This window comes from Carettochelys insculpta, chromosome 28, assembly GCF_033958435.1.
Source record: "Carettochelys insculpta isolate YL-2023 chromosome 28, ASM3395843v1, whole genome shotgun sequence".
Classification (NCBI taxonomy): domain Eukaryota; kingdom Metazoa; phylum Chordata; order Testudines; family Carettochelyidae; genus Carettochelys; species Carettochelys insculpta.
In genome coordinates this window covers 5,772,730-5,839,157 of record NC_134164.1, presented here as the reverse complement: position 1 = coordinate 5,839,157, position 66,428 = coordinate 5,772,730, and the positions used below count along the sequence as shown (strand labels likewise).

General features: G+C 59.5%; 2 protein-coding genes across 6 annotated transcripts; both read left to right on the top strand.

Annotated features, from left to right (window-relative positions):
• The first annotated feature begins 12,728 nt into the window (after nt 1-12,728).
• On the top strand, nt 12,729-57,429 carry LOC142002897 (signal transducer and activator of transcription 5B). Of its 5 annotated transcripts, none has more exons than XM_074979390.1 (19): nt 12,729-12,847; nt 43,527-43,664; nt 44,311-44,467; nt 44,654-44,743; nt 45,255-45,429; nt 45,991-46,121; nt 46,239-46,390; nt 46,836-46,991; nt 47,761-47,940; nt 49,644-49,731; nt 49,808-49,930; nt 50,502-50,594; nt 51,160-51,366; nt 51,993-52,087; nt 52,176-52,306; nt 53,592-53,747; nt 54,470-54,521; nt 55,089-55,196; nt 55,325-57,429. In XM_074979390.1, the coding sequence occupies exons 2-19, from the start codon at nt 43,537-43,539 to the stop codon at nt 55,449-55,451; spliced, it is 2,349 nt and encodes a 782-aa protein (XP_074835491.1). In that variant the 5' UTR covers nt 12,729-12,847; nt 43,527-43,536; the 3' UTR covers nt 55,452-57,429. The 5 variants fall into 5 exon arrangements, with proteins under 5 accessions (XP_074835491.1, XP_074835493.1, XP_074835494.1 ...); XM_074979392.1 differs by having other exon boundaries at nt 12,749-12,847; nt 43,524-43,664; XM_074979393.1 differs by lacking the exon at nt 12,729-12,847 and adding an exon at nt 21,535-21,752.
• Nucleotides 57,430-58,518: 1,089 nt separating this feature from the next.
• Nucleotides 58,519-64,968, top strand: GHDC (GH3 domain containing). The gene is made up of 9 exons (XM_074978897.1): nt 58,519-58,553; nt 58,933-59,171; nt 59,465-59,601; nt 60,058-60,631; nt 61,008-61,200; nt 61,336-61,407; nt 61,657-61,790; nt 62,380-62,468; nt 63,259-64,968. The coding sequence occupies exons 2-9, from the start codon at nt 58,943-58,945 to the stop codon at nt 63,457-63,459; spliced, it is 1,629 nt and encodes a 542-aa protein (XP_074834998.1). The 5' UTR covers nt 58,519-58,553; nt 58,933-58,942; the 3' UTR covers nt 63,460-64,968.
• The last annotated feature ends 1,460 nt before the right edge of the window (nt 64,969-66,428 follow it).

Here is a 66,428-nt window from a genome sequence, read left to right as displayed (position 1 = left end):
GATGAGGATGGATCAGTCGGCTCGGGAGTGACCTCTGTGTGAAGCTTAAGTATCAGAGAGGGAGCCGTGTTAGTCCGTATCTTGAAAAGCAACCAGAAGTCCTGTGGCACCTTAGAGACTAACAGATATTTTGGAGCATCAGCTTCCATGGGCAAAGACCTGCTTCGTCAGATGCATGAGATCTTGTGTGAAGCTTGGTCACCCATTGGTGACAGGCCTTTTTGCTCCGGTAGCATTTTCTCTGTGAGCTCATTTGAGAGCACAGCAATCGTGTGGTTTCACGCCCCTGGTGCTTGCCTGAGCGTTGCTTACTGAATCATAGAATCATAGAACACTAGAACTGGAAGGGACCTCAAGAGGCCATCGAGTCCAGTTTCCTGCCCTCTTGGCAGGGCCAAACACCATCTGAACAGATGTTTATCTAACCTGCTCTTAAATATCTCCAGTGACAGAGATTCAACAACCTCCCTAGGTAACTTTTTCCAGTGTTTAACCACCCTGACAGGAAGTTTTTCCTAATGTCCCACCTAAACCTCTCTTGCTGAAGGTTAAGCCCGTTGCTCCTTGTCCTATCCTCAGAGACCCAGGAGAACAATTTTTCTCCCTCCTCCTTGTAACCCTCTTTCAGGTACTTGAAAACCACTGTCATGTCCCCTCTCAGTCTTCTCTTTTCTAAACAAGCCCAGTTCCTTCAGCCTTCCCTCCCAGCTCGTGTTCTCTCGACCTTTCATCGTTCTTGTCGCTCTTCTCTGAACCTTCTCCAATTTCTCCACCTCTTTCTTGAAATGTGGTGCCCAGAACTGGACCTGAGACTCCAGCTGAGGCCCAATGAGCTCTGAATAGAGCGGAAGAATGACTTCTCGTGTCTTGCTCGCGACATTCGCCTTAACGCATCCCAGAATCATGTTTGCCCTTTTTTGCAACAGCATCACACGGTTGACTCATACTTAGCTTGTGGTCCACTCGGATCCCTAAGTTCCTTTCCGCAGGACTCCTTTGTAGACAGTCGCTTCCCATTCTAGATGGATGAAGCTGATTGTTCCTTCCTAAGTGGAGTACTTGGCAAATGCACTCCTTGTTTTGACTGGCTGGGGGGGGCCCCAGGGGTCCGGAGAGGTGCACGGTGGGGACTGTTCATCGTAGATGTGGACTAGGTCTGGAGGGTTAGTATCTGTTGCTCGGGTGGGCTCTGAAGCTTTTTGCGTTAGTGTGGCCCTCATCTGCGGGCAGCTGGCCTGTGGGCAGGTCCACCAACGGTGGGGGGGAAGGGGGCATTTGTCCTGGGGCCCAGCGTGTCAAAGGGGCCCCGACCTGTCCTTGCCCTGCCCCTTCTGCTCTTGCCCCACCCCTTCCAGGGCACACCACCAGGCCCTTCTCCTGCTGTCGGCGACCTTGGTGAAGTGGGTGGTTGTCTGAAGGCCGGAGGAGGGGGCTTGAGAAAGATTCCTTCCAGGATGTGACCCCCCCGCACCCAAGTGTGGGTTGTCGCGGGGCGATGGTACTGCATGTGGATTCCGTGGGGGGCGGGAGGAGGTGGCGATGGGAGGTGTGCAGTCAAGGGGGGGGTCTTTTGTGCTTCTCTCAGGGCACTTGGCTTGTCCCACGATGTGCTCTGTGGCTGTGATAGAGCATCCTCGTTAGGTAGGGTGATCATCCGTCCCATATTGAGCGGGACGGTCCTGTATCGTCCTGACTTTTTTTAAAAGGGGACTCATTGTCCCGTATTTGCTGCCCGCCCCAGCCTCAGGGAAGCAGGGGGAGCGTGGGTAGCTGCCACTTCCCCAGGGTGGCTGGTGGCTGCAACGTCCCTGGGGCTAACAGGGGTTTGCCAGCAGCTACCGCCTCCTTCCGGGCTCCCTGGGGCTTGGAGGAGCCACCCCTCCCCCCCCAGTATCTCCCTGTCCCGTATTTGGGGCAGGGAGATATGGCCGCCCTATTGTTAGGGGATGGTGGTTTTAAGGTGCACGTCCTGGTCTTTTGCTTCAGTGCGTATTGGGTGGCATCCGAGATATTAGGAAACCGACCTCTCGGTGCGTTTGGGATGGGTCCTGGAGCTGAGAAGGTGCGCGCAGTATGTGACAAAGCAGGCTGGGTGGAGGATTTTATTCTCCTGGTGGGCTGCACATGTTTCCCGCTGTCCTGTAGTAACACCAGGCGCGTGCCTCAGTTTCCCTAGGCACAGTGGGCGTTTCAGTGTGATGACTTCTCCCCATGGACAATGGCACACCAGGCTCTTCCCTCCCCTCCCACACTCCCCGGTAGGGGGATCTGTGTGTTTCTTGTCAATGGTGTCCCTGGGGTTCCACTGTGGAGGCTGATGCGGTATCAGGGACGCCGATGCTGGTGCAGGCGTGTTTGAGAGCAGTGGTTCTTGTGGCCCAGGTGGGCTGTGGAGCCTTTCTAACATAACGGGGTGAGGGTCAGAAAGGAAAAGGTGGAGATCCCACGTTCTGGGAAAAGTTTGACGGAAGGCGGCTGTTATGGCTCCTTCCCCACTCTAGCAAGATAAATGCAGAAGTGGGGGCCAGCAGAAGTACCTTTAAAACCTTATCTACCAGGTTTTGGTATAAACTTCCCCCCAAAAATCCTAAAAACCTTCGATTTTGGGGATGAAATTCGCTGCCACCACCCAAGTAATAATAAGGAAACCAGGGAGAGACGACGGGAAATCTCAGCCCCAAAAGTAAAAACCAGGACACAAACATTAACCAATACTAGGTTAATAAAAAGAAAAAGAGAGAACTTTTATTATGACAACATTTGTGTTGCAAGCCTCATGACTAGATGGAAGAGTCATGAAGTAAAACACATGGGGAGTCTCCACCATGGGCCTAGAACTTAGTTACAAAGAGAAGAAAAGAACATTTTTAAAAAGGGCACAGACATCAGACCCCACTTCCCAACCCATAAAACCGAACGGATCTATCTAAACTTTACCCGACTTACAGAAGATTGGAGGGGCTGTTCTTGGAGAGAGCTATTCTGTGTCTCTCTCCCTCATGGCTGGAAAGAAGAAGAAGAAAGCAGAGAACAGAAGAAAGGAGGAGCTAAAATTCAATTCTTACCTACATTCCTATAGGCCAACCCCACCTGGCTCAGGAGGTTGATCCTTTTACTCCCAGGCTGCTGGCTAACCCTCATGATTATGACAGCGGCCGTGATGGAAATCTAGGAGGGGATTAAGTCATCTGGCCGGAGGAGGAAAATATCATTGACGTGTCTCTGGAAGTGTCAAGCTGCATTTGTCCAGCAATTCTTCCTTGGGGAGCTGACCTAGAACCTGTGGCTGTTCCCAAGGTTTGGACAAAGCATTTGTAGTTATGTGGAAAGTATGATGGGGTGCGGTCACAGAAGACCCCTTGGGGTGTTCCCTGATGTGCTGATCATGTCACTGACACCTGTCTTCATGCTCTCTGGGGCTCCCCACCAACCTGTCCTGCTGGGCCAGGTCCTCTCTGAGAATGAGGGAAAAAACAGCAGCAGCATTCCCTGTAAGCTGCATGCATGAGCAGCCACCCAAGAGAGATTCGGGAGCTAACTAGCTCATTAGCAGAGCGCCCACAGCTGGCAATGTGCGTTTCTATTGGTGAGGCACATCTATACCTGCCTCAGTGCACAGCACAAAACTTATTCTGTGCACAGATGGAAAAAGTTAGCAGGAATGTTGAGCAGCAGAGAGCAAAGATGCAGCTGCTGTTTCTGGTGTTGGTTCTCACTTGCAGCCTCTTGGCTGGGGGGAAAGGCCCAGAGCACTCAGCCACTCCTGAGACCTGGCAAACTCATACCACAGTCGGGCCATGAGGACATTGCTTTGAGCTGCCGCTTTCTGGTCACTGGTTTGCAGCCGTGTTGCGAAATATTCAGGCTGGGCCGGCTAAGCCTGGTTCTCATTAGACAGAAAGACAAAGGAGAGAGAGAGAGAGGGAAGAGGAGGTAGAGAAAGAAAAAGAAGAAATACCCCCACAAGGAGGGTGTGTGTGTAAGTCTCCCATCCCATATAGTGTTTGGGATTTCGCCAGAGCTGGGGTGGGGGTGGGATCCCTGGGTCACTGCTGGCCAGGACGCCTCTCTGGGTTGGGACGATCCAGCAGACGGTGGGGGTGGCAGCTGTGAGGGCGCCACTCCCTGCTTCTTTCCTCTGGCCAGTTTCACGGTAGCTTCTTCCCCACCGGCTTTCGTTGTGCAGTACCCAGAGGCACTGAGACCTCATCTGGGGTGAGAGAAGTCTCTGCTGTGCAGCCTTGGCCGAGTGCCAGCTGGCCTTTAGCTGCTGTGGCAGAGTGCAGGGCTTTAGCCCCTATGCTCGCAGGTTCTATCCCTGGGGCCGGCAACCCGGGTCTGTGGGCATTATGCTTGCAAATCTCTCGGGCGGCCCCCAAAGGGACAGATGCCCAAGAGTCTGTCAGGCCAGTCTTGGCCACGCCAGTTGTAGCTCACACGGCTCCACTGCGCCATAGTGTTGGTTTCCCGGGCATGATGGGCACACAGTCCTTGAGCGCTCCCAGGCGAAGTCCCGCGTGTCCCTGCAGCCGCGGGGCTGTGGCAGGAGCGCGCTCAGGATTCACGGGTGAGCTCGCAAGGGGGCCGAACGGGCAGGCTCCGTTCTTACAGCCGGCCCTGCACAGACCCAGGCGGCAGGTTATATCGGTCCATGGTGTCTGGGCTCCACTGAGATTCAGTGCACCCGGGCCCACCTCCACTGATCTATGGGGCCTCTCTCCAACCCCACCCACTGCCCTTGTGCACATCCTCCTGGACAGCAGCCAGCAGCTGCTCCCCACCCCTCGCTCTCTGCCGGGGCCACAAGCCCCCTCCTCAACCCCGAGAAGCCCCAGGGCAGCTGCACTCCGCCGCCCCAACGTGCTCAGGGGAGAAGCTGCAGCATCTCTTGATTCAAAGGCGCTTTGGATTTGCCCCAGGCAGGTTCTGGGGCAGCAGAGGCAGCGACATTTACTCGTCGGCGGCTGCCTCGGCTGCCCCAGAACTTGCAAGTGTCTTGGAGTCAAGAGACGCTTTCCCCCCAGCAAGCAGAGCTACCGCGGCAGCGTCCGGGCCCCCAGGTTATCGCCCTCTTTAACTCCCACCATTGGCAGGCCTGGCCGGCACGGAGAGGGAGCTGCAGGTATAGGGCTGGGGGAGTCGCCTCCAGCCCCAGTCCTGGGAGAGCCATCCTGCACCCCAGACTTCTGCTCCCCAACCCCACCCAGAGCTGCATCCCAGACACAGCCTGCACATTCCCTGCACCCCACCCCTGCCTCAGCCAGAGCCTTCACCCCTCACCCACCCCAACCCTTTGCCTTAACCCTAAGCTCCTTCCCAAACCCACACCCGCATCCAGAGCCCTTAGCATCTCTCCTCCCCCACACCAGCCCCCTGCCCCAGCCCTGATCCCCCTCCTCCACCATGATCCGCTGGTCTCTGGCTCCACCCTGCAGCGCTTACCCCTGCTTTGGCTTGCAAGGCAGGAGGGGCCGCAGAACTTGGGCCCGTTTGGGCACCGCCGAAAAGGGCACCCACCTGCCACGCCCTCAGGGGTTGTGGTCCTTGCGTCTCCTCAGCGTGGCTGGAGGGCTGATCTCTCCTGACAGACGGGCATGCTCAGGCAGCAGCTACTTCTGCCCTTGAGGGGGCAGAGGGGGGCTGGAAGCCCTTGAGAATCTGCCTCCTTCAATGTGGGATTGGGCCCAGGGGGTTGACTTGGTGTGTTGGACAGCGGGCTGGTTTAAGCCCTCTCTGAAGAGCAGGGGCTGGCTGAGGCTGGGAATGCATCTACAATGACCAATTTCCTGCACCTACAGTGGGAAAGGCACTGGTTGGTCTCGGCATTGCAACTGGCCCAGTTTCCAAGGTCCCCTGGCTTCGCTCTCACGGTGGCTCCCGGTTCCTAGTTTTGCCAAAAAATATCCCTCCCTGAGGGGTTTGGGCCTTCAGCAGAGACAGAGCAACAGCACCTCTGCTTGGACGCATGGAAGAGGTTAATTTAGCATGGCCTGGTCTGAGCAGACCCAGAACATAACATAAGAACGGCCATACTGGGTCAGACCAAAGGTCCATCTAGCCCAGTATCCCGTCTGCCGACAGTAGCCAATGCCAGGTGCCCCAGAGGAGGTGAACCGAAGACAATAATCAAGCAATTTGTCTCCTGCCATCCATCTCCCGCCTTCTACAGAGGGCTAGGCACCATACCTTACCCCTTGCTAATAGCCATCTATGGACCTAACCTCCAAACATTTATCGAGCTCTTTTTTAAACTCTGTTAGAGTCCCGGCCTTCACAGCGTCCTCTGCTAAGGAGTTCCACAGGTTGACTGTGCGCTGTGTGTGAAGAAAAACCCAGGGACCCCAGAATAGTCCCCTCACATGGCGTGGGGCCGCCTGAAGCCAACACTGAAGCCAGGTAGGTCGGTCTCCTCCATGTGGACGGAGGCCCATTGGGAAGGGCTCTGAGCTCCCTCTCCTGGACTGGTTCTTGCTTCGTGGGCATTGGCAGATGGGAAGAGAGACCCCCAACATCCACCTGAAGTTCTAGCCACCACATGATGGCATGCACTGATGTAGACACCCAGGCGGGGTCTAGAACTGACATCCCAGTCAGTGCTCATCCCATGGGCTTTGTGGCTGTGTCTACGCTTGCATTCCTCTTTCGAAAGAGGAATGCAAATGAGGGGAATCAAACATGCAAATGAGGCACTGATTTACATATTTTGTGCTTCATTTGCATAATCTCTTTTTCGAAAATAAACCCCATCTTCAAAAGAACCGTTCTTCTTGAAACAAACTAGGAAGCAGGGTTCTTTCAAAGATGGGATTTATTTTTGAAAGAGCCCCATCCACGCTGCTTTTCTTCTTGTGAAAGAATCTTGTCTGAAAAGAAATTATGCAAACGAAGCATAATATGTAAATCGGTGCCTCGTTTGCACTTTTGATTTACCTCACTAGCATTCCTCTTTCGAAAGAGGAATGCAAATGTAGACACAGCCTTTATGTTTGTTGGTGCAGCCTGGTTCTGTTCAGGGGGCCAGCCGGTGTTGCATATTTAAAAAAAATGTGTTGTCATTTCATAGAAATTAATCCTGAAATGCAACAGATCTGAGCACTTCTGTCTATGCCAGGGAAACAATCTGGAAGGGACTGACAGAGCAGGCAGATTACAAGTCGAATCTCTCCAGTCCAGCACCCTCGGAAGCCGACTAGAGCCAAACCACCGGAGGTCAATATTGTCTAGCACATTACCAACACTTCCACTGCCTACTGGGCTCTTCGAAGCCATTTAAGGTAAAATGGAGCAAAATAACAGCACAGAACACTGAGAGCCAGGCCTGGTGGCTGGACGCAAACTTTATGGGACCGTGGGAAACTCAGCCACACCCATGATCAGTGGACCTCTGGCTAACTGAAATCATCAATGGATCATAGATGTTGGCAGACCAGCAAACGCCAGACTAGAGAAGTTCAACTTGTATAACTAATGGCCAAGAGATGTGGCAGCTTTTTCCAGTGCAGGCAGTCGCTGCATGGCTGGTCATTTGCTCTCCCAGTTTCAAGTCATGGCTGTAAAGCAAGCATCAGCCAGTTAGGGCCCTGTCAAATGGGTGCTGCAAGCTGCTGCTTATTCTTATGTATTAATCCAGCTTCTCCCTGGGTCCAGGCATGGGGTGTGGAAGGGGGCTAGAGGTCAGCGGCTCTTCCCTAGCAGGGCTGGGCTAGCAGGGCCAGCTGGGTTCTCGTGCACACCAAAGGGGCTTCCGTGGTGCCGTGTTTGGGAAGCAAAAATCGGGTCCCAGCAAGCGTGAGTCTCTGCAGACAGCCCTCTGAAAGTGCTGCTCAGCAGAGTTCACAGGCTGGTAATGAAAGTGAAAGCCCAGCGAATCCCATGTGGCCAGCAAGAGCACTGAAGCAGAAGCAAACACACTGAGTATTGCTTCCTGCAAGCGCAGTGGCGGCGGGGCCCATGGGAGTTCAGGAACAGCTCTGCGGAGGCCGCCTCTGGGCCATTATCCTCGCTGTCTCCCTCTGCAACCAGGCAAACCCCCTCAGGATGTCCACAGAGGCTGCAGTAGGCACAGGCAGCTGCAGAGAAATGCCCAGGGCCTGGTGCTGTTTGCCAGCGCTGCAAGGGGGCTCTGCAGGTCGGTCTCGCTTTGGTAGCTCCTTGCTCCTCCATCCCCCTCCGCACGACACCAAGGCCCACTTTGCACGACAGGAAGTTCTGACCCGAGTGCAGGGAAACCAAGCCACCGACAGTGACTCAGACTTACTGGAGATGCAGTGACCTGCCTTCGGGGCATCCAGGTTTCCTTATTGTAACTCGCCGCACCTAGGCCCGAAACCACCGACCGCAGCGCTACAACTGGGTCGGAATCCAGCCTCCTGTGCATGTAGGAAGGCCATGCTCCTTACTCTGCCTTGCTGTGGGTTTCCTTCGGGTAGCAGTACCTGGCAGGGGTAAGGATTAGGGGTGTCAACCCTGGTGCACCAAAGCTCACATCCAGCTCAAACAACCACAGAGCAAGAGGAGACTATGCAGGAACAAATTACCCCACAACTGCCTGCTAGGGAGCCCTTTCACCTCCCTGGGACGTATGTGCTCTTGGAGGGGGATCTGCCCATTCGTACATCCCTAGCCCATACCCCCTGCATTGCAGTTGGGGACCCTCCCCTTATTCACGTGTCTAATCTATTGGGCTCCTGCAGGGAGCATCAGATTTTGCCGCCAGGCTGTTTTAAATGGCTGCCTGTTGTAACGCCACTGTTCCTGTCCTGCAGAGTGGCAGTAGCCTCCTGGGTTCCCATGCAATTAACTCCCCACCCTAATCCTTCTCAGATTGCCCGAGTGCTGCGACAGGGAGCCATGCTCTCAATAACAAAACGCCAGCTGAATACAGCACCACGAAATTTGGAAACCCTGGAAGCTAACCCCAGATTGTGAAGGCCTTTAGCTAATTTAAGGAAGCCAGGAAACCACCGGGAATTGAGGTGGTGATCTCACACATCCTGCCTGGCCGAGCAGTGATTTCCCTCTCTCTCCCCAGTTACGTGTGCGTCCGTGGCACAGCTAATGGTGCAGCCAAAAGAACCCTTGCTCCATCCTGGAAGCACGTTTCCCTCATGTTTGGTTGGCTGGAGGACACTAACATTGGCAGTTGCTCTAAAAAACGGATTATTTATTGTGTCTTCTTCCCCCCTCCTGTCTGGCCCAGGCCACATGCTTCCAGAACTGAAAGGCAGTCCTGCCCAGCCAAGTGTCAGATAAGCAGGGGTGAAAGTAACTTAAGTTTCTTATGGGGACTTTCATATTGCACCCGTCCTCGGGAGGGGTCGTAGGGCAGGAAGGTGGTAGGTGTGTGATGGTACAGAAACTGTAAGAAATTTAAGTATGAGGTGCAGTGGGGGGGAGGCTCAGAGCGGGGGGGGGTCAGGAAGTGTGGGGGGTGTGGGGAGGCTCAGGAGAGGGGCTCAGGAAGTGGGGGGTTGTGGGAGGCTCAGGACAGGGGGTCAGGATGTGGGGTGGGTTCAGGAGAGGGGGTCAGGAAGTGGGGGGTGTGGGGGACTCAGGATGGGGTCAGGAAGTGGGGGGCTCAGGAGAGGGGGTCAGGAAGTGGGGGGATGTGGGGAGGCTGAGGACAGGGGATCAGGAAGTGGGGGGTGTGGGGGCTCAGGAGAGGAGTCAGGAAGTTGGGGGGTATGGGGTCACGGGGCAGGGAGTGGGGATAAGCGGGGGTCAGGAGTCAGGACAGGAGCTTGGTGGTGAGGGGCTCAGGGCAGTGGGGGAGGGATGGAGGAGGTGCAGCAGTCGGTGAGAGGTTGGGGGTTTCAAGAGCAAGGGCTGGGGGGTGTGGGGTGCAGGAGTCCCGGTTGGGGATGGAGGGGTGCAGGGGGCTGGGAGTCGGGGAGCTCCAGGCAGGGGCTCAGGTGTGAGTAGGCTGAGCGCAGGGGGGCAGAGGGCGACTCTTTGGGCAGGTAAAAGGTGCTGCAGCCACACATACCCGGATGCTGCTGCACGTCTTCCCCATCCCTGCCAATGGGGGAGCCAGGGGAAAGTGCATCTCTTGCCTGAATCGCTCCCCTGCCCCTTCTCTCAGCAGCCGGGCGTTAAGAGGTATGCGCACAAGCTGGGCACTTTCCCCTCACTCCCTGCTCCTCAGGGGAAGCAGGGCAGCAGCTGCACTCCTCCCACTCCTCTGGAAACGGCACCCTGGCTGCAGGGTCTTGGAGCTGGGGCAGTCCTGGACCTGTGTGGGGCACACCCCCAGCCCTGCTTAGCCACCTCCTGCTTAGCACAGCTGCCTGCAGGAAGGCCCCAGGCACACTGCTTTACTTTGATCTTTGCAGACAAGAACCACGGCCACGCAGGAACACACCACATCGGTCAGTGACCAGATCTGCACCCCTGCCGCCGGGCCCACGTTAATTGTGTTCTCAGTGGCACAAAAAAGGAGAGTTACGAGCAGGGGGTGGAAGACAAGAGCTGGCCAACCCTGAGGCTGGTTAGAGCAGGGGTGAGCAAACGTTTTACATCGGGCTCCACTTTTCAGCCTGGCCGTTAGCAGCCACCACCCCACCTGTCTAATGTCATCCAAGCCGAGGGAAATTTCAGCTACGTTCGTATAAAAAAGAAAAAATCCTTTCGGCACGTGTAAGAAAATCAGCCTGCGGAATGTAAAAACGCCTATAAACGTAAAAACAAAAAAAGCAGTCAAGTAGCACTTTAAAGACTAACAAACTAATTTATCAGGTGGTGAGCTCACGAAAGCTTTCGTGAGCTCACCACCTGATAAATTAGTTTGTTAGTCTTTAAAGTGCTACTTGACTGCTTTTTTTGTTTTGATAGTATATAGACTAGCCCGGCTTTCTCTCTGTTACTCTAAATGTAAATGCACGTATGTAAAAACAAAACAAACCAGCAGTCCTGGAGCACTTGAAAGGCTGACAAAATAATGGATTAGGTGATGAGCTTTCATGGGACAGACACACTTCTTCAGGTCCGCTCTGCAGTGGGTCTGTCCTGCGAAAGCTCATCAGCTAAAATTATTTTGTTAGCCTTTAAAGTGCTATATGATTGCTGGTTTCGTTTGTTAAAATAGACTAACACGGCCACTTCTTTGTTACTATTCAGTATGGCTGTGTCTACACTTGCATTCCTCTTTCGAAAGAGATATGGAAATGAAGAAAATTGAAAATGCAAATGAAGTACAGTCTTGTATATCTGGCACCTCATTTTGCATATTCTAATTACAAAAGAGCTTCTTTCGAAAGAAGAAAGCCAGCGTAGATGCTGCTCTTTCGATGTTAAACCACATCTTTTACAGTAGAAAAAAAGGGAAACTTTTTTTATACTGTACACTGTAAACTTATCCTGTATTTATTCGTATCCTATACTTATGGAAAACCTAACTCCAATTGACATAGTTAAAATGCCGGTTATTTGAGAGTTCTGAATAATAGAATGCTGGATCTGAAAGAGTTTACTGCAGTGGGTGACGGAGGCTGGGCGCCAACACTCTGGGATGATGGGCGGGCTGGGGGAGACCCTGCGAAGGGCCCTGAAAATAAAGGCCAGTAGCTTGTGTGTGAGACAGTAGCAAAGGGGGAACCACCTGAGGGATGCAGACGTGGTGGAGAGGCCAGGCCAGGGGAAGGGTCTCTGCCAGAGCGTTCTGACCCGACCGGGGTGGGTAAGGAGCACTCGTCAAAGGCTGGAGAAGGGGCTGTGAGCCTGTGCATGCCACTGTCAGCTCCTAAGGAGGGTGATGGCACAGCCTGGGGGAAAGGGGCGATGGGTTTGCTGTAGGCCATGTACAGCTCCAGCGCTGCTCGGGTCTTCGGGGGACGGGGAAGGGGGTTTGCCCTGGCCACTGGCTCGGGCTGAACTGGGGGCTCTTCCTGGGCACAAGGAGAAAGTGAAACTCAGGAGAGCTGAACAGGAAGAAGGCAGCTGTGAAGCTCTGTCCCACACCGGGCAGCCCCAAGAGGCCAGGAGATTTTACCTGGCTCCTTTTCAGCCTCTCTTTTCCCTTGTTCCCTGCAGGCACCAGGCCCAGGAGGGGGCAAGGCAGCTACCCAGGGCTCTTTGGGCAGCGTAGGCTGATGCCACAAGCCAGCCTCTCCCGCCACCCACAGAGGGGGAGCCAAGCCAAGCAGCTGAGAGCGGGCTGCCCTCCTTTGCAGGGGGGGGGCTAATCCCTGCCCCACAGAGGGTCACACCGAGGCACAAACCCCATTGCTATTCGCGCTGCCAGTCGCCTCCACCCCTCTGGCGGGTGGGTCGGTGGGCTGGCAGGACCGTGGGGCTGCAGGGGGGGGAGAGTAAAGGGGGCTGTGGAGGCAAGTACTCAGGGGTGTTCTCAGGGGAGTGGGGAGAGGGGCCGAGGGAGGAGGCTGCAGTGGGGCAGTGGGGCAGGGGTTGGGGGGGGGAGCGCTGCAGGGCAGGGGCCCAGGAGGGCTGGGTTGCAAGGGGGTTCGTGGGGTGCAGCAGGCAGAGGGGTAGTGGGGGGGGGCTGGAAACAGGACCATGGGGGTTGCGGGGCTGGGTCCGTGCAGGGGATATTTTAGCGGGTGCCGGGGGGAGCCAGAGGGGGACGTAGCGGGTGCTGGGTCCCGACCAGGCGCGGAGGCGCAGTGGGGCCGGGCCGGGGGGCGGAGCCGGGCGGGGGGAGCGCTGGGGCTGGGGCTGGGGCTGGGGCGGGGCGGGGCCGGGGGCGGGGCGGCGCTGCGCGGGGGGCGGGCCCGGCGGGGCGGGCGGCGGCCGGAGGGGAGGCCCGGCCCGGAGCTGAGTGGGAGCAGCCGCGGCGGAGCGCAGCGGGAGCCGGAGCCGGAGCCGGAGCCGGAGCCGCCCGGCGCGGCCCGAGGTAGGAGCGGGGCCGGGCGGGGTTCGCTCCGGGAGCCGCGGGCCGGGCCGGGCTGGGCTGCGCCGCGGGGCCTGTGGGCGGTAAACAAGGGCCGGCGGGGCTGGGACATGGGCAGAGACTCGGCCACACGGACAGACACGCGCAGACAGACAGACAGACGCACACACGGACACACTGCTGTGGGCGCGCGCACACGGACACACACACACGCACAGGGAAACACACACACACACACACACACACTGCTATTGGGGGCACAGACACTGACCGATACACACACACACACGCTGCTGTGGGCGCGCGCACACAGGGAAACACACACACACACACACACTGCTATTGGGGGCACAGACACTGACCGATACACACACACACACGCTGCTGTGGGCGCGCGCACACAGGGAAACACACACACACACACACTGCTATTGGGGGCACAGACACTGACCGATACACACACACACGCTGACTGCTGTTTTCAAACACGGACACACACACAGGGCTGTTGGGGGACAGACAGTGGCAGATATACACACACACAGAGACACCCACACTGCTGTTGGCAGATGGACACTGACACACACACACACACACACACACACACAGACTGGTATTTCACACACAGGGACACGCTGCTATTGGTGGACAGACACCGACAGATACACAAATAGACTGCTATTGGCACACACTGCCACTGGCGGACAGATACACACACAGCCATTGACCCACAGACACTCAGACTGCCAGTGACACGCACAGGCTGCTGTTGACGGGCAGACGTGGCCTGTCGTTGACAGACACACAGACAGACTGCTGTACAGAGACACTGACACACACAGACAGACAGACAGACTGCCATCGACAGATGGACACACGCAGACTTTCATTAATGTTCGTACAAGGACAGACCGCTGTTCACACAAACACACTGCCATTGGCGGACAGACACGGACAGACACACACTGCTGTTGACACACACAGACACACTGCCACCAACAGACTGCCGTTGACCCACAAACACTCAGGCTGCCATTGACACACACAGACTGCTGTTGACAGACAGACAGACACACACACACACACACAGACTGCCATTCACAGACACAGAGACGTTGACGCACACAGTGTACACGGACAGATAGGCAGACTGCCATAGACAGACGGACACACGCAGACCTTCATTAATGTGCAGAGTTGGACCGACAGACACACACGCGGACTGCCATTGACAGACACAGACAGGCACTGACTGTCTGCTGGGTGAGACAGAGGCCCAGCCAGTCATGGGTCTGGGTCATCCGGAGTGGCTGGGGGAAGGAGATGCAGGAGCAGTCCCGTGGGGCGCAGGTGTCAGGGGTAAAGCGAGCCCCAAGCCCCTCTCGCTTGCGTCGGGCTCTTCCCGCCTGCGCTTGGGCCGTGAACGCAGGTGTGTTGCTTTGGCTCCCCAGTTCTTGGGGTTGGGTTGTGAAGTCGGTTTGGGAAGCGGTACGTTTACCTCCCAGAGGCAGGGTGTGCTGTCCACTCCCTGCCGAAAGCCTTGGCAGAAACCCCATGTGACTTCTTTCCTTGCAGAAGAGAATGGTGTTCCTGGTGCCAGGGCTAGTGTGCGTTTCTTCTCGTCCCTGAGGGTGCCTCTGCTCTGAGCTTACACTGTCCTGGCATCGGCCTGGCACCCTTGTTCCAGGATACGCCTCTCTGTTGCTCCGGGGAGTTGCTGCCAACCTTGGGGTCCACTGCTTTTTGTCTCATGGTGTAGTTCAAAGCACAGCGCGCAAGTCTGGTCTTGGTGATTGTGCGTGGGATAGCAGCTGATTTGACTCGAGCCTGGGGCTGCCAGCCCTGCAGTTTGGGAACAATTCAGCTTCCACTGTGGCTAACTCTTGGGGTGACGATGAGGCTAGGATAAGACCTTTCTTCCACGCGGAACTGTGGATTGCCGCAGCTCCCTAAGACTAGGCCAGGATTTCGGTGTGGTTACCCTTCTCATAGCTTGTTGCTATATGGGAAGGGCCATATGCTGTGTTGGTACAATTGGTACTTTTCCCCTGGTGTAATTGCGTGCAGGGTTGCACTGGGGTAACTATGTCGGTAACGAAACACCCTACAGCCTCCATGTACGTCCGGGTACAAAACTTGCAGTTAGCAAGGTATGAGAGGGTGTCCCTCCACTGTCCATCCCTCTGGCCCCTCCTGGCTGGCATCCGCTCTGCCCTGTCACTGACTCACCCATCTTTACGATCTGCCCCGCTTGTCTTCCTGCGCCAAGGTTCTTCAGGAGTTCTCCTTCCATTGCACCAGCACTGGTGCAGAGAGCCGCAAGCCTCCTTACCTGCCCCCTGGGGTAATTTTGCTTCAGGCAGGTTGAAATTTGTGCTGTCAAAGTCTTGATCCTGTAACTGGACCTCTGCGGACTTCCCCAGGGCTGCTGGTGGGCACAAGGATCCGTCTGCTCAGGTGCAGTTGTGAGCTCAGTAATAGGATCAGAGCCTGGTTGTACACTGCTGAAATGCACAGCCCCTGGGTCGCTTTGCCCAGAAACTGAAGTGAAACCAAAATCTTGGTTGTGTTGCTGTTTTATACCTGCTTTTTGAAGATGGGATTTCTTCAAACACCTGCTTTACAGGAGCCAGGAGGGGGTGGGGAGAAAGTGTTCCTGTCAACGCAGAGAGGGAATGTTTTTTGTAAATACTTTGGTCATAGTGAAACTGTCACTAAACCCCTGACATAAAAAACCCCAAACCTGGGTGCAGCCCATAGGTAGTTTTTGCGGTGTCAGTTCTACGTCTTTGCTGCCGGTGGGGTGTCTGTGCTGAGCGGAGAGAAACTTCTTAACTCGGCTCTCGGGCTGGTTGCCTGGAATCTCTGTCTCTCACTGAAATTCCCATCTCAAAAGGCCAAGCAGAACCTCTGCTCTTATCCTGGCTAAGCCCTGCGAGGTGTGAAAGACAGGTCTCATGTAAGCTGAGCGCTTGGGTGGATGCCCAGGAAAGATTCAGGTGTTGCCCAGCTGATGAGCAGAGCTCACGCAGCCAGCAGTGTGTGTTTCTACTGGTGGCACACATTCACACCTGCCTTGGTGCCCATAGGAAACATCATCCTGCCCATGCATGGAAAAAATTAGCGGGAACCGTGTATGGGCATCACCTAGTGTCATTTCTAGGGTGACCTCCGTACCGTGCTTGGGGGTAGCAGGGCATTCGTTTGAAATACTGGATGTCTTGTTCTTCTTCACCACGCTCTCCGCTCCCCTAGCCTACTTCAGGATAATCAAGTGCGTGGGCCTGGGAAAAATTAGATGGCAAGGCAGAGTCCCTGTCCTGGAGGTGAGCGTGAAGGTGGAGGGGAGAATTCAGCCCCTGCGTTGCATGGTGTGAGAAACTGGGCTTTCCCTCTGTGGCTCAGCCTGTTGCCAGTGCCTTTATCATGAGCCTCACTGTTTATGTGCATGTCCAAGTGCACCAAAGACCTTCTCACAGGCCAGCAGGCTGTTGTTGTGGGCACTGGATAAACACGGTGCCACTTGGCACACCCCCTGTATGGGCCTCTTCGTGTAGAGGGGGTTTAGTTTCCAAGCCTCGTGTGCCATCTCAGAACGGGGCTGAGAACGGTTAGAAAAGCTGACAGCCTGCAGAGAGGGTAATTTTCATATTGTTTTAAAATGAGGCAAAGGGACTTTTGGTTGCTTTTGTCTTCTTCTCTATTTAGCTGCTGACATGAGCGTTTTGTTTCAGATTCAGTAATGGTTGAGAGAGTGACGCTGCAGAAAAACCGGCAGGGACGGGGACTGTTTGTAAACGGCTTCTGGCTGGGGAAGGGAGATCTGGCACAGGTGCCCCACTTTGTGCCCTCCCGGTGAGGGGGCAATCACCAACCAGGCCTTGTGCACGCTGCCTGTTGCAGCCGCAGCAGTGCATTCCCCCCCGCTCCCGTGCAGACGTGATTTGCACCGGTGCGGTGTGTTTCGCACCAAGGCCCCTTACTCCACTTCCAGACTAGGATCGGCAGGGAGTTGCAAATTGAAATGACAATGCTCCAAATCTGCCAGTGGTGGTTATCCCGGAGCAGCCCAAGGTCTGTGCTTATCCCTGTGTTGCGTGTGAGGAAGAGGAAACCTTGTCCAGGGTCACCCAGGGAATTACTGGCAGACTGGGAGTAGAATTTGGGAATGCTTGGGTGCTGGGTTTCTGCCCTATTTGGAGTGCAGGGCGGATGAGTAGCAGCATGGATTACCTACGTCTGGGCTGCAGATTGATTCCTAGCCTGGTGCCTCTCAGAACTGTGTGTCTGAATCTAGACTCTGGCCCCCTTTCAAGGCCGGGGTCTCCCTTAGCACCAGTGCTGTACCAAACTGCGGCCAGAGCAGAGCTGGCAGGCCCTTACAGGGCTCTGACCCGTGGTACCCGTTGTGTAACGTGGTTAAAACAGGCAGGAATCTGCGGGATCTTATTTCATTGGCCGCGCTGCTTGGGAAGCATGGCCGGGGGCTGCTCCAGGGCTTGTGGGTAGCAATGTGCGTCAGCTCCAGCCTCTCCGGCCGTTCGCGTCTGTGCGTACTGGCCAGGCTGTGCTGCTCCTGTTGTTTTATGAGCTCCCTTGGCTTGCACCCTGTGTGGCACTGGGGGAGTTAAGCTCAGGTTCTAGTCAGTTACAAAGCCCCGCTGAAGGCTGTCTTCTCTTTGCAGTAACACGCATGTGCCAGCCCCTTTCCAAACATGGAAGGACAGCCCCTGCTCCCAAGGGGCTGACAGCTGAATGACAAAGGTCAGTGGAAGCCGGCACAAACAGGCAGCTGACATACAGCTCGTGCAGACCAAGGAGGTGCTCTCTGGTCGTAGAGCAGAGGTGGTTTTCAGAGAGACTGAAATGTGGACAGGCTGGTGGGGGCTGCAGAGGAGCTCAGGGTCAGCGTTGCCGCTCGGGTGACCTCACAGAAAAGATAGGGAGAGTCTGGTGACAAATCCAGGCGCCTTAGCAGAGCCTCTTGACGCAGAGAAGTTTCTCTCTTGCTTAGGAGCAAAGTTTCAGAGACTTGGGGTTTTCTTTGCGAAAGCTGAACCTACAGGCATCCCCTTTGGAAATGGAGAACCTTGCAAAGATGCCGTGGCGGCGTGAGCGCTGCAGTTCTCAGACCTCTGCGACAGCAGGAGGCTGGCCTGTCCTGGGCTCTCTGAAGTGAGGCGCAGGCAGCCCGGCTGGGTGGGAGTCGGCTGCGTTTTCTAAGCGAGGCTTTCCTCCACTCGCTTGCCGTGCGGAGAAGTGGCTTTCCGCACACCGGCTCAGCCTGGAGCAGCATGTGCTGAGCTCCTGGGCAAAGCAGCCACCACGTGGCCTGGTGTTGCAGTGTGTCCGTGGGCTCACTCCTGAGGGGATCCCCCGGCAAGGCCTGGCTGGGGTACTCGGCCAGTAGGGTGCAGCCCTCTTGGTCTGCTTTCCGTGTCTTAATCTCGGGCTGTTTCCATGATGCAAGTCCTGTTTCAGATTTCACTTGGCAGTGGGAGGGAATGATCCCGGCTCCACATGGAGGTGGATGGAAAAGGATGGGAACCAGCCAGACATGGCTTCCAGCCCAGGCTGTTTGCTGTAGGAAAGCAGTGGGGTCTGGCCAGGCTGAGACGTGGTACCTGCGATGGCGTTCCTGTGTACGGTTAACTCCTTGTGTGTCGAGAGGCAGAGGGAGACCGCTCTACAGCTTGTCCGTGCGTTGAAGCTGCAGCAGGATAGCTCCCACCTCTTTGGCGAGCGGGCTGCGTCGCTTTCGAAACTCTGTGTCCACGTGGCGCTGTGCAGGGTGGCGTCAGGGTAACTTGCCCTGTCTCCTGGGCCATCTCCAGGGCAGGTTTGGGACACTGCGTGCCGGCTGGGAACCAGACTCTCACGCCAGACGGGAGAGCAGCAGGAGCTGTTGGCAGAGGTGATGGGGAAGGAGGTGCAACGGGCCACATGTAAGGGATGCTAACAGCGCCTCTGTTGCCATAATGCACAAGACTGTCTCTGGCCAGAGCTTGTATTGCACCAGCCCTCTCCTCCGGCCCCTCAAAGCCCCCAGGGTTTGGCATCAGACCTCCCTAACGCCAGTGGCAGAACTGAGCAGGAGCAGGGGAGTGACCTCATTCCCTTCTGGAGCAGCGTGGCACCCGCCAGACAGTGGATGCCCACGGTTTGATCAGCGAGTGCGATGGGAAATTCTCTCACCTTCCAGTGCAAGGGACAGTCCTGCAGGAGAGGACAGGGTGGCAGGAAGGGCAAACGGCAGGGCCTGGGCCGTGTTTGCTGTGCTGGTCCTGGAGCCTCCATTGTCTTCGGCGCTTGATTCGCTGCCATATCTCAATGGAGCTGCTTTGCCAAGAGCTGGGGAAGCGTTGACCCCAGATAAGCGTCCTCATCTACTCATGGGATTTCCTGGCTCTGTCTGGCTTATGCAAAATCCCTGCTCCCTGCGCTCACCATGGCATAGGTGTGAGGGAGCCGTTGGTGGCTGTGCGCTGCACAGTACAGAAGAGCCGTGGCTTTGACGTGGAAATGGCTTTTGGGCAAGTAGTAGAGTCAGGGTGAAGTCTCAGAAGCGATCCAGGTGCGGGGACAGGGGATAGTCCTTGCAGAATTCACCTGCCAGCCAGGTTCTCCAAGGTACAGTGCACCATGCTGGGGAGCCCTGCGCTGGAGGATTTTACAGCTCGGCTTTGGCAGGACTGGATCCTGATTTTTTGTTTTTGGTGATTTCACCGGGAAATACGGATGCTTCTTTCAAAGCCTTTTTTTCCCCCCCTCTTCTTCTTCTTCAGCTTTCAAGGATTGACATTTTCGCTGTTGCAGGAAGTTTTGGGGGTGCTGGCCATGGTTGTGTGATGACCGTCTGTAGGAAGGTCTCGGCCGGCCGTCGGACTGCTTTGCCTCGCTGTAAATTTTGATTTTTGCGGGGGGCGGTATTTTGTAATTGGGTTGTGAGTACACAGTGTAATCGAAGTTTACCGGCATTCATTGATTAAACTCTAACCCTCCCAAGCTTATTTATAGCCTGGCTGAGAGAACCCTGTAGAAGAGAGCTCACTCTCCTGAAATCTATAGGCGTTTAGAGCAGCGTTCCCTGTAATTTTTTCCATCCATGGAAAGAATAACTTCTGTTCTGTGCTCTGAGGCAGGTATTCACGTGCACCACACAGGCTGCCAGCTCAGGGCACTCGGCTAATCAGCTGGACAACACCTGAATCTTTCCTGGGCGGCTGCCCAAGCACTCAGCTTACAGGGAATGCTGGTTTCGAGTGATTTATGTAGGACTCCGACATTGGTTTCATTCTCATTCGATGCTTCAGTTTTAAAGGCCCTCTCTGCTCAGTGTAACTCTTTCAGTGTTTGCTTTTAAAGCACCCCCTGCGCTGCCTTGGGGTGCATGCGCTTTGCAGCGTTTCGGGGGCCCCAGCATCGGTGAACACCATGGGAGGGAGCCCAGCACGCCTGAGGGTCTCGGGTCTCTAGAAAGGCCCAGCTGGTGTTCTGGGGCCTCCCCCAGGCTGGGCACTGAGGTGCAGGAAATGTGAGTCAGAATCCACTCAGCTGGTTTTCAAAGCTGCCAGCAGCCTGCTGGAGCTGGGGCCTGGTCACAAGAGGAGCAGGGAGGCCAAGGAGGGCTCACACCTGTCCCGCCTCGTGTTGCTGAGCAGTTTGTCTCTTGGGAGCCAGGGGATCCGTCCCTTTCCAAGCGCCCTGGGGCAGCAGGGGTGGCAGACAGGGTGGCGGCTGGGCCTGCAGCTGGGCAGAGTGCATCGGGGCCCTTTGGGCACACGGTACCTTGCCTCCAGCTGGATTCAGCCCCTGCTCCGACCCTGGTGAACCAGAACCACCTGCAGGGCTTCGCTGCAGCCACAGACCTGTCCCCTCCCATCCCCACCTCCAGCCCTTCCTCTCCTACAAGCCATGGCTGTGCCAGCTGCCAAGACTGGCGTCCTCTGGGCATCTGCAAAGAGCTGGAGCATCAGTGTGGCTCTTGGGATGGAGGAAAGGCCCTGGAAGGAACTCCAGAGACATGAGCCCCTTCCCCAGTCCCAGCTGCTCAGGCCTTCGGTCCGGGAGCTGGATTCCAGGAAGCCCAGCAGCTTCTGTCCCCCCACCGGCCAGGACTGCTGGCTTTGTTTACACCTGTAACAACCAAGGAACCTCCCCTGGGGTGAGGTGCTGCCAGTTCATATCAAGGTGGGGTTCGGGGGTCGTGCTGGGGCCTTTCTCAATGCTCTTCCCAGGGTCTTTCCTGCTCCCCTCCGCCCCCTCTGCTGTCACCCCAATGCGGCGATTGACCCAGAGGCGTTAGCTGAACCCTGTGGGCTGAGCTGGGCTGCTCCCCAGCTAGAGAAAACAGCCTTGTTTTGTGGTGTATCTTCAGCACGCTGGGCAGTGTGTTTACCGCCTCTGGGGCTTTGCTCCTGCAGGCTGCTGCAGGGGGGTGGCGTTCTCCCAACAGCAGTGGGTCTGGTGGAAGGGCCTGGGCTGGCTCTGCCCGCCACAGATCGGGTGCAGCGAAGGCATTAGCCTTGTAACCCGTGCCCCTTGCCAGAAGGTGTTTTGCCTTCAGCGGCTTCTCCCTCCAGCGTCGGCAAACGTCAGGGGGAGGCACGTTTGTGAGCACAGCTTCCTGGACGATAGGGGCACGCCGAGCGGCTGATAAAACTGAATCCGCCCATCTGGCTGCACCAGAGAGGGGACGGGAGCGCCTGTTGCTTGCAAAACAAAATATGGTTGTCGTTGCGCATTTCCCCTTCTGCAGACGCTCACGTTGGGCGTAGTCCGGGATCCAGGTTTTACCTTTTCACAGCGGACTGGGTTCCCACCCGGCCAGCTGCAGCTTCTTGCACTGGAATGTTATAATCCAGCTGTAACATGGTCACTGCTCCTCCTTTATTGAAGCAGTCGGTTGGTGAGTTTTGCAATCTCTGCTTTCGTGCCGGTTTCTTACCCCCCTGCGGTTGTGACACGGCCCCTGCCGTTTGCGACACGGCTGTGCCTGCGATCGGGTGGACGGAGCAGGGGGATTGCCGGGCCGTTCCTCGCTCTCAGGGCAGTCTGGGCTCCATTGTGGGTGTGTAAGCTGAGTGTGCACGCTCCTGTCTGTTCCCCGTGCACAAAGGCTTGTGGCAAAGCTTTACACGGGGGAAGGAGAGTGAGACCCCCGTGCCCTGGCTGAGAGTGGGGCTCCAGTGCTCTCTCATCTCTCCCCCGTTGGTGGTTGTTTTCTAGCCGTGACATTTCTGGTGTGCGACGCCTTGCTGGGCATGGGCTCGGCCGCCTGGCCGTCTTCTCACCTGCACTGGGAATAACGAGCCTTTTGTAGGTGCAGAACTGGGGGTGCCTGATTCCCCGGGGCTGCTGGGCCAGGAGGTTCCTGGATTCTTCGCGACACTGCTCTGTTTCACAGAAGTCGTGATGGCAGACATGGCCTGAGCTGCTGGTAGCTCAGCGGCCAGCAGGGAGACTCGGGCAACGTTCTCTATAATTTTTTCCACCCGCGTGCAGAATAAAATTTGTTACATGCGCTGAGGCATGTGCGGAGGTGCACCACCAGGAGACACGCCCACTGCGGGCACTCTGCTAATCAGCTGGGCGGCATTTGACTCTCTCCTGGGCAGCCAGTCCAGCGCTCAGCTTACAGGGAACGCTGCATGCAGAAGGTTGTGAGATAGTCTAATACCAAAATTTCCTCAGCCTCTTAGGGCTGTCACCCTATAGCAGCCACACTCCCTTCTCCAGGGCCTGGGATGTGGCCACCTCCCGAAGGCTGCTGTGGTCCCAGATTCCTACCACCCCTGTTTTCCCAGTCCTTGGGTCTGTATGGAGCATGGAATGGCTGCCCCCAGCCCTTCACAGGCCAGTCAGCTCATCACACGAGTCCTGGCGCTGGGTGTCTCGTTTTGCCAGGCTGCTCCGTTAATCATATTGTTAATTTTAGTCTCCATTTTAAAGCCCCTTTTCCAAATCTGCTCCCTAGGGGCTTTTGTCATATGGTGTCTGCCTTTAATGCCAGTCAGCAGCCACAGGTTCAGCATGGCCGTGTCTTCGGAATCACCCGGTTCCTTTCCCATCAGGTTTCCAAGGAGCTGTTGATTTTCCATTTGTGCTGAGCTTGCTCAGTTCACGCTAACCTACACTTCTCCGCCCTTGTTCAGTGAGCCCTGGATTGTTCCTCTTGACTTGGTTTGCCGTGCGGCTGGGGTAACCCTAACTCTTGGTATGTTGATGTCGCCTGTGCCCAGCTACTGTCAAGTGAGCCCATGGAGATTCGGATTTTGCAAGCACCCCAGTTTTACAGCCAGGATCCCTGTCCTGTTACGTAGCTGCAGGCACAACCGTACTTTCGATGGACCGTGATGGAGACCCGGCTGAGGCTTGGTCTTTGGTGTCTAATTTCTCCCTTGTGGTTGATAAGCAAAGCTTTCTATCCAGGGACAGCTGAGACCCTGTGCTGGTCCAAAGCTGGTGTTACCTTGACTGTCACATGGGCTTGTTTTTCCCAGCCTACTGAGGCTGGGACCCCTTATTCCGAATCCTCTTTTGGCATAAGAGGAAGGATGCTGTGAAGAAAGGGAGAGGTGCTAACAGCGCTCAGCCTGGTTAACATTTGTGACACAGCAGATCTTTGCCCCAAAGGCATCCGCTCCAAAATCTCTCTTAGTCTGGCCAGTGTCGCAGGATTTCTTGTTGTTTTTGTAGTTACAGACTAACACGGCTGCCCCTCTGAGGTTTGTGAGTGGGCTTCAGAGGTCGACAGCAAACCCTGACGGGGCGTGGGGAGAGCCTTCCTTTGCTCGGGACTGTTAGAACACGTAACGCGCCTCTCGACTCCTTCAGTACTGTTTCTGTTGCCCCCAGCGGTCGTGTCTTGCTGGTGGAGAAACGGGGACAGCGAGACTAGGGCTATGAAGCGGCGGTTTATGGAGCACTACAGGCGTTTTGGGGTGGGGGGATGCAGGCTCTAGCCTGGCCCGGGGAGTTCAGACTGTTTTTGCCGGATGCTCTGGGTGCTGACGATTTCTGTGGGGCAGTTGGCGGTGGGAGTGCGAGACGTGGGGTGTCTGGGGGACACGTGGAAACGAACATGCCGCACGTTGGACCAGACGAGAGAGCGCTCCATAAAAGAGCCGGCCTGTGAGCGTGCTGCCGGATCCCAGATGTTGTACAATCAGAGATGCCATGACCCCTCCTGGGCCATCCAGCATGCCCGTTCCCAGCCCTGGCCGTGTGCGGGGGGCGTGCCGAAGCCGGCATGGAGTGCAGCCAACAGCAGTGAGGCAGCGTGTGAAAATGGCCATTGCAGTGGATGTGAGCAATGAGACGTAGCCATTCTCCTACAGAAGAATTTCACCGGAAGATTAGTACCAGAGAGAGAGCCGGGCTCGTCTATAGCCTGTCAAAACAAAAAGTAGCACTTTAAAGACGAACAGAATAGTTTATTAGGTGGGACAGACCCACTCCTTCAGACCACAGCCATACCAGAACAGACTCCATATTTAAGGCACAGAGGACCAAAAAGAGGGAGACATCTGACCCGGAGTTTGTTTACAAATATAACACCATTCCTCTTGGCCTGAATAGAGATCTTACCTGGCGCGTGAATTGCAGGGGCAGTTTTTCCACCTTGGATGCGCACAGGGATGAGACACATCCAGCTTCATTTGTTTCAAGGCTGCCACCAGAAGTCTTCGGGTTAAAATTGTTCTTTACCCTTGTATCTTGCAATAAATACGGGGGCGGTGGGGATAGCTCAGTGGTTTGAGCCTTGGCCTGCTGAAACCCAGGGTTGTGGGCTCAATCCTTGAGGAGGCCATTTAGGGATTGGGGCAAATAGATGTCAGGGATGGTGCTTGGTCCTGCCAAGAGGGCAGGGGACTGGACTAGATGACCTCCCGGGGCACCCTCCAGTTCTAGGAGATGTGTATATTTATTTATTTAAATACAAGGAAAAGTTAATACACATTTTAAGTTTCTAAATCTAAAAAATGCCCAGACTGGTCCTGATGGTGACAGGTAATGGCAGGTGATTTCCGCTCCCCACAAACATAAACCCAGGGTCCTGTATTTCCTCTCCATTTCCATCCGATGAAATGGGCTTTACCCATGACAGCTCATGACCTTATACATTTGTTAGCTTCTAATGTGCCACAGGACTGCTCGTTCTTTGTGAACTCGGCTACGCCTCTGAGCCTTGGTCTGTACCATGCAGGAAAGTTGATTGCAGATGCAAAGTTCTAGCTGGGGCAGTTGCATAAGGAGAATCTCCTTATCTGCAACTAACATACCTGGCTGTCTACGGAGAGGGAGGTTGACAGGAGAAAACCCGACCCCAGATGGTTGGATTTTGCACGTCTCTAAAAGGCACATGAAATCAAACTCTTGGAAGATTGACCCTGAATGAGTCGATCTTCCCCGTTGTATCGACAAGCCCTGAGACTTAGCTGCAAAGGAGTTACTTGCACTCTCGTTTGACCCAGGGTATGCAGAGCACCTGTGTTCAGAGCTGGTCTCCGGGGTTTTCTTGGCAAAGGAGGGTCAGCGGGCTGCCATGGAAGGTGGTTCAGACAAGGTGCAGACGTGCTGGTCAAGAGTCTGAAGGCGACTCACCGGCACCCGCGTGGCTGGGAGCTGCTGGTCCATTCTGTGCCAAGGGTCCCTCTTGGCATTGATCCTGTGAAGGGTTTCGCTGAGGGGCCTCAAACTCCTTGCAGGGTTAGTTTGAGACAGTTAGCACCATGCTTGGTGTGACTTTGCAATGTGCCAGGCTTGGTCGAAAACTGTAAAAAATAAGGTGGCTGCTCCCCGGGGGTGGGCAAGGGCCCCTCCCAATCATCCTTTTCTCCTCCCCAGAACAGGCAAGGACCCTTCCCCATGTCACCATTTTTGCAGCTCTGTCTGTTTGCTGGGCCGTTCATCGGTGACAAGTACAGAGCAGCCCTGGCAAGGCTCAAGTCCTAGCTGGGGTGAGGGGCTGCATCAGAGTTAGTTGCTGATAGTCTGAAATGTCTCCCTGGCATCTGGCCAATGCCGCTGTAGGAATTAATCATGTTTTTGTGCTACGGCCAGCTCCAGTTTTCCTCTTGGCCTGAGAGGCTGGTATCTGGGGGGGCGGTGGCCCTGCTCCTGGAGAGAGTCCAACAACCAGTGGATTTGCATTTCATTATTTTGGGGCTCAGCCTCTCCATAAGGTAACACTCGACCTGGGGGCAGCCTTGCGCAGAACAGTTTTCCACTGAAAAATGCGGTTTTATCAAAATCGTAGCTCAACTGGAACTTTGTGACTTTTGTAGAAAGATATAATGTTAATGCAATACTTAACCCTGGGGCTAGGTGACATTTTATTTAGTGTTTTAATACATCGTAGAAGCCAAAATGCTAAACTGAAAAAGAAAAAAAAAAGTTTGTGGTTGCAAATCAAACAACGGTTGTATTTTGTTTTGGAGATGTTATGATTCCAGCTTTTCTTTTCAATCCTGAAAGCCCTTTTTTTCCCCCCCAAAATGTCAGCATGTGCCTGGAGTAGAAATTCCAGCTCCTGTCCACGTAAAATCCAAAACTCCTCCTCTACCCCAGCCTTGAAGGAGAGCCCATCCTTCCCTCATCTTCCTGATCTGCCAGCACCTTTCACTGGGTTTCTGGGTAGCTTCTGTCCCCACACAGAGTTGGGGGAGCCTGTGGAGTGAGGCCAGAATCTCTAGCACTGATCTCAGGCCCCAGGAGAGGAGAGAACATGCAGAAATCCCAGTGCAGCTGGAGTTCTGCCTGTTCATGTGAGGTCTTTCCCCTGGTTATTGTCCTTTGTTTTATTTCACTGGGCCACTCTGAAGAGTTTGGTGTTTGGGGGCCCTGCTCCATATGGGAGCCCAGCTGTTCCAGTCCTGGAGCGAGGCGGCAGCTGCCCTGAGGCCCTGGACACCCACTGGCTGTGAATCAGCCCTGGAAAGAAGCCTGGTTGGTTTGTGTTTCTCCAAAAGGCGCACCTGCTTTGCTGCTCAGCTGGGAAGCCATGCTCCTATGGCCCTGCCCCCAAAAGCCCCTCTCTGGGTCCGGGGAAGGTTCAGAGATCAGCTTGTGGGCTGGTCCGCTCCCCGAGCTGGCTGATTGGCGCAGTAGCACAGAGTTCCTGCTATTGTCTAACATCCATCAGTGGAATAAATTTTGTTATGTGCACCAAGGCATGGTGAGATGTGCACCACTGACAGAAACCCATGCTGCCCGCTGCGGGTGACTGTGGGCGCTCTGCTAATCAACCGGGAGGCACTTGACTGTCTCCAGGGCGGCTGCCCAGGCGTTCGGCTTGCAGGGAACACAGCTGCACAAAGCTGTCTTCCTTTGGATTGCAGGAGATTTCATGCAAACTTTCAGAGGGAGGGAAGGAGGGGGCTGCCCTGCCCAGCAACTGGAGCCAAAAATTGGCTGCTGGTCTGAGCCTCGGCGTGGTTTGCCTGTCTTGTGCCCTTGTGACGCGTTGGTTGTTCTGGGCAGTGGATCTGCAGCACGGAGCTCTTAAGTTCCGAGCCTGCACAAGGAGCTTCAGATGGAGGTTGCGTCCTTTACTGGAGGGACGGGCAGTGTGGCTGAGCCAGCCTGGGAACCAGCCGGGCTGGGTTGATTTCTGGCCCTGCCACTGGCCTCTCGTGTGATGCCGGGGAAGTCTGCACTTTAGTGGCCTCAGTGGTGGAATTGTTCGTCGCTGGGCAAGGTGTTAAGAGATCCTGGGAACACAGCACGGCACTGGGTTTGTGAGCCAACGGACTCGCTTCAGTGTGTGCTCACCAGCGTGTGTCAGACGCACTCGTGGTGTGGCTGATTTCACTCCTCCGCTCTCCCGTGAAAATATTTGATTTCTAACTTCCTAATGTGCCCGATGGAGCTGCAGTGCCCAGGAGACATTAACCGAGGCTCTCAGGGATGGATTCCTGTTAGCCAGGGTCACTTAGCCATGTCTAGACCCAGCTTGCACTGATTTAACTGCAGCAGATCGCAAACTCGTGTAGTGATCATTGTTCCCTGTAAGCTGAGGGCTTGTGCGGCTGCCGAGGAGAGATTTAGGTGCAGCCTGGCTGCTCAGCAGAGCACCCACAGCCGGCAGCCTGTGTTTCTCTTGGTGGTGCACATTCAAACATGCCTCGGTGCACATAACAAACTTTATTCTGGCCGTGGATGAAAAACAGAAGGCGCACGAGCAGTGATACGGATGTTAACACCCAATTTCTGGCTCTTAATTTTCTGGCTCTGGCACATTTAACTGAGCTCACGCTCAGATGCTCTCGTAAGCCAACGCAGCGCCAGGCACACTGAAATCTATGTGCAAGTGTCCACGAAAGGGGGTTGGTCACACCAGCTTCCACACCGATTCAGTTAATCATGCAACGTGATGAGGCTTTTGTCTTTATCCCCATCGCAAGTCGAAACTTTGCTTTCTAATGGGTCTTTCTGAATGGTGTTTCCCGGAGGGCGCAGCTTGTTCTCGGACAGAGGTTGGAGCCTCGTGGAAAGATGGAAATCTCTTCCGAGTCAGAGAGCTGTTTGCCTTTAGCAAGGCTAAGATTGCCGAGGCTCTCCCTTCGCTCGGCCTTATTGCGCCTGAGCTGCACCCCGGAAGTGTCTGTTACACAAGCCTGCTGCAGGGGCTGGCAATTCTCAAGGGGTCTGGCAAAGGTGCAGGGAGCCCTGTGCACCCCCTGGGTGCCTTACCCGTAGGAGGGTGTCTGGCTGGGGACGGGGCTCTTTCCACTGGGTAACAGTTCCCTGGTTAGTGCTGGGGTGGGGAAGCTGGAAGCAGAGCTCCAGCTGCTTTAAGGGATTTGAAGGCAGCCGGGGCTGCTGCTTCTCTAGGTCGGTGACACAGGGGAGGGGGAGCAGGCAGCTGCACTCCCTGGGCAGAGGCTGGGAGCTGGGCTGGCTGCCCTAGTGCTGAACTGGCCCATGTGATGCTGGGGGAGGCATGTGATGTCCACCTGAGTGCCCTCAACATGGTGGGCTCCTGGCCTGTCCTGCTGGCCCAGCGCTGCTCCTGGAAGCAGACACCACTCCCCTGCTGCCAGCAGCCCCTGGCGGGGAAGGGAGCAGGGCGGGGGGGTCTTCGTGCTGCCTTAGCTGCAGCTCCCATTAGGCAGGGAACCAGAGCGGCTTGGGGCAGGGTTACCACCGGCACCAGGGACTGCCCCAGCCCATCCCCGCACTCCCGGGTACCCCCATGCCCTGCCCTGCCCTTTCACCCACCATGCCTCCCCTGAGCCTCTGCACCCCCACAGTCCCCTGCCTGAGCCCCCCCACACCCCCATTCCCAGTGTTCCCTGTAAGCTGATTGCTGGGGCAGCCCCCCAGGAGAGCTCCAGCTGCCGCCCAGCTGATGAGCAGAGCGCCCACAGCTGGCAGCCTGTGTTTCTGCTGGTGGTGCACAGCCGCTCATGCTTCAGCACGCAAAACAAAATTTATTCTGGCCATGGGTGGAAAAAATTAGGGGGAACCCCCTAAGCCCACTCCGGGATCTTCCCACGCCTCCCCACCGCCTGTCCCTTCTTGCAGGGGGCCGTGGTATGGCGGTACCTGTACGAAACCGAAGTTACTTTCCACCTGTGCACAGCGACTGGCCTGAGATGCTGGACTTTCGGGGCCCCTGGGGCCTTGCGGGCCTTGCTCTGCAGCTAAGTGGGTTTGTCGCTAGGTCCACGCTTGCCCGAGTGTCACGGATTAAATGAGATGGTGTCTCCCGGCCCAGTGCTGGCCTAGTTCCCCATTCCAATGTGCTCAGTCTGGGGATGCCTGGAGGCGGGTTAGCAGCTCTGCCTAGGCACCAGCTCAGGGGTGGGCAGCCAGAGGCGGCTGGGGAGGTGGAAGTGCCAGCAGCCAGTTGAGGCCAGGCCTTGCCCAGCTCTGGCAAGGTGGGGGACTGCTTGCAACACAGGGTGCTCAGCAGAGCTGGTTCTCTTCTGGATTCCCTTTCCCGGCTGTGCCTGTCCCGGGGAGAGTTCTCACCCCTCTTGGGGCAATGGGAGGATTCCTGGGCACCTGACTGCGGGAGAAGAGGGGCACTTTGGTTTCACCCTTGACTGCCCCAGGGTGCTGGAGGGGGAGATGCCGCAGGCCGTCGCCTTTCCCAGGCTGCAGGGAGGGGCAGTGGGCGCACAGCCTGTTGGGCCCCAGGCAAGAAGGGAAGTGACTGGCTGCGCCGAGGAGGTGCCCAGCTTGGAGTTCCTCTGCCAGCCGGAGCAGCTTCCTGCTGGCTGCAGGCATCCCCCAGGCTGCGGCAGAGCCGGTACGCGGCTGGGTCCCTGCTTTGTTCCACGCTGGGTCAAGCTCTTGTCGCACACACCTCCCCCCGAGCGGGGGTGATTGGGCCGCGAGGTGCCGGGAGGTCGTTATTAAAGCGCCTCCACGGCCCGTCTAATCTGGGTCTGGGTTTATCCCCAGCTGGGGCGCCGGCGTTAGCCGCAGAGATTAGGCTTCCCCAGGCCTTGCTAAGCCTCCCGGCCGGATTACTGCCTTCAGAGATGCGCCTGCATGAGGCTCTAGGTGTGGTGGTGGTAACCCCTGGCAGCTCCGCTCCCTTGGGAGGGCTGCGAGCGCATTGTGCTCGACCAGGAATGAGATGCTGCTTTGCATTCCTTCTGGGAAGGCCTGGCACTGGGGTGATGGGCAGCGTCGCCCCTGGGCCTCATTCTCGGTCCTGGCACCCACTGCCTGGGGAAGCCGGTTGGGGGAGGGAGTGGAGGAGCCTGGGTGCTGTGTGACTGTCCCTGGGTCCCAGCCTGTGCTGAGGGGAATAACTCTGCAGCACCCCTTGCTGTCCAGGAGCAGCCCTGCGTCTGGTGTGGGGACAGACGGGGCTTTCCTGTGTATGGCGCCTGGGCTGGGCAGTACCTGGGCTGGGCACTGGACTTGCTGAGAGCTCAGCCCGACCTTCCCCACAGACCCCCTCCTCCAACTTGCTACCTGGAACACCTGTGCCAGCGGCTTGGCACAGCCCCCAGGGCACTGCTTGGTGCCCCCCAAAGGAGTGAACCCAGTGCCCACCCGCAGGGGTGAGCAGGTTTCCCGGCAGGGCAGGGCCTGGGGCTCCCCTCTTCTGCGGCTTTGCAAAGCGCCAGTGAAACTGACTCCTGTGGAGTGTCTCTCGCCTGCAGCAGCCTGGGAGCCCTGGCTGCTTGGGCTGGGTGGTGCACCGAGGATGTGGGGCTGATCCCTGCCGGAAGCAGGAAGGAAATCAGACTGTGCCTGTCCGTACGGGTCCACACACAGCTGGCTCACCCTGCCCAGCTTCGGCGGGGAGGCTGGTGTGGCCAGTATTGTCGCAGAATACTGGTGGAAATGGAGCGTCCTTCTTTGGCCGGGAGGGTGCCACGGCGGGCTGGGAAGAACCATGGGTCCAGGACATTCCCTGGGCTGGGCTCCTCGGTGTTTGCTCTGAAACACTCGCCGGTCTCCTCTCCGGGCAAGCCGAGATGCCATCGGCTTGGGGCAGCCCCAAGGGGCTTGGCAGCAGGTTTCTGCTGTCCTGCATTTGTACCCTGAAGGTCCCCTGGCACAACCGTTAAACCCTGCCAGGGAGCGAACCGCCAAGCAAGTTGCAACATGAGTGCCACTGTACTGCAACCCCTCTGTCCACAGCACAGGTGTCTGCCTGCTGGGGAGCAAACATCTAGGTGGACTGGCGGCGCTCGGAGCTGTTTCTGTAGCTTTGGAGCAATGTTTGTCAACAAGGGGTACGTGCACCCGCGGGGAGACACCGCGGTCTCCCAGGGGGTACAGCAACGCATCTAGACATTTCATTTTACAACAGGCTACATAAAAACACTAGTAAGTGTCGGTACAGTCGAAGAGTTCATTCAGGCAGTGTCTTGTTTCTATTGCTTCCTACACCTGGCGCTAAAACCTAAGTCCCAGAGTTCTACTCCAGCTCACTGGTTCGGTAATAAGATGGTAGAAAGTCAGCAAGTTCTCAGGAGTTGTCCGCTGTGATAGTTTTGCGTGTGTTTGTGAGTCAGTAGTTTTAAGTGAGGTGTAACTTGGTGGGATGCGAAACAAATCTGATTTCCTGCAAAGGGTGCAGTCACCTGGAAATGTTGACTGGCCCTGGTTGCAAAACCGCGGATTATTTTAGGATTATGTTTCTCAACTGGTGGAATGCGTCTCCTGGGGTACTTAGAATTTTTTTAAAGGGGTATTTAATAAAAAAAAAAAAAAAAAAAAAGGCTCAAAAACACTGGTTTAGAAGACACACACAGCTCCCATGCACAGTGTGTCCTGGACATCTGAGTAGCACGTATGAATCCTGCCCAGGGACTAATGCACGCTTTGTTGCTTGAGGTGGAAAACATGCTGTAATGGACCAAGCGCCGGGCTGGCTGCCAGGACTCCAGGCTTCAGTTCTTGGCTGTACCCTCGACCCACCATGTGCTGTTGGTGGCCAACCCCTGTGGTTGTATCATGTCTTGCTAGATGTGGTATTTCTCTCAAATCTCCAGCTCTGGGAGTCATGGGAGTTCACAACAATCTCTGCTTGCATTCCTTTGCTGCTTGAAAACCTCCACGTGTGACCCAAGGCCAAGCCCAGAACGCCAGCGTTGCTTTTCACGTTGGTTTGAACTAATCTCAGTATTTTGGCCTGACTCCTGCTTTGCAGGTGCTGAACAGTGGTGAATCCAGTCACTATCTGTGGCTCGTGAGCTGCTGTGAAGGAAGGTGATGTTTCTACTCCTCTGTGAGGCAAACCTAGAGTCACTGTTATAGAAGAGGCCTCAAGGGTGTGAAGAAGTGGGGTTCTATTCCCCTGGTTGGGTTGCATGTCTTTCCTACTGCCCTGTAGTAACGTGAGGTGGGTGCCTCAGTTTCCCTAGGCACAGCATCAGTGCAGAGTGGCGAGGGGAGTTTCGGTGGGATGTCCTCTCTCACGTCGGCCATGGGGATTTGGGCTCCTTGTAACCTAGGCCAGCAAGGGACACCTTTCTTCCCCAGGAAACAGGACAAAGGGAGGAGGAGCCTGGCTGGTTGCAATCGGAACTGGGCAGTTGAATTGGGGTTCTCGGCTGACTGCAGAGGGAGGAAGGGGGGGCCAGGGCCCTGCTCAGGGATCCCCTCTGGACCCCTCTCCCCGAGATGGACGGTGCGGACGGCTTCTGGTTCCTGTGCTGACAAATCAGTTCTCTGCTGTGTCCCTGTCGCCTGATCACCCTCCTGCTCTCCCTGCTGAGTGAGAGTCATGTCTGCCTGCTGGTGGGGGGGCAGGGCCTGGTGACCCCCCCCCATGCTCTGTGACAGAGGGGTCCTCCAGTTGCCCCCTGCAGAGAGGCAGGGTTGAGATCACTCACCCCTCTCCCATCAGAGTGCGTGCGTGCGCAGGGCTGTTTGGGTGTCGCTCTGGGAGGTAATGTCTTAATTCCTTGCTTTGGGGTGACCTTTGCTGGGCAGTTGGGTTTCCGGGCCATGTTTGCTTTCACAGCCATCAGGCTGGCCCTGCAAAGGATAAAGAAATGCCCCATCCGAAGCTCTGTACGAGGGTTCACAACTCTCTGCATGGGTTTGTCTGCACGGGGTGTTACCCTGTACACGCGAGTCCTGATTAACTCTGCTTTGGAAGTGGATTCAGGCTTAAACCCCTTGCAGCCCCAAAGCACCCCCTGTTCTCTGCAGGGTTAAACCCCTCACAGCCCCAAAGCACCCCCCCTCTCCCCGGGGTTAAACCCCTTGCAGCCCCAAAGCACCCCCTGTTCTCTCCAGGGTTAAACCCCTCGCAGCCCCAAAGTGCCCCCCCACCTTCCTCACATGAACTCTGCTACTGCCCCCCCCCCCCCCCCGGCTGCTCCTTCTCCAAGCCACTGCCGCTGCCTCCTCTGTGCAGTTCCCCCATCACTCCTACTCCTTTCCCCTACATGCAGCATGGGCAGTTCCCTGCCCGGTCATGCTGAAATGGGACTCAGTTTAACTGGTTTAACAGCCAGATCCCTCTTGCTGGCCATTAAAACGATTGAGTTCCATTTGTGTGTGGCAGAGCAGGGACTGGGAGCTGGGAGGAGTGAGCAGCAGCAGTGGTAGGAGTTGCAAATGGCTCCTTAAAGAGCCCCGTGCAGATCGGAGTCACCCAGCCGACAACTCTTAGAAAATCTAATGGTGACCCATGTTTGGGTCCCAACCCATAGGTTGGGAATCCCTGATCTAGGTCATCCCTGACTGATGTTTATCTAACCTGTTCTTAAAGATCTCCCAATGACGGAGATTCCTCAACCTCCCTAGATAATTTATTCCAGTGTTTAACCACTCTGACAGTTAGGAAGTTTTTCCTAATGTCCAACCCTAACCCTCCCTTGCTGCAGTTTAAGCCCATTGCTCCTTATCCTATCCTCAGAGGTTAAGGAGAATAACTTTTCTCCCTCCTCCTTGAAACAACTTTTTAGGCACTTAAAAGCTGTTGTTATGTCCCCTCTGTCTTTTCTTCTCCAGACTAAACAAACCCGGTTCCTTTAATCTTCCATCATAGCTCATGTTCTGGACCTTCCATCATTCTTGTTGCTCTTCTCTGGACCTTCTCCAGCTTGTCCATGTCTCCTGAAATGAACTGGACGCAATACTTCAGTTGAGGTCTAATCAGTGCAGAGCGGTGTGGAAGAATTACTTCTTGTGTCTTATAAGGTGAGCTTTCGTGGGACAGACCCACTTCTTCAGACCATAGCCAGACCAGAACAGACTGTGTTCTGGTCTGGCTATTGTCTGAAGAAGTGGGTCTGTCCCACGAAAGCTCACCTAATAAACCATTTTGCTAGTCTTTAAAGTGCTACTTGACTGCTTTTTGTTTTGATAGTGTATAGACTAGCACGGCTTCCTCTCTGTTACTATTCTTGTGTCTTGCTTACAACACTCCGGGTAATAGATCTCAGAATGATATTTGCATTTTTTGCAACAGTCACACTCATGACGCATATTTAGCTTGTAGTCCACTGTGACCCCGAGATCCCTTTCTGCACCAATCCTCCGTAGGATATAATTTCCTATTTTGTATGTATGCAACGGATTGCTCCTTCCTTAGTGAAGTACTTTGCATATGTCTTTGTTGACTTTCATCCAACCTCAGACCATATCTCCAATTTGTCAAGTCAGGGGTCCACAACCTGCTCTCTGGAGCCACATGTGGTTCTTTAATGACTTCTCTGTGGCTCCCCACACTATAATTGCAAAGTTAAAACAAAAAACAAAAAAAACAAACCTGATTATTTTAGATAAATGGTGAACATCTAAAAGCCCAACAGTGAACAACTTGTAGCTAAATAGCAAACAATGTGATCTCAAAATGTTGGATAACCGCCCCCTGATTTAATATGTGTTTTGACTGTGTTGCCAATAAAGCCTTGATTTTTGAAAAGGACAGGGAAGCTTGTGGTATTCCTGCCGGGAGTGGCAACACACATTTTAAGAGAGAGAACTGAAATCAGATTTGAAATAGAATTGGCAGAATGAAAGAAGGTGTGATGGAGTGGGGGATACCTGTGTGTGTGTGTGTGGCTCACAGAGGGTGTGGGGCTCCTGCTGAGGGTAACCTTAATAACCAGGTAACACCTTTGTACTGCAGACAAAGGAGGAGGTGGAGCCTAAGGGGTTTGAACTGGAACTGGGAGTTGGAAGCAGTAAGTCTGGGCTGGGAGAGAGAGACAAAGAAGGGGGCTAGGCCCCAGCTCTGGGGGCCCCTCGGGGCCTCCTCTCCCCAACATGGATGGGACTGGCTGTCTCTGCCTGCTGTACTGACTCCTCTGTACAATGCTGTGTCCTGTCGGCTAATAAACCTGCTGTTTTCCTGCTGAGTAAGAAACTCTCCTGCCTGCAAACAGGGTGCAGAGCTTTGGGGACCCCAGAACCCCATCACAGAAGGCTCAGGAGTGAAAGTCCAGAAGACAATAGTGTAAATACACACACGTGAAGTGTGAGAAAATGGAACGTGTAAAAGTCTGTGAGTGTCCTGCAGGAAATGTGTATCACATTACAAATCGTTGTGTGTGCGCTGTTCTTAAAATAGGGGTTACAAACATTGTGATTTGACGTTATTTATTAAGAAACAAATCGCATTCCCCTGCACTGCGGCTCTTGAATTACTGAGGTTTTTACCAGTGGAAAAAAGTGGCTTTTCTTGCTATTTTGGTTGTTGACCCCTGCTCTAGATCATTTTGAATTGCAATCCTGTCCTGTAAAGCACGTGCAACCCCGCTGAGCTTGTATCATCTGCCAACTGTAGAAATGTATTCTCTAGCTGTTATCTAAATCACTGATGAAAATATTGAAAAGAACAGGTCCTAGGACTGACCCCTGCGGAAACCCCACTTGTTCTGCCTTTTTAGCATGAATGGAGACCATTGATAACTACGCTCTGGGAATGGTTGTCCAACCAGTAGCTCCATCTAGGTTGCATTTCCCTCGTAGAGGTCAAGCAAGACCTTACTAAAGTCTAGATGACTTATTAAAATCCAGATACAGCACATCTACTGCTTCCCCCTTATCCACAAGGTTCGTTAGCTTTCTTTAACAGGCTGTCAGGTTGCTTTGACATGCTTTGCTGGCTGTTACCTGTCACATTATCATCTTCCAGATGTTTGCAAATGAATGTCTTAATTATTTGCTCCATTATCTTTCCTGGCACAGAAGTTAAACTGACTGGTCTGGAGTTTCCTGGGTAGTTCTTATTTCCATTTTTATAGATGGGCACTACGTTTGCCCTTTTCCAGTCTTCTGGAATCTCTCCTGACTTCCAGGACTTTTCAAAGATGATAGCTAATGGCTCAGTTATCTCCTCTATCAGCCCCTTGAATATTCTAGGACGCATTTCATCAGGCCCTGGTGTCTTGAAAACATCTAGCTTTTCTAACTAATTTTAACTTGTTCTTTTCTTATTTTAACTGCTGAACCCACTCCATTTTCACTAGCATTCAGTACGTTAGGCATCCAGTCACCAGCAACCTTCTTGGTGAAAACCAAAACAAGTCGTTGGGCTATTGCCATATTTTCCATTATTGTTTCTCCTTCATCATTGAGCAATGGGTTTACGCTGTCCTTGGTCTTCCACCCTCTTCTAATATACTTGTAGAATGTTTTCTTGTTACCTTTTATTTCTCGAGCTAGTTGGAGCTCATTTTGTGCCTGGGCCTCCTAATTTTTTCCCTCTGTACTTGCGTTGTTTGTTTGTGTTCATCCTTTGCAAATTGGCCCAGTTTCTAATTTGGGTAGGACTCCTTTTTGATTGTTAGATCATTCAAGATCTCCAGGCTGGTCCTTCCTACACAGTGCTCTTAATAACACCTCTGTGAAAAACTGCCAGCTGCCTTCAGTTGTTTTGTCTCTTCGACTTGCTTCCCAGGGTGTTTGACCTACCAGCTCTCAGGTTGGTTTGAAGTCCAGTTTGGTTTAGGGACTCTCCTGTGAAATTGTAATTCTTACGTGGCTCTTCAGAAATTTCAGGCGGGGAGCCAGTCATCTCTGCTCCTGTGTGCTTTTTGGCTGATACGTTACGGGGGAGGACATGTGTATGTAGAGAATGTGAGCTCTCAGATCCGACGACTTTTTATTCCGGTGCTTGGGACCTGAGCGGCAGGCGGCAGTGTGAACTATGGGGTAAAAATATCGCAAAAGCAATAACTGTGCGAGTAGATTTAGAGCCTGAACTATTGAGTTTCCATGTTGTTGTTCATCCTGCAAGATCCCTAACCATGTCACAGAATGTCCAGATCGACCGCCCGCCTCCGAAATGGAGCCATCTCTGGGGCATAGCACAGCCGCTTTACAACAGCACAGTGCAAGGGGGGGAGCAAAGAGGTTGGCCTGGCAACAGGGAGGGTCCTCCAGGAAGCAGACCGCTGAGAATGGACGTGGGAAGGGCAGCAGAGCAGGCAGTGACCCAGCTCTTGTGAAAAGTGCCTCTCCGCCTCTGCTTATCCAGGGGCCACGTTTGCTTGGCGGGTGACGGAAAGGAGGGCACCTCCTGCTGGGTTGTTCACGGGTCAGCCCCAGGTCGGTTGCTGACTCCTGGCCATTGGGTTTCAAAGAGTTTGGCCGTGGCTGGGCCCTTCGCCTTCATTCTCAAGAGGAAATATTTTCTTTCCGCAGCCAATGCTCTCTCTCTCTCTCGTCTGTGAGTGCAGAGCCGACCTTGAAGTTCCCCTTCCCTTACTGGCCGGCACACCCTGTTCCAGAGGCAGCGGGCAGGGGGGCATGCCGGCGGGTTCTCTGTCTCCAGCTGCAGTGAAAGGCTGGCCTCTTCCACAAGAGCAGAACAAGCCCTGTCCACGTGCCGAACCTGCAGGAGCAGCCTGTGTCTCCAGCACAGCTGGTGCCAGCTCCGCCTGTAACAGGCAGTCTGCAAACCACAGGCAGACACCAAGCAACCTGACCAGCTCCAAAGAGGAGGGCCTGCCAGGGCCGGGCGCTCTTCCCAGGAGCGTAAAGCCCCAGGCTCTGGAATGTTGAGGTCGGGTGAGACTCTGCTGGAAGGAGAAGGGAGTTTGTAGCCAGGCGGGTGGTGGGGGTGCTGAGAAAAGTTGGGTGTCCTGGAGTGTGGGGGTCACCAGGCTCTGCACCCCTATCCGCAGGCAGATGTGACTCGCTCTCAGCAGAGACACCAGCAGGTTTATGAAGCAACAGGGACACGGCATAGAACGGACTTGTCAGCACAGGAACCAGAAGCCGTCAGCACTGTCCAGCTTGGGGCAAGAGGGGCCCTGAGCAGGCCCTGGCCTCCCTTCCTCCCTCTCCAGCCAGACCAGACTGCCCTACTCCACAGCCCAGTTCCAATTCAAAACAGCCAGGCCCCTGCTCCCGCCTCTGTCCTGTTTTCTGGGGAGCAAAGGTGTCACCTGATGGCAAAGGTCAGGAATTTCCTTTGTCTGTGTGTGAGAAGTCAACACACTGAAACTCCTCTTACCACCATATGCTTATTCTGCGCCTGGGGAAACTGAGGCACCCCCTGGTATTACTACAGGGCACCAGGAAGCACATGCAACCTAACCAGGGGGCCTAAAATCCTCATCTCGCCCTCCCCCCTCCACTTCATCACACTTGGGACCTGGCTCCTGCTGGTTTTGCCCACAAAGGTAAAGAAGGGAACCCAAGATCTGCAGAGGGTGGGGGTGGGGAGCCAGTGAGCCCCAGAAAAATGAGTCAGGGGCCGCACCCACAAGTGATAGCAACATCCCTCCCCAACTGCCCCCCCCCCCGCAAAAAACCTTGCAGAAAGTGGGAGGAGGAGGTCTTCCTGAGGCCCAGCAATGGCCTAGCTGTTGTTAGAAGGGAGGGCACACCCAGAGAGGTCAGCTTCCCACCCCACAGGGCAAGGTTAGCACGGGATGGTGCAAAGAGCGACCTCAGCCCTTTGGCCCCCAAATGCCGGATTCTCCAGGCTGTTACACAAAGGTTGCAGTCTGCCAAAGAGCAGCGCGAATGGGCAGTTGCAACGGGTTTGCTCGTGTCACTCTGAGCGAGGAGGAGGAAAGCGACTCCCCTCGCTCGCACCCTGCTCAGGGCGAGTGGGGTTCACGTGCACTCTCACCTAGGGGACACTGAAAGCGGGGAGGGGGGATGTCTGTGAGTGTGCGCGCACCAAGGCTTGGAGGCTGCCACAGGGCCAGGACAAGCCGCCGGCTCACTGCCTTGCCGCGGTTCGGCGCAGGGCAGGCCAAGAGCCAGATCTGCCGGAGGTTCCCATCCCTCGGGTAGGGCCTGTCTCGAGGATTTGAAGTACGTGGGGCCAGCAGCCCTCCTCTCCCATGGGTGCTGTCCGTTGATGGGCTGGAGGGGCCCCTCCTGGGCTGCGCGGCCTCACTGTCCTTCGCTGCAGGGGCTGTTCCAAAGCGTTCGTAGCCCCCGGCCCTGGCTGCACCAGGGAGAGGCGCCAAGGCAGCTGGAACCTAACTCGTGGGCGAAGGGTGCCACACACCGAGCGCACATGTGGTCCTCAAACAGAGGCGAACGAGCAGCTGCCAGGACCCGTTCACCGGCCCAGCCTGCCAGTGGCTGGGTAAACTCTCGGCTGGCACCTGGCGCCCCACCCGTGCCCCCCTGGTGCATTTGTACGGTGACCTCGGGGAAGAGCGCGGAGGGCCCGGGGCGGTCACGGTGGCGCGGGAGGGGCCAGCTGAGCTGCGTGCACGGACACCGGAGCCCTGGGGGTACAGCATAGCCCTGCCAGAAGAGAGACCTTTTCGCGTGGCCTGGTGGCAGCAAACAATGGCCTTACCCGTTCCCTGCTCAGAGCCGCAGCTGTGCCTTGTGCTAAACGCCCTGCATCGTCCTCCGCTTTCCCCGTCTCCAGCAGGGCAGGCTCGGGTTGTGACCCCCCCCGCCCCCCAGTGCGCGTGGTCAGCGCCGGCCTGAGATCAGCCCCCTTCCCTTCCTGCTCTGCCCTCCTCTGCTCGCAGATGTCCACGTGCAAACTCCGGCCTGCGGCTCGTCAGCTGCCCGGCTGCTCCTCTGACCCGTCTCCAGCCGTGCTGCTGCTGGCCTCGCGCTGGTGCTCCCGGCGAGCGTGGCTGGGACTGGCGCACTGGTGCCGCGCAGGGAGGAAGCTGCCAGGAGCCCGGCGCTTGCTGTTTGGTCTGCGAGAGGCAGCTGACATTTTGGAAGGAAATAGCTGCTCTTTGCTCCTTCCTGTGGCAGGGCAGCCTGTGGAGCGGCAGCGCTGGGCTGCCCGGCTGGGATCTGGGCTGCAGTATCCCCCTCGGTGCCCAGGGTTGGGGTGCCCAGGTGGCCGGCAAGGGGCTGCCGGGGGCAGTGCATGGGGCAGGGCAGAGCAAGAACACCTGTTCCAGCCGTGAGTATCTCCTGTGCTCGGGGAGGGAACCAGCAAGCTCACTGCAGGGCCCAGGCTCTCCGGGGAAAGCCTCCTGCAGCGCTGGCAGCGTGTGAGGGTCCCGGCAGTGCGTGGCCCTCAGCTCTGCACAGAGCCTTTCCTGTTCCCACCTCTGCTCGTAGCTCCCCTCCCTTCCCCCCATGCACACAGACCCCGCTGGTTATGCGGTGTGAGGCTCCGAGGTGGGTGGGGGTGTGTGTACACTCTGTGCCGTGGGGCCCCAGAACAGCTCCAGCTGAGCTAGGGTTCAGCTGGGATCCAGGGGTTCACAGCCTTCTCTGTTCAGCCTGCCGCTTCTGCGGGAGGCCAGTGTAGTGGGTGCGAAGGGCCAACCCCGCTGATAACCCCTGGGGATCTGTGTGGTGCCGCAGGAAGGAATCCAGGCCTGGGAGTTTTCCCTCCTTTCCCGTCCGGATTCACCTACCTCCGCTTCCAGCCGAGGGAGCGCGTCAGACCTCCCTCCGCCAGGCAGACGGGCCCGTTGTTACAGGTGTTCCCCAGGGTGGACCCCCAGACTGCTCCAGTCGCCCCGAGTGTCTCAGCGGTCACGCAGATAGCTGGAGCTCCCTGGGCCAGTCGCCTGAAGCAAGTTTCTAAACCTGCCCTTGTTCTCAGGGGTCTGCGGGTTACCACCAGCCCGCTTGGGTTGGGCCCCCAAGCTGAGCACAGCATTCCAGCAGGGCCAAACCTGGAGGTCAAATGACCCCTCTGATCCTGCCTGCAATTCCCCCTAGTTCTGCAGCCTGGATTAGACACGCTCCTGTGGCCACAGGTTCTTAGTCACCCCGAGTCCCCGGTGCTTTAGGAGTCTGAGTTTCCCTCTCCTGTGACTACGTCCACTGAGCTGGCAGAGCCTGGGGCCAGAGGGATGGGACCCAGGGAGGGCACTAGTGGGGAGGCTGGTTCAGCAAGCATTCTGTACTGGGAACCACTGGGGCAGGAGGAAGGAGGCGAGGGAGACCAATCTTCTGGGAGTAGCTGGGCCAAGCAGCTGGGGATGTTGTTCCCGCTGATTTTTTTTCCATCCACAGGCAGAATAAATTTTGTTCTGCGCACCAAGGCATGCGCAGAAAGGAACATGCACCGTCAGCTGTGGGCGCTCCGCTGAGCAGCCAGGCGGCCCCTGAGCAGCCGCCCCAGTGCCCTGCTGACAGGGAATGCTGGCTGGGGAGGCACTGCGACTGGACAAGGAGCTGGGGACCATGGCGGTGGGGAGGGGGAAAGGGGAGAGGCCAGTCGGGCCAGGAGCTGGCAAGGAGTTGGAGGAGGGGATGGAGCCTCGCAGAGGAACGGCACATGGGCAGCGGGGCTGTCTGGGTACCGAGGTTGGGACTGATGAGAAACCCCGGAGCTGGGGGCTGGTTGGGTGAGGAGAACAGGATGGGCTGGGGAAGAGCCAGGACAGGCGCAGGGCAGAAGAGAGGGGCCTGGGTAGCGAACGTTCCCTTCCAGAGCCTGGAATCCGCAGCTTCCAAGCCTCAGCGTCACTTTGTTGCTGGGAACCAGGGGAACCACCTGCAGAGCCACTCGCCCCCTTCTGGCTTTGGTCCATGGGCAGAACAACAACCTACTACTGCTGTTGGTTAATGGGTGGCACCTCCGTGCTGGGTGGAAAGGCCCAACCCGGCTGGTAACCCACACGGGGCCAGCCAGGCAAAGAGGAGTCCATGCCTGGGAGTTTCCCCCCCGCCCCGTGAATTTGCTTTCCTAAAACCCTCGGAACTGGCAGAGGGGAACCTGTGGTAGCGAACCTGGAGGGTGCGGAGGCCGACCCACAGCCCTTGGGAGAAGCCCAAGAGTTAATTGTGGCATTGCCTATCTTTCAAGTGCTTGTTTCGCAATCCAAGCCACGGCTTCTCCTGGCCACGTGCCTCATTGCATCGCCTGTAAAAACTCTGACGCCCAAGGTTGTTTTCCAAGCCCCACCGAGCTCGAGAAGGGAAGCTCTGGCTTTTTATAGACACCGGCTCTCGGTCCGGCCGTTCTATATTTGCCGCCGGGGATTGATTGCATGTGGGGCTGTGTGCGCCCTCGCCGCCAGCCGGTTTCAATGCCTGCCGGCCCCGAATAAAACCCAAGGTATGAAAGTGGCTTGCGGCGCAGCCAGGCCCGGAATAGATGGTGGCACCTCTCCCCTGGTGTTTGGAGAGTTGGACTCACCCGAAATAGCTCAGGGAGTCTGATTTCAGAGGCCGCCGTGGCTGCGCCCGTTTGTTTTCTCCGCAGTGTTTGTGTACAGTCGGTAACAGGCGGGCGCTGGGCGTGCTCCCAGCCGGCACCCCGGGCTGCGTGCTGCAAGGAGCCCACGGAAGACCCCGTACCTCTGCTGGCAGCTGGGCTGCAACAGGCAGGCTGTTCTGTAGCAGGGCCGGGTGTCTCTGCCCCCCCGCCCCCCCCCCGGGAGGAGCTGGAGTGTAGGGGCCACACAGGGCAACACCCAGAACCTGCGTCATGGGCATGTGGGTGATTCTGGGATGGGTGCTGGCCCCTGCTGCCGCAGCCCAGGCTAGCTCCTCCTGGCAGCTGTCGGGGAGGTGTCCAGGCGCTGGCGGAGGGGGCAGGGTAGGCAGCTGTGTGCTGGGGCCGTCAGGAAAAGCGGCTGGTGGGCTGGGGAAGGCAGCCAGCACCGGGAGGCTGGGGGTGGGGGGCGCGGCAGCTGGGCAGAGCTGTCGGGGTGCGTGCGACGGGAGGGGCATTCCGCGGCACGCGATCACCGGGCTCTGTGGGGGCCTCGGGGGAGCCGGATCCTTGCAGCGCACGGCGAGAAGGGAGCAGCGTTGGGCCGGCGCCGCTCTCGGCTGGGGGCGCGGGAGCTGTGTGCGGGGAGGCTTCTCACGCCCCAGGCACGTCCTTGCCCAGCAGGTTCTGAACGATGGCCGTGTGGATCCAGGCCCAGCAGCTGCAGGGAGAGGCCCTGCGCCAGATGCAGGCGCTCTATGGGCAGCACTTCCCCATCGAGGTGCGGCATTACCTGTCACAGTGGATCGAGAGCCAGCCATGGTAGGTGAGCCCGGCCCGGCGCCTTCCAGCCGGCCCCGGGGGCCGTGCGAGGAGAAATGGCCTGACGGGCGTGCGTCAATGGGGTTGGAAACAGGGCTGTGGGGATGGCCCCAGCTCCCCTCTGCGGAGGTCCTCCCACACGTAAACTAGCTGGGCAGCCACCTCCGGCCCGTCCCCAGGCAGGGCTGGCTTGGAGGGGATTGGGGGGCAGAGCTGGGAGGGGCGTGAGCTGCTGGGTAGCCTGTGGAGGTGACAGTATGGCTGAGCGGATATGCCCTAGTGAGCAGAGCTGGCAGTCTCGGGACTTCCCAGTCCAGCCTCCTCCCTGTCCCGTCCTCTGCGCTCCATGATTCACTTCCCCAGACCCGTCTGCAGCTGGAAGACGTCCTCGCTCAAGCAGCTCCCTCCTGGCCTGCCCCGCTTCCAGCTGGTCCGGGGGCGCAGGCGTAATGTGGGCGTGGCAGGGCTTTGCACCCACCCACTCACTCTGGGCTCCCCGGGGCAGGTCGGCTGGATTGGCCCAGTTTGCTGAGGGCCGCGCACCCGGGGTTGGGTCCCCACCCCTCAGCAGATGCTGACCCTGTGCCGAGCTAGGGGCAGGTCGGGCCCCAGCTGAGCTCTCCTCCCCCATCTGTCTGCGTGTCAGGGACTCCATCGACCTGGATAACCCCCAGGAGAACATGAAAGCCACCCAGCTGCTGGAGGGGCTGATCCAGGAGCTGCAGAAGAAGGCGGATCACCAAGTGGGCGAAGACGGCTTCTTGCTGAAGATCAAGCTGGGGCACTATGCTACACAGCTGCAGGTCAGTGCCCCCCGAGCAGCAGTTGTGGGGAGCGGCTGACCGGTATGGGCCACTGGGGGTGACCTCCATCCGCTCCCCCTGTGCCTGGGGGGGAGGCTGGCAGGATGGGCTTGGGCTGGGCACAGTGAGAGCCCCCGGCATGTCGCCTCGGCCCCTGGGTTCAGGGCTTTGCTCTCCCTCCTGCAGAACACGTACGACCGGTGCCCCATGGAGCTGGTGCGCTGCATCCGCCACATCCTGTACCACGAGCAGCGGCTGGTCCGGGAGGCTACGAACGTGAGTAGCCCGGCAGAGGCACGTTCTCCTTTCCCCATCTCTGGCAGCTTCCCCGGGGAACGGCCTTGTCTCAGCCCAGGGCACCGACTCTGCTGGGATCTCCTGGGGTCCCTCATCCCACCCCACGGCTGCGGCTTCCAGACACAGAACGATGGTCTCAAGCTGCGGTTGGGAAGGTCCCGGTTGAACATTAGGAAGAACTTTTTCAGGAGGAGGGTGGGGAAGCATTGGAACGGTCGACCCAGGGAAGTGGTGGAGTCTCCATCCCTGGAGGTGTTTAAGTCTCGCCTGGACAAAGCGCTGGCGGGGCTGATCTGGTGGGTTTGGTCCTGTCCAAGGCAGGGGGCTGGACTCGATGGCTTTTTTAGGTCTCTTCCAGCTCTATTGTTCTGCGATCCTATGCTGCCCCATAGCGTGAGCCTCAGCCTGGGGCCCCTCGCTACCCCGGCAGGCCGTCCTCTCCCCGCCCAGGCATGGGGGCCTGGTGCTGAGCTGGTGCCCTTCTGTCTAGAGCCCCGCCCCGGCCAGCAGCCTGGCAGATGCCCTGTCCCAGAAGCACCTGCAGATTAACCAGACCTTCGAGGAGCTGCGCCACGTCACCCAGGACACGGAGAGCGAGCTGAAGAAGCTGCAGCAGACGCAGGAGTATTTCTTCATCCAGTACCAGGAGAACCTGCGCATCCAAGGTGGGGGCTCCCACTGGGGCGTGGGGACTGATGGGGGAAGGGACCCGTGGAGCAGCGGCAGCTAGGCCCTGAGAGCCGGTCCTCAGGGAGACCCCTGCCCAGGCCAGGGTCCGTCACGGAGGGGACTGGCCCTGTCCCAGCAGCCGAGGGGGCGCCCGGCCTTGGCTGTGGGTTGGCTTTGGCCTGGGCCCCTTTCAGCTGGGCCTGGGCCCCTTTCAGCTCATCACCCCCCATCCGCTCCTTGATGCTCACCCCGCACCTCCTGTGCCCACCCCCCCGGTGCTTCCCCCACTGCCCACGCCCCCTGTTACCCGCTCTGCCTGGGGACGGGGAGCTCAGCCCCCCACCCAGCACAGGGGAGGCTGTACCTCAGCACTGGAGGGCACCCACCCTTTGCACCCTCAAGAGGAGGCAGCCGGTTACCCGAGCTCTGGCGAACAGACTCACAGCCCCCTGCCCCCCAGAGCAGGCCCAGCCCAGGGCTTCTGGGCATTACGCCGAGGCCCAGAGAGCCCCCAGGGAGGCAGGGCTGAAGCCTAACATGCTCAGCCTCCCCCCCAGCCCAGCTCTCCCAGATGTCCCAGCTGGGCCCCCAGGAGCGCATGTCCCGGGAGACGACGCTGCAGCAGAAGAAGGCCTCTCTGGAGGTCTGGATCCAACGGGAGGCCCAGACGCTACAGCAGTACCGAGTGGTGAGCGCCAGCCGCCGGGTGCCTGCCCCCCACCCCCGGCGCGCACCGCCGCCCACCCCCCCATCCCCCGCCCCCGGCACGCACCGCTGCTCACTCCCTAACCCCCGCCCCTCACAGGAGCTGGCAGAAAAGCACCAGAAGACGCTGCAGCTGCTCCGTAAGCAGCAGACCACCATCCTGGACGATGAGCTGATCCAGTGGAAGCGGCGCCAGCAGCTGGCAGGGAACGGTGGGCCTCCCGAGGGCACCCTGGATGTGCTGCAGTCCTGGTGCGTCAGCCCTGGCAGGGACGGGGCGCCCGGCCCCTGCGGGGGGTGGGGCTGGGTGCCAGGGAGCTGCCGGTTGGCTGAGAAGCCGCTAAAGGGTGCCACCAGCAGCAGGGAATCTGGGGGAGTTCTCGTTGCTGCCCTGGGTTGGGGGGGGCCCTGATGGGTAAGGCTGCCCCTACTCCGGGGGGCAGGGGGGTTGGTCCAGGGGTCCCCTGCCCCCATTGCCAGGGACAGGGGACTGGGATCGTGGGGCAGCTGAGCTCCCCACAGCACGGCACCATCTGGGAAGGCCTGGCTCATTCTTAACACCCAGCATGGGGGGGACCCTTTGGGCGTGCAGACAGGAGCCCTGTGGTCAGCAGACACAGGACACCCAGGCCTGGGACTCTGTGAGGTCCATGGGCCTTGCCAGGGCGCTGACCTGGCCGTGGCCCCGTCCCCCCAGGTGTGAGAAGCTGGCCGAGATCATCTGGCAGAACCGGCAGCAGATCCGTCGGGCCGAGCACCTGTGCCAGCAGCTGCCCATCCAGGGGCCTGTGGCAGAGATGCTGGCAGAGCTCAACAGCACCATCACCGACATCATCTCCGCCCTGGTGACCAGGTACCACCAGGGCCTAGCCAGGCCGGGCCGTCTGCCCACATGGCCGCGGGGGGGCCCGGGTCAGAGCTGGGCCAGGCCATCTGCCCACATGGCCGCGGGGGGGCCCGGGTCAGAGCTGGGCCGGGCCATCTGCCCACGTGGCCATGGGGTGAGCGGGGTCAGAGCTGGGCTGGACTGTCTGTCCACATGGCCATGGGGGGCAGGGTCAGCCCACATGGCCACAGGGAGGTGGGGTCAGAGCTGGGCTGGGCTATCTACCCACACGGCCATGGGGGCGGGGGCGGGGTCAGGGCTGGGCTGGGCTGGGCTGGGCCCTAGTGGTCTGTGGTCTGTCTGTGCCATCCAAGCTGGTAGGGGGGCAGTCAGAGCCATGTTGGGCAGGCTGCCCCACACAGGCTGGGGGGGTTAGAGCAGGGCAGGGCTGTCTGCCCCCCAGGGGTTGGGCTCCGAGGGGCTGTGGGCTGCCTGCCCCGAAGAGCTGGGGAGACTCAGGCTGAGCTGGGGGCGCAGGAGGGGCCAGGGTCCGGCTCAGCCTACGCCTCGCTCTGAGCCAGCCGAGCCATGAGGGGCCAAGGGCCAGTTGGGGGCTAGGGTGGGAGAAAGGGGCTTGTGCAGCACATGCTGTGGGTGGGAGGGACCCGGCCTGGGTCCTGGCATGGGAGCTATGGGTGCAGGTGCTCTGAGCTGGGGGGGGATGCGCCGACGTCTCGCCTGGCGGTCGTAGCTCCACCCACCGCCACAGGCCCCATGACGCTGCCTCCTCCCCCAGCACCTTCATCATCGAGAAGCAGCCACCCCAAGTGCTGAAGACACAGACCAAGTTCGCAGCCACGGTGCGGCTGCTGGTCGGGGGGAAGCTGAATGTGCACATGAACCCGCCCCAGGTGAAGGCCACCATCATCAGCGAGCAGCAAGCCAAGGCCCTGCTGAAGAATGAGAGCACCCGCAAGTAATTCTCCCGCTCGCTTCACCTGGGGCAGGGCTGGGTAGTGCCCCGGGGGGATGGGACGGAGGGCTGGGCAGCTCCGGCAGGGCCCTGCAGGCGGGTTCCTTGTTCTCTCTGCGGCTCACGGAGCCTGGATCCCATCAGTGCCCCACCAGCGCTGGCCCCTCTGTGCCCCAGGGCACGGCTGAGCAGAGAGGGGGTCAGCCCGGCGCTCCCTGCCTTCTCCCCCACTGCGCAAGTGCCACCGGCCCCTTTCCCGACACCTCCAGCGGGGTCCTGTCCACCCTGCCCGATGGCTGTTCCCCGTGTCTCCCCAGGGCCTGTGACGCTGCCTGCTCTGTGGCCAGCTGCAAGAAGGTTAATAGGGTTACTCTGGATGGTGCGGGCTGGTGCCCATCTGACCAGACGATAATAAGGTTCCAGCCCCAAAATCCGGCTCTGTGGCATTTGCAGAGGACCCTGGAGGGTAGGACAGGGCACTCGCACAGAGACAGATGTCCAGGGTTCCCTCCAATTTTTTCCATCCATGGGCAGAATAAATTTCGTTGTGCGCACTGCAGCTTGTGCAGGCGTGCACCACCAATAGACACGCTGCCAGCTGGGGACGCTCTGCTAATCAGCTGAGCAGCCCCTGCATCTCTCCTGGGCGGCCGCCCCAGCGCTCCGCTTACGGGGAACGCTGGCTGCAGATGTCAACGGGAAGACTTAATTCTTGAGTTAGAGGAACAGTGGCCAGAGTTACGAGGGCGGGACTGGTATTTTACTGGCATGTTTGGTGTTACAGACTGCCGAACTTTGTACTCACACCCTCCCTTCAGAAGCCGGGTGAGGGGAGACAACGGACCAGCCGAACCTCTGGCTCAGGTCCCTTGCTCGGTTCTGGACTAGGAGACAGCTGAAGACAGCTCAGCCCTGTAGCTCCTCCTGGCTTCTTCTCCTGAGGGGTGCAGCAAGGAGAAGATGCAGAGCGACCAGTGGGGGAAGCCAGCCAGAGCTGGACATGCCTCCCTGGCTGAAATCTGCCCATGAAAACTCCCAGGCCGAGAGACTTACAAACAAAGAACTAAGCAGAGAAGCGTAGACAGCAGAGCCCAAGCTCTGGGACTCTGAAGCTCGGAGGGTTCTGTGGCCAGGCGGCTCGTCTTCTAGAGCCCCCCGCCCCCACCACCACCTGCACCCCTCCTCTGTCCTAACCCTGATTCCTCCCCTGCTGAAGACTCGGGGCACTGACTCCCTAACGGGGCCGTTGGCACGGAGCCCCCGACATGTGCACACGAAGGACACGAGCTCACTGTCCCATTGGCTGCTTCTGTCCTCCCGCGTTTCGGGTCCTTCCTTGTGGCGAACCTGGGAGGTTCTGGGGTGCAAGCGCAGGAAAGCCACCTCCGCCGCTGGCTTTGGCTCAACTGGAGCTATTTATGTTGAAGGTCGCTGCCCTGTTTTGGTCTGAGGCTTTAATCCGGCGCTATCTCTGTGGGTGAAAGGTCCCAGACATAGGGCTGCTGCTTTGCCTCAGCTCAGTGCACAGGGTGCAGCCTGAGGCCCTTCGCCTCGCAGCCGGCCAGCTTTGCTGTCCGCCTGTCGGAGGACCTAGGCGAGCCAGCAGGCTGTCTGCATGTAGCCGGATTCCAGCCCCCAAGTGGGCTCCCCTGGCTCCATGGGTGCAGCCCCCTCCCTGGCCCCCTGACCTGCTTTTCCCATTGCAGCGAGAGTAGCGGGGAGATCCTGAACAACTGCTGCGTGATGGAGTACCACCAGGCCACGGGCACGCTGAGCGCCCACTTCAGGAACATGGTGAGAGCTGGCCCCCACCCACCTCAGCCAGCCCCCGTCCGTGCCCACCCCTCACCCTCTCCCCTGCCTCCCGCAGTCCCTGAAACGCATCAAGCGCTCGGACCGGCGCGGCGCCGAGTCGGTGACCGAGGAGAAGTTCACCATCCTCTTCGAGTCGCAGTTCAGCGTCGGTGGCAATGAGCTGGTCTTCCAGGTCAAGGTAAAGCTCATGGCAATGCCCTGGGCCCGGCCCGGCTCTGTGCCTTGCACTGGCGCCGCTGCCCTGGGCCCGGCCCGGCTCTGCGCCCCACGCTGGCGCCGCTGCCCTGGGCCCGGCCCGGCTCTGCGCCCCGCGCTGGCGCCGCTGCCCTGGGCCCGGCCCGGCTCTGCGCCCCACGCTGGCGCCAGTGCCCTGAGGGCCCGGCCCGGCTCTGCGCCCCACGCTGGCGCCAGTGCCCTGAGGGCCTGGCCCGGCTCTGCGCCCCGCGCTGGCGCCAGTGCCCTGAGGGCCCGGCCCGGCTCTGCGCCCTGTATTGGCGCCGCTGCCCTGGGCCCGGCCCGGCTCTGCGCCTTACCCCCGAGTCCAGGGCTGGCATCGGGCTGGGCAACACCGCTGTGTGCTTGGCAGGGCATCGCGCCCTCCCTGGCGCGGCGTCTCTGGGCTGAGGGAGGGAAGTGGGAATGGTGAAGCTCAGTCACTAGTGGGAGCGGCCCCGGGGGGGTTGAGGTTCATGGCGGGGAGGGGTTGGACCGGCTCTGGCAGACTCGGCCCAGCCCTGTGGCTCCCCCAGACGCTGTCCCTGCCTGTGGTGGTGATTGTGCACGGCAGCCAGGACAACAACGCCACGGCCACCGTGCTCTGGGACAACGCCTTCGCCGAGCCGGTGAGCAGCTGCGCCGGGCTGGGGAGCTCCCCACCCGTCTCATTTGGGGCCCCGCGTCTGCCCTGTCCTGGGCCCTCGGTCCGGGTCCCCCTTCAGCCAACTCCTGCTGCACCCCTCGATGTTCTCCCCCAATTCCTGGCCCCAGTCGGCCTCTGGGAGGGGGCATGGCTGGAGGGAGGGAGCTGGGCAGCAGGTGCAGAGGGGGGCCCTGGGCTGTGGTGGGGCATTCTGGGGGCTGGGTACTGGGGGAGGGGAACCGCTGGGAGAGGGGAGCTCTGGGGTCTCTGAGGGGGGGCGCAGGGGGAGGAGGAGGCGGGGGAGGGGAGCTCTGGGGTCTCCGAGGGAGGGGCGCAGGGGAAGGAGGAGGCGGGGGGGAGGGCAGCTCTGGGGTCTCCGAGGGAGGGGCGCAGGGGAAGGAGGAGGCGGGGGGGAGGGCAGCTCTGGGGTCTCCGAGGGAGGGGCGCAGGGATGCCGGTGGCTCCTGGGGCTGGGGCCTTCCCTGCCGGACCCCCTGCCCCGGCACAGGGGCACGGCCTGACCCCGGGCGCCCCGCCCCCTCCGGCAGGGCCGGGTGCCGTTCGCCGTGCCCGACAAGGTGCTGTGGCCCCAGCTGTGCGAGGCGCTCAACATGAAGTTCAAGGCGGAGGTGCAGAGCAGCCGGGGGCTGACCAAGGAGAACTTGCTCTTCCTGGCCCAGAAGCTCTTCAATAGCAGCAGCCCCCAGCTGGAGGAGTATAGCGGCATGTCCGTCTCCTGGTCCCAGTTCAACAGGGTGAGGCTCTGCCCGGTGGGGCCGGAGGATGGGAGCCGGGTGTAGGCGAGTGGCATGAGCTGGGGGCAGGGGGGAGAGGTGTCACAGCAGCCCGCCTCCCCTCGGGCTCCTGGCCATCCGGCTCTGCTGTTCAGCCGGGAACCCCTGGGACGCAGGCCGGCGGTCGCATCTCGCTGCGGGACTGCACGTGGCTTCTGGGAAGGAGCAAGCAGCAGCGGGACCCCAGGGGAAGGGACCCTGGGACCGCCCAGCCCACCTGCTGCCAGGCGCTGGTCCCAGCGCACAGTGACACCGGGGCTGGGCCAAAGGCCCCGGCTGGGTGGTGGCGATCTGGTAGGGGCCCACCTTGCTGCCTCCTCCCTCGGACTAGCACCGGAGAGATGCCGGCGTGCCTGCCCTAGCCCGCAGCAGCTCCCAGGAGCAGAGCCGCCTTCCAGAGACACCCAGCGCGGCAGGGCAGGGACCCCGGTACCCAGGGCCTGCCCCACGGCCAGCCTGGGGAGATGCTGCATGTGCCTTAGGGGCCAGAGCCCCGGTGCCAAGCCCGTTCTGGGGATGCGGGGAGAGGAGAGTCAGTTGCAGGGTGGGCTGGACTCAGACGCCCGGGGTCTTTATTCCCTGCCCAGGAAAACTTGCCCGGGCGGAATTACACCTTCTGGCAGTGGTTCGACGGGGTCATGGAGGTGCTGAAGAAGCATCTGAAGCCGCACTGGAATGATGGGTGAGAAGCAGCTCCCAGGACAGGCCGGCGTGGCACAGCCCTGCCCTTCCTCCCGCCCACCGGCCCCTCACCCCTGCTCTGTGTTTAGGGCCATCCTGGGCTTCGTCAACAAGCAGCAAGCGCATGACCTGCTGATCAACAAGCCGGACGGGACCTTCCTGCTGCGCTTCAGTGACTCCGAGATCGGGGGGATCACCATTGCCTGGAAGTTCGACTCACGTAAGTGTGGGCCCGGGATGGGGCGGCGCCAGGGCCCTGCCTGGGGCTGCTCGGGGGCTCGGCTGTGAGCCAGAGGCTGCGCTGGGCTGACTTGTGAGACAAGGAGGCTGAGACAGCCGAGCCTCCTTCCCGGGCAGGGCCAGGCCGTGCTGCTGTGAGCCTGTCCTGGCCGACCCTTTGCCATCCTCGGCTGTGTGCTCCATTAATATACCAGCACTGCTGGCTGGGGGTCACAGCCCCCCGGCTGCCAGGATGCCTTGACTTTAGCTCCAAACACACGACCCTCTTTGCGTTAGGCTGTCACACCGGTCCCTCTCCGTGTGTGAAATCCAGGGCAGTCTGCAGATGGTCCAGGCTGACCCCTTCAGCGTTTTATATTTAAAGAGACCTGCGTGAGAATGCAACCAGAGCAGGGGCCGGTTCGGTCTCACTCCCTGCAGAGCATCCTGGCTTTGCTTCCCCTCTGCTCTTGGCTCAGCTGGGCCTGGCAGAGGCGCGCTCCTCTTACTGTTTTCAATCTGTACTTTCACTTTCTGGCTGGCTGGCTGGTTCAGATGACGTATTTCAAGGGGGCGGGGGATTGGGCAAGCGAGCTGACAGAAAAGCCTGTTTCCTCCGCTTGCCGTTGGAAACAAAGATGCCGGTGAAATGCGTCAAAGGCGTTTGCCCTGAGTGCAGCCCTGGGCTGGGATGGAAACGCAACCAAAACGTTACTTGAGTAAAAGTGCAGCTGCTTTGGGCAGTGGGGAGTATACATAAGTACAAGTTACCAGTGGGGGAGCTTTTGGAAAGCTACTTGAGCAAAAACACACACCTGTGCATCACGTCCGGCTTGTACTCAAGTATCCAGAAGTGAAACCAACTGCACTTTTACTCAAGTAACTTCTTGGATACTTCCCCCCCGTGGCCCTGGCGCACACTGGTGGGGATCTGATGGGACTTGAATAGCAAAGCTGGTGATGTTGGGGGGTGGGGGGGTTCTTAAAGCCCCATCTCCCCACATCAGGCAGTTCCAGGAGAATCTCACCTTTCCAGCCCTGAGGGGTGCACAGAGGGAACCCTCAGAGCACAAAGCCAGCAAGTACAAAGAACGAGCCCAGCGTTGACGCGTCCTGGGGATTTTATGATTATGAAGCCAGCGTTGCGATGCCTGGAGGCCAGGGGCCTGGAGGCCGGCTGTGCCGCCCGGGGGCCCGACTCAGGCAGCATTGCCCTGAGGCACAGAGGAGACCTGCGGCTCCGGAGCCTGCGTTTCACTGGTGTGTCTCTGCCATTGCGTTTCCAGCTGAGAGGATGTTTTGGAACCTAATGCCCTTCACCACCCGAGACTTCTCCATCCGCTCGCTGGCCGACCGCCTGGGCGACCTCAATTACCTCATCTACGTCTTCCCTGATCGGCCGAAGGATGAGGTCTTCTCCAAGTACTACACGCCGGTTCTCTGTGAGTCTGCGCCACGCTCGCTGGGCGCTGGGCTCCCTTGTGCTCCCTGCACCCAGCCCGCTGCCAGCTCGTACCTCCGAAGTCCTGGCCCCTTTGCAGCCGTCAGTTCCTCTCGGCGGCATCTGGCCTCACAGCCCAGGGCCCAAACCCGACGGGCAATCGTGCTAGTCGGATCCCTTATCCCAAGTGCGATGGGGTTCAGGGGTCCCCAAGCTCTGCACCCCATCTGTCTGCAGGCAGGAGGGACTCTCGCTGAGCAGGTAGAGCAGGAAGTTTTTTAGGCGACAGAGGCCCAGCTCAGTACAGAGGTGTCCGTACAGCTGGCAGAGACAGTCATTCCAACCCATCCTGGGGAGGGGAACCTGAGGGGTGCCCTATCTGCGGTGTAGCCCCCCTCAGCCAGGCTAGATGCCTTCCCCTCTCTCCCCCCAGCTTCCAGCTGCTGTCTCCCATTCAAACCCTAGCTGGGCTCCTCCCTGCTCTTCGTTCAGGTCAGAGGCATCACCTGCCAGCTTAGGTTAGAGCCCCGGGGGGTCATCCTTAGCCCCTGGGAGCTGCTCTGCCTGTCACACACACTTCCAGCCTGACTCTCACCCCCCCACCCAACCCCCCACCCCCCGGCTCCATCACACCAAGAGGCTGCTACCCAGGCAATGCCGTCGGTTCAATCCCGGGAGCGTCGCCCGGGCCTTACGGCTGTCTTCTCTTCTCCCCATCTGTAGCAAAAGCTGTGGATGGCTACGTGAAGCCACAGATCAAACAAGTGGTGCCAGAGTAAGTCCATCCGGGTGTGTGTTGGTGTCGGTCTGCGCGCCAGCCTCAGCTCAGCTCTCCTGAGCCAGCGCCCCGGGTCCGCGCGACCCTTCCGCAGCCTGGTGCCCAGCTGGGGGCCGGATCCGTGTGCTGCAGATAGGGGTGGGGGAGATGCTTTCCTCTCGCTGACACAGGGCAGAGCCCATGGCCGGGGAGGAGGGCTGCAGGAGAACCTGGGCCGGGCACCAGGTGGGTGCTGCCCTGGGCGGGTTTAACCCCCCGACACCTCCCCAAACCCCACTGGCCATAGCATATACGCTGGGCTCTGGTCGTGGCTGTGACCTGCCCGCCTGGCACAGCCCGTGGGCACGGCTTCGTTCACCAGGAGAGCCGAGCGCAGCCTCCATCCGGAGACCCATGCGAAACCCCTTCTCCCCACCCCACCCCACCCCTCCCGCACCTGCGTGGGGCCACGAGCTGCCGCCGCAGCCAGAGAGGTGCCAGCAGGCTGGCACCGGGCAGTAGCCAGCCCTGCTGTGAAGCACCTTCCCCGCAGCCACTGACGCCCCGGCTCCTTGTCCGTCGCAGGTTTGCCAGCGCCTCGGGAGACCCTGCCGCCGGGTCAGCCACCTACATGGATCAGGCGCCGTCGCCTGCCGTGTGCTCCCAGCCGCATTACAACGTCTACACGCAGAAGTAGGTGCTGCGCCTTCCTGGCCTGGGGCCAGGGGCTCCCTGTGCCAGGTGGGGGCGTTGGGCTGGAGCAGGCTGGCCCCGCTGCTGTGGGCTGCCTCCCCCAGGCTCTGCCTGTCTCTGTCTCTCAGCCCCGACTCCGTGCTGGACCCCGACGGGGATTTCGACCTGGACGATTCGATGGACGTGGCGCGGCACGTGGAAGAGCTCCTCCGGCGGCCCATGGACGCTCAGTGGATCCAGCACAGCCAGTCGTGACCCCGTCCCGTGGGACGGTCCCGGCCTGGCCGCTGCCTCCCTCCGAGGCGCCCCGGGGAGCGCGCCCCGTGGAGAGCAGCCCTGTGTTCGTGTCTCTGTGCGTGGGCCTGTGTGTGCACGGGGGGGGAGCTCGGCCGGGGGCTTTGCTCGGTGCTCGCGGCACTGCCTGGGGCTGTGCTTGGCTCTTTGGTGTTACCCGTGTCCTCAAGGCAGCGGGCTTGTCGTATGGTTTCTCCGGCCGTTCCTTTCGGGCGCCTGCCTTCCGCTTCCAGCTTCTGCAGCGCTGTGCCGCCTGCCGCCAGAGCCCTGTCTGTGCCCTCACCTCCCGCTGCCGCCCCCCTCGGGGGGGTGGGCCTGGGCGTTCGTTTGTGGTAATTGTCCCCTCTAGGACTTTGGTGTTGAAATGCTTTTTTCCTGTTCCCAGCTGCCCCGGCCCGGCAAGGGGGCATGTGCGCTGGGTCCCCTTTGTGTGCACAGAGACGGGGGTCCCACTCCCTGGGGGCACAGACCCTTCTCAGCCCAGGCAGCAGCATCTGCACCTGGGGAGCAGCTTTCCAGGGAACCGGGGCCTTTGCTCCTGATTCCTGCCTGGCCCGTGTCCACCCAGCCGGTGGGACACTGCCCTGCCCCGGAGGTTTAATAACCTGAGAGGAAGGAGGGGGTTCCAGACAGATGCCACTGCTGTGTGCAGGACGAGTGGGGCTCGGGGCTATGGGTCAGGGCCAGGCGTGAGTCAGGCTGGGGCGAGAGGCTGCTGGCCCCGCCTCGGGGCCCCCCACTCCCCTTCGACGTTATTTTTCTACGGCTGAGTAAATAAAGCACAGACTATTTTTTTAACACAAAGCTCTGGCAGTTGCGTGTCTCTGTAGGAGGGTCGGCGGGGGGCCGAGCTGCCCGCTAATGTACCAGGGAAGGACCGGACGGATCTCGGAGCTTGGCTGGTGCGGGAGCCTGGGGCTGAGTGGACGTCCCGGGGTAGCTTCCTTGGGGCGAACGCTGCAGTTGCCGTGGTCCGTGGGGGCAGCCGCGGGGAGGACGTTCCTGCCCCTGCTTTGTAAAGGACTTGCAGCAGCCCCCCGATGGAGGTGAGGAACCTGGCGCCAGGCTTGCAGGAGCGCCACAACCCCCTCGTTCTCCACTGAGTGGCCTCAGCGGCACAGGTGGAGCTGTGTCTGAGCCAGCACTCCACGAGCCCGGCAGGAGAGGTGCTGTGCTCATCCCCTGGCGGTGAGACCTCTGCTGCTCCGGGCTCAGCAGAGGTGGTTCTCCCTGGGCTGTGACAGTGTGAGCCACTGGTGGGGGGGGCAGCACTGATACCATTTCCACGACCGCTATTTGAACCTGGACAAGCTGTTCCCGTGCAAAGCGTGCGCCCTCCCGTGCGTTGCGCGAGTTGCTGAAGTCCTGGGCTGAGGCAGGGGAGCTCTGAACCGATTTCAGCGTTGCAGGCAGTGGGGGCAGCTGGCGGGTGAGTGTGCGCTTAGCTTAGCACTGCTGCGAGTCCTGCGCGTGTGACCCGTCATGTGAGTAACCCTCCTCCCCCACCACCCTGCTTTGCCAGGCTGCAGGCCCCTGGCTTCCGGAGCTGTGCTGGCCCAGCTTAGCCATGCCCAGCAAGCTGGCTCCTGCGGATGCGTCCCTGCAACCCAACCACGTCAGCCCCTGCCGGTCTGCAAGGGGGCAGCGGGAGTTCTCGCCCTTTGGGATTCCAAGCAAATTTCCGGAGAAGCAGGAAAATCTTGGGTGCCAGGTGGGACGCCCCCCAGGTTGTCCTTCCTGTCTGTCGTGGAAGGGGGCAGGGGAGAATCTCTTAAAATCCTGCCATGGCAAAACATTTTGATCGTTTTTCTCTACAAAACAAAACCCAAACCAGTAGCAAACCTTGTATGGGGAAGCGGAATGATTCCAGTGGCCCGTTCTCAGCGTTGGAGTCCAATCCCCACGAGCATCTGGCACTAATAAACTATAGTTGACTCTCTCGGGGGCTGCACAAGTGCCTGCTTCTGCTTTTCTGATACAGGCCCCGTATGCCCTGTGCCCTCTGGCGTCTGGTCCTGTGTGTCCCCCAGGGACGAGACCTGCTGGTGTGCTGGGACTCCAGACATGGTTCCTAATGAACCGGGGGGACTCCCTGCCGGGAGAGCAGGCTGCAGGAAGACACAGCAGATTCAAACGGGGCAGTATGGAAGTCAGCCGTACTGTTCCCAGGGGCAGGAAGGAACTCAGGGGGTTTCTTACACGTACCCCTGAACTAGCTGGGCCTGGCTTCAGTGGGGGCCGGGAGCTGAGGGATGGGAGCCCAGTGTGGCACCAGGCCTTTGTGTTAGCTGTGCAGGAGAGGGGGACTGGGGATCTGTTCAGCTCCATAGCCTACTGCCCATCGGTGTGGTGTCTGGGCCGCCCTGCCCTTCACATCGACAGCAACAGCCACGTCCTCAGGGGCCTCTCAGGCCCTGCTGGGTCTCTGGTTCTATGCTGGAGGGGGGGCGGCCGGAAGGAGAAGGGCGGAGAGGCCAGATCTCAGGGGAAGAGTTGGAAGCATCCCTCTGCCTTGGTCTCGCCCGGCTCCCAAGGGTGCTGCCCACAGCCTTGGCCTCCAGGCTGCTCTTAGCACTGCTGGTGCCCCTTACTCCTGACCCGCAGCTCTGCCAGAGCCCCTCGCTCCTGACCCACAGCTCAGCCAGAGCCCCTTGCTTCCAACCTCCAGTCTGCTGGTGCCCCTCACTCCTGCCCCCCAGACCTGCCCCCCATATATGCTGGTGCCCCTCACTCTTGACCCCTACCCCTGCCCCCCACATACACTGGTGCCCCCTCACTGTCAGCCCACAGCCCTGCACCCCTCATATATGCCGGTGCCCCTCACTCCCGACCCTTATCCCTGCCCCCATATACGCTGGTGCCCCTCACTCTTGACCCCCAGCCCTGCCCCCTAGATATATGCTGGTGCCCCTCACTCTCGACCCCCAGCCCCTGCTACCCCAGTGGGCCCCGGGGCTGTTAATGGGCGTCTGGCCCTTTAAGAGGCGCGGCCGCTCCCGGCCCTTTAATTGCCCGTCACGGCGGCGGGAGGCGGTGCCGGGGCGGGGGACGCACGGAGGGGCGGTAGGAGTCGCGGCGCCGGCGGGGGAGGGGCGCTGGGGGGCCCCGTGGGGGTGGGGCCTTTGGGGTAAAGGTGCCATGGGGGTATGGGGGGCCCTGGGGGGGCCCGTGAGATATGGGGGGCCCAGGGGCGGCGGGGGGGCACTGAGCTATGGGGGCGGTGGGGTGGGGCTTTGGGGGGCCCGGGTGGGGGAAGTGGGGTGGGGCTTGAAGGGGCACTGAGCTATAGGGGCGGTGGGGAGCTTGGGGGCCATTAAGATATTGGGGTCCCCAGGGGCGGTGGGGTGGGGCTGTGCGGGGGGGCGCTGGGGACACAGCAGGGCCCGGGGGGGGTGGCTGTCTCAGCACCAACCCCCCCACTCCCCGCTCTCTCCCCCCCCAGCGCTGCCGCGATGCTGCTCGCCGTGGGGCTGGCCGTGGGGCTGGCCCTGCTGCTCTGGGCCCGGCGCCGCTGCCCAAGGGGGGCAGGATCCTGGGGGCTCGTTCTCCGGCATTGGCTGGCGCGGCGGTGGCTGGCCCGGGCCGCAGGCTGGCAGCGCCGGCGCCTGGAGCAGGCGTGCAAGGACGGGCCACGGAGCCAGGAGCTCCTCCTGCTGGAGGGAGCTGGGACCCCGGCCCCAGGTACCCGGGGCAAGGCGTGGGGCAGCCGGCCAGGGCGGGGTGGGGGGTGCCCCATGGGCGGGCAGGCGGGCGATGCAGACGGGCTGCGAACCGGGGTGCCCGCGCCTGGGCCGATGCGCCTGCTCGTTTTTCCCGCCCAAGGGGCGGAATAAGTTTTGTTCCGCGCCCCCAGGCACGTGCGGCGGTGCACCACCCCTGGACGCACAGGCTGCCGGCTGTGGGCGCTCTGCTCCTCACCCGGGCGGCGCCCGAGTCTTTCCTCTCAGCCTGACCCCAGCTCGTTCTCCCCACAGACGCCGCCACGTTCCGGGAGCGTCACCCCCTGACCCGGCACAGCGCTGATGGCACCGAGCCCCCTCCCAGCCCCAGGCCGCCGCTGGGGCTCTGGGCCCTGCTCCGGAGCTGCTGCGCTGCCAGCTCCCCCCTGCAGGTAGAGGGGCAGACCCTGCAGACAGCCCTCCCCCCATAACGTAGGCGGGGTGTGGAGGGGAACGTGGCTGGGCGCTGCCTCTGCTCTCACAGGGCCTGTTGCACCAGCCTGTGACAAAGCTGGGGGCATTGGTAGCCTGCGGGGTGTCAGGCTGCTACCCAAGGAGGAGCCGGGGGCGGGGGGGGGTGTTGCAGTCTGGTACCCAGGGGACACAGGCTGGACCCAGGGAAGGATGGGGAGCTGTCCTAGGCCGGGGCCCAGAGGAGAATGGGGGTGTCACAGATGGTACCCCAGGGTGGGGGCATTGTCGGCTGATAGCCAGTGGGGCGCAGGGGGTGTCGGAGGCCGGGACCCCGGGGGGCAGGGTGTGTCGGAGGCCAGGGCCCTGGTAGGTGATACACCGGCTGGGGTCTGACTGCCGTGGCTCTGTCTTCCCCTCTCTCTCCCCCTGCCCAGGGGTCCGTGCTGTATCTGGACGTCCTCGCCAGAGCCTACCCGGAGGCCCTGAGCCCGCGGGGCACTGCCCGTTTCTCCTGGGCCAGGGGCTGCTCCCTGCCTGCTGCCGCCTGGCCGCTGCCCAGCCTGTACTGCGCCCCGGAGGCGGTGGGTGCGGCGCCCTCGCGGGCCGCGGCCCTGTACGTGCAGCTGCTGTTGGCCCTGCAGGAGCGGGCGCTGCGGGTGCTGGAGGCCGGGCTGCTCTCAGAGCTGTACGACGCCCTGGCCACCCTGCGTGCCAGCTGGGAGGGCCTGGCCCAGGATCTGGCCTCAGGGGGGCTGAGTCCCCATCTGGAGCTGCCCCAAGGCCTGCGGCACCAGCTGGAGGGGCTGCTGGCTCCGGACGCAGCTCGGGCGGCCGAGCTGAGGGCCGAGTGCGCCCGGGGCTGGGACGTCATCGCCCGGCGCCTGTGGCCGCGGCTCCAGGTGGTGGTGGTGGCGGAGCCTGGCAGCGAGCAGCTCTACTGGGAGGCGTTGCAGGAGTCGGCCTGCCAGGGCCTCCCCTTGTACAGCCCCTTCTACAGTGCTGCAGGAGGTAAAGGGGCATCGCCGAGCCGGCGGGAGGTGACCCTCCCTGTGCCCCACGTGGCAGGGCGGGGGGGATGCGGTGACCCCCCAGACCCTGTGCAGCAGTCGGGGAGGGTGGGGGAACGTGGTGGCCCCCATGCCCCACATAGCAGCAGGGGGCACTGTGCTGCCCTTTGCCGGAGGAGTGAGTGCAGCTAGGCCCCACGGGCTGACAGCTTGGGGGGCGCTGGCAGTAGGTACCTGGGGGCGCAGCTCAGGCCCTTGGCCCTGTGGGGGTGTTTCCAGCCCCTCCCAGGCAGCAGCAGCAGCTCTCTGCGGGACGAGGGGGCTGTCGGGGGGCTGTGCACTCTCCTGCTTGCTGACCCAGTGTCCCCCACCCCCAGTGCTGCTCGGGCTGAACCTGTGGCCAGAGCAGCCTGAGCCCCACTACCTGCTGTGCCCAGGCTGGGCTTTCTGTGAGTTCCTGCCAGTGGAGCCCCCAGGTGCTGAGGGGCCCCCGGACACTGTGCCCCTGGCGGATGTGCGTGAGGGCCAGGAATACGAGCTGGTGCTGACTGCCCAGGCTGGACTGTCCAGGTGACCCCCCTTCCCCCCACCTGCCCCCGGCGTCCCCCCCCCGCCATACGCACCAGGCTGTTTGGCCCCTGCTGTGCCAGGAGGGGCCGGTGGCAGGGACGCAGTAGTGATCTTCTCTCCCCCTTTGTCCGACAGGTGCCGCGTCGGGGAGGTGCTGACGGTAGCTGGATTCCACTACCGCTGCCCTTTGGTGGGGCCTGTGCGCAGGTGGGGAGAATCGTGTGTTGTGTTCCCTCCTTCCCCCACCACCCAGCTCCCCACCCGCTCGGCTGCTGCCTGGGCAGCGCTGGGAGCTAACCCCATGGGGCGGTTCGGGGGAGGGCTGAAGCGGGGGGTGGGCTGGGGGCTCCCCTCCCCGGCACACGAGGCTGTTATCCCCCAGCCCTGGGCAGTGAATCATGGCAGAGATGCGGGCACCCTGATTCCCATGCCCGGCCCCTGCCCTTGGCTCCCCAGGCTGAGCCAGACGCTGAGCGTGCGTGGGGAAGGCGTCCCTGAGGACCGCTTCTACCGGAGCCTGCGCCGTGCCGTGGCCATGTGGCCGGGAGCCCGGCTGGTGGATTACGTCTGTGCCGAGAGCAGCCTGATGGGTAAGTGCTTCTTGGGACTCAGCCCCTTGCTGGCCAAGGGCCCTGTAGGTGTCCCAGGGCTCTTGGCTGGAGACAGCCTGACCCTTGGCTCTGCTTCTCTGGCTGCTGCTTCCTTGAGCGCTCTGGGTTTGTCTGGCCCTGCGTGGGCCCGGCCCGTGCCCCCAGGACCGGCTGGCTGTGGCTGCAGGGATTGGTGCTGGAGAAGGAGGGGGCTGAGCATCCGGGGCTGTGGCTGGCAGTAGCCGGGTGTTGTGGAGCAGCCGGGTTGCCAGGTGAACCTGGTGGATCCCTGCTGACCTAGTGCTTTGCTGAGGCAGCCGGGGGAAGCGTGTGTGTTGCGGTGTGGGGGAACCCACACTGGGGCAGGCCCTGAGCAGCCTGACGGCACCACCTGGGGACGTCTCTGCACCTGTCGGGAGGGAGGTGCTGCTGCAAACCACCCAGCTGGCCCTGGATGTCCAGGTCCTGCCCCTTGCCCCGGAGATCTCTCCACCCCCTGCATGGAGGAGGCTGGCCTGAGCCCCCAGCCCCAGGGATGTGCTCTCTCCAGCCAGGTGGGGTGATGTGGGTCTGTGCTGCCCCCCACCAGGTGCCTCTTCCGGGGCCTGCGCTCCCCATTACCAGGTGTTCGTGGAGCTGCAGGGTGTGCGTGACCTGTCGGAGGCCCAGCGCTATAAGGTGAGCAGCTGGGCAAGGCAGTGGCTCAGCAGGGCTGGGCGTCTCCCGGCCCCTGTTTGCTCCAACCCTGGGTGCCTGAAGCTGGAGGAAAGTTTGCAGGGTGGAACCCTTTCCCCCCCGGCCTGCAGGAGGGAGCGATCCTGCGTGCTTGGCTTCAGCCCCGAATAGGTGCTCCCGCCTGGCTTGGGGTCTCCCCCCAAGGGAATTCTGGGCGGCCACGGCCGGGTTTGGCCACCAGGTGGCAGCACTCACCAGTCAGGTGCCCAGGTTTGCACGGGCGTGCGCCTCCCTTCACCCATGCGAACAGGTGGGAGGGGGTGTTCGCACCAGTGAAGGGAGGCGCACGGCAGGGCCTGGGGCAGAGAGCGGCACCCCCACCCCTCACGGCACAGGGAGGCCCTCTGCACAGCCGAACGCATCACCGCCAGGTCTGGGCGCAGAGCAGGATCGCAGTGGGGCCAGGGGGGTGAGTTCCACAGAGGGTGCAGGACAGCCCGCCGATGCCGCCGAAAGGAGACCGTGTGGAGGGGGGCAGAGCGTCTTCCCCCGCACGGCAAACAGCGCTGGCGTCAGGTTTTCCTGCCAGGCCGGGTGTCTGGCACCTTCTCCGGTGACGGCAGCACTGGGTGCTGCAGGGAGAGGGGGCCGGCTTTGCCAGGGCCAGGCCGGAGACACGTGGGGGTGGAAGGGCTGAAGCAAACCGGAACTCAGCCGGCTCATGGCTCAGGGAGCCGTGGCCCTGGCAGGCGGCACACCCTCATGCAGGCGCCCCCTCGTCCTCTCCCTGCAGCTGGACCAGTGCCTCCAGGAGGATTTTCCTGTCTACAAATCCTTCCGCCTCAAGGGCAGCATCGGGCCGCTGCGGCTGCACCTGGTGGCAGCCGGGGCCTTCAGGGAGCTGCGGGACGCTGTGGGCACCCGGGGCCCCATGGCCAGAGTCCTGAGGGATCACCGACCACTGCACTTCATCCAGAGCAGAGTCCTGTCGTGAGGCCGTGGGCCCTACTCTGCCCAGGCTCTGGCTCAGTGCTTGTGCCGCTGCTCATCGGGTGGCAGGGGGAGTTCCTGGTGTTAGGGAGCCAGGTGGGGGCTGTGGCGTGGGAGGTCGGCGGCCCCTGGGCTAGGCTGGGGGGACGGCTCCATGTCTGGCAGCAGCTGCACCTAGAGCTCTGCTGGGAGGTGGGATGGAGGCCACCCTTCAGGGTGCTACTGTGGCAGGGTGTCTCCTATTGAGAGGTGGGGGAAGTACCCCAAAAGTTACCTGAGTAAAAATACCACTGCTGGGGGGTGTACTTAAGTACAGGTCACCAGTGCCCGCTTCCGGGAAACTACTTGAGTAAAAGTACTTGTGTGCCTGCACATGGCTACTCAAGTAACCAGACATGAACGCGCTGCACTTTTACTCAAGTGACTTTTTGGGTTTTTTCCAATTCTGCCCTTATGTGGCCTCTGGGCTGCAGAGCTCACTCCAGGACCTGTGAGCCCCATCCTGAGGGGCATGGGCAGAGAGGAGAGGTTGCCTGAGACAGACTCTGCCCCGTGGGCACTGCCGGGGCAGCAGCGTTCAGGGCCCAACCTGCCAGCCATGCTCATGCTCCTGCTCCAGGTGTGGCCCTGCCAGGGGTAGGTTGCCCACCAGGTGGCGCTGAGGGTTGAGGCTCTCCGGTTGGCTGCTGGGCACCTGGGGGGAGTCCCTGCCGGCTGCCCTGTGCCCCCAGGGGTGAGGGAGGTTGCCCAGGGCTGGGCTTTGCAGGCAGCTGATTGCTGAAAGGCAGCACCTGCTGGTGGCCCTGGTCTGCCCCTACACCCTAGTCTGGGCTCCCCACTGCACAGCTGGGATGTTGCGACTCCGGGGACCTGGGGCAGTCAGGAAGCGAACCCCAGCTAAGCCTCCGAGGCTCCTGCCTTGCTTCCTCTGGCAGCTGAGCCTGGCAGCCTCTGGGCGGTGGCTGGCTGGAGAGGGAGCTGCACCCAGTCTCCCTGGGGTTTTTTTCCAGTGATCCTCCCCAGACATTCTGCTTCGGCCTTTGCCCCCTGGGGTGCGGCCACCTCTGGGCTGGAAGGTGGCGGCTGTAGAAGAGGGGGATGTTTCAGCCGGAGATGTGGGGTAATCCTTTCTTGTCTGGTACCCACACGCCCCTGACAGGTCCTGGGTTTCACAGGCCTGGGAATCCCATCACTCCACTCAGTGGAGCTGAGCTGTGCCAGCTGCGAACTGCAGGGCCGGTGTGGGTGCCCAGTAGGTCCCAACCTAGCCCTCAGTTGCTGCTCCCAGCTCCAGTGTCCTGCATTGTCCAAGGAGCCGGGGCTGGGGAGGGTGAACAAGTCCTGCCCCTGAGCGGCCGCCTGCCCTTTGCAAGGCAGGGGCTAGAGAGGCCACATTCGCTGGCAGCCTGTAAGCTGCACTGCACCACGCACCTGCTGGTTTGTGAAACCAGAGAGGGGGAGCTGCTTTTAATGTTCCAAAAAGCAAAATAAAGATGGATTATCTCTGACCGTATCCACCAGCCTGGGCACTGCCCATGGGGCTTTAATCCCCAGGAAGGGATTTCTAGCCTGGAGGCCGACTGGGGTTCATTAGAGAGTTCCCCTTGTCGTTTGCCTTGGGTTCGTTAGGGAGGCCGGGCCATGAATATTTCACCAGTTCAGCTTCTGTCGTGGGGACACGGGGCCCGTCTGGCTGCTTTGCCTTTGAGCTCTGAGCGCAGCAGGCCTGGGAGCCGGCCTTTCCCAACAGCTTGTAAAGGATTTATTCTGAGGCTGCTGAGCTGTGATGCTCAGGAGACCTGCTGGGCGGCCAGCTGGGCCTGGGGCGAGCAAAAAGCAAAGCCCCTGGCAGGAGGTCCTGCTGTTGGAAGACACCAGAGAGCTGTGGCAGTTGCTTATCCGCCACAGGCAGTGCCCTGGCAAAGAGCCCCCCTCCCACCTTGTCCAGGCTGTGCAAAACGTTAGAACCAAAATTCTAGGGGCAAAGAGAAAAAAAATCCTTTCTGGGTTGGGAGGAGGGGAGTGCCCAGGGTTTTGCTGAGCGCTGACCGGCCTGGCTCCATGAGTAGGGCCCCACCTGCAAAGCTCCCAGTGTGTGTGGATGGGGAAAACCCCTGGCTGGCTCCTGAGGGGTGGCTGGGGGAAGGTCCATCCAGCCCCCTGGCCAGGGCCTGCTATGTGCAGACAGGCTTGTGGGAGATGGGGCAGCTCCAAGCTCAGCGAGTGAGTTAACTGTCCCCCCTGGCAGCCTCACTCCATCTGTAATGCCCCCTCTCTGCTACAGGTCTCTGCACCTCCCCAGCCTCCTCCCCCAGCCACGCCTGGTGCTGAGCCGTGCTTTGCCCTGGTCAGAGCCTCCCCCCGACCGGCTCCCAAGCACTCGCTGGCTCAGGGCCCTGGTGCTCCTGGCAGCTGGAGGGCCCTTGGATTCTGCAGGGGGCAGAGCTGGGCCTGCAGGAATGCGGGAGGGTCGCTGGGGTGCCGGCTGGTGGAGCCAGCAGGAGCTTGGGCGGTGCACTGCTGGGTTGCTTCCTAACGATTCCTGCAGCAACCTGGGGGGGCCCTAGACACGCTCACACCCCGGCACCCAGCCCGCCAAGGGGCTCCCTGAGCTGTTCCCGGCCCAGTCTGGTCCATCTCTCAGCACGGCTGTAGCCAGCAGCCTGCAGTTGTGCCACCCCTCGGGCCCCGGAGCCTGTATGCTCCTCGTTCTGTGGACGGGCGTGGAAGCTGGCCGGGCTCAGCTTTCTGGGTTCACCTGCTGTCGACGGGGCAGGTCTGTCTGAGCAGAGGTAGCACTGGTGACCTGGGGGCATTGCACGCATGGGGCAAGGGGCAAGGGGCCTTTCCTGCCTGCAGTGTAGTGCTTTCCTTGGCTGCTTTGCAGGGAGCCCCTCGCATCCGGCCTTACAGGGCCATGCCAGGGGATGAATCCGTTTGCTCTTCTGAGCACCACCAGGCTGCAAAGCCCAG

Bases quoted from the DNA above. Each gene is read 5' to 3' on its own strand.
- LOC142002897 (XM_074979390.1), top strand. From the start codon at position 43,537: ATGGCCGTGTGGATCCAGGCCCAGCAGCTGCAGGGAGAGGCCCTGCGC. The intron at 47,941-49,643 runs GTAATTCTCCCG...TTCCCATTGCAG, and splicing joins AAGAATGAGAGCACCCGCAA to CGAGAGTAGCGGGGAGATCC. The intron at 51,367-51,992 runs GTGAGGCTCTGC...TTCCCTGCCCAG, and splicing joins CCTGGTCCCAGTTCAACAGG to GAAAACTTGCCCGGGCGGAA.
- GHDC (XM_074978897.1), top strand. From the start codon at position 58,943: ATGCTGCTCGCCGTGGGGCTGGCCGTGGGGCTGGCCCTGCTGCTCTGG. The intron at 59,602-60,057 runs GTAGAGGGGCAG...CCCCCTGCCCAG, and splicing joins CTGCCAGCTCCCCCCTGCAG to GGGTCCGTGCTGTATCTGGA. The intron at 61,408-61,656 runs GTGGGGAGAATC...TTGGCTCCCCAG, and splicing joins TTGGTGGGGCCTGTGCGCAG to GCTGAGCCAGACGCTGAGCG.